Below are 72089 nucleotides of genomic sequence, written 5' to 3' on the forward strand. Positions count from 1 at the left end.
AACGCTATATTTAATGGGAAATATAGGAGAGATTTTGCTCTACATGTATTTAAAACAATACGGATAATAATAATAATAATAAAAAAATACTTATTATTAATCCCGATATTCGAAGCACACTTACATATTAATTTACTTTAAAGAATGCTTCAGTATCTCCTAATCATAATTTCATTTTCAAACAACTCTATTGTAGAAGATAAAGAGGGAACAATCATCTGTGGATGAGGTCGTTTGCATAGAATAGCACATGTTAAGTATGGGTAGAACTCATCTCGTTGTTTAATTTCATCTTAGAACAATTTTGCATACGCACTTTAAGTAAGGTATCCTATTATTTCATTGAGCACATTCGAGAGATAATAAGTAAATACACGATCCTATGAAATTTCAGATTTATTGGGGATGTTCAAAAATGAAATTTGCCTCTGAAATCGACGTCTAAATATGAAAACATTCTCATGCATGAACTTTCATTTCCCAGATATTCTTCTTCTTCCGATTCTAAATTTCTGTCTGAAAATACTTGATAAAATCAACAATTTTCAACATCAGATGCTTTATTTTACTTCTTGGTATGTGAAGTATACACAATGTATTCTTCACAAAAAAAGGGGAGCTTCAGATTTTAATGAATTTCCACGCTTAACACATATTTTCCCCATCTTATAACATCTATTTTACATATAAAAAAAATCTGTTCAATATTTCTAGAAATAATTGACCAAAAGTGAAAACTTTCTCAATTTTGAACAACAAAAGATTATTTTAAAGATTTTTTAAAAAGATTATTAAAAAGATTATTTTAATCAGAAACGTGATTCGAAATATTCTTCTATATCAAATAAACTTCAAGATTTTTCTGCGTAAAGTCATATTAATGAAAATATTGAATCACATCTATGATAATCGTAGATTTTTTTTTCATTCATTTTTAGCTAGCTGCCATCGCTTCTGAGAATTTATAGATAATACAAATTGGCTTAGAGCCTGCTTAAATTGCTTTTCAGAAAGCGCTTTTTGGCATTTGGATTGTTTCATGTTTTGCTTTTCCTTTTGTTTTGAAGTTGTCTTTTTAGCCACTACAAAAACCAACAACTTTATCCTGACTTTACCTTTGCATTTCACAAGTCTTTCTAATTTCTTGCTGAAACTATATGAATGAAAATAAAGTTTAAGGAATAAAAGTTTTCCCAACTTATTCATATAACTTCAAAAATACAAATTTATTTTTAGTTGAATTATGAGGAGTAGTTATAAGATATCAAAAATCAAGAGGGACTCCATAATTTTGATATTTATAACCAGAAATGCTTTTCAGAAGTTACAATGAAATATTTTCATGAACTTCACACAAACTTTATTTTTTTTTAAATATATGAATGTTATTAAACTAAACATCAATATATATACTCATCCACCACCGTATATTATACTGACTTGTCCTTTTGGTCTGCTTCATCTACGGATATGGTATATGGTATGGATTTGGCCTGCTTTTTAGGTATGGGAATTGTAAAACATGAAAATGGGATTAGTTTGTGTCAATTTGAATACATTGAATCATTATTGGTTAAAGATAAATCAGAAAAATATAAAAGTGTTAACTCCAATTGTAAAAAACAAAAACAAAAGGAGATAAGAGTTTTCTTTCTACAAATGAATTGGTTGACATCACGATGTATCAAAATTTTTTTGGACTTCTATACTTAGCTAATAGAACACGGCTTGTTTTAGTCATTTGTAACAACAAAATCCTAACCTCTGCTTTGGTACTTTTCAACTGAAACATTTTTTTAACATTTAAACTGATTGATTAATCAGTGTACGAATAAATGTAAGGAAGAATAAACAGCAAAGATCAATGAGTTGAGGTCTGGAATTATTATTTTTTCTTATATTTATACTGATTCATTATATTCTCTCATAATAGACTAAACTGAAGATAATTGCTAACATCTTTTCATCACTCTGTATTCTAAATTTAGATTTGCCTTTTTTTCTTGTTGGTGGAATCACTATATATATATATATATATATATATATATATATATATATATATATATATATATATATATATATATATATATATATATATATATATATATATATATATATATATATATATATATATACCGTGTGTCCAATAAATTTGTAAATACTTTAAAAATTCATAAAAATTGAAGGAATGACTATATTTTAATGCGGTTTGCGAAACTGTTATTCTCGTGAAGGGGGATTTTTTTTTCATACAAAAAAAAGTTCAAAAATTTGTCGATAGAGGGCGCTAAACACAAGCAAAACATACAATTCTACGGAAAAAATACTTTTATTTGCATGCAAGCAATTGTTTACATGCGTATCACACCAGTACTACAGTACTTGTTCTATGTGTCCGCCATCACTACAAATAACAGTTTGGAAGCGGGAGACAACACTGATAACTGCATCATACAGCATATCCGGATGAATGCATGAGATGGCGAATGGCTTCCTTTAGCTGCACTAACGAAGTTGGCCTATGGCGGTACACCCGAGACTTAAGGTAACCCCATAGCCAAATATCAAGGGGTGTTAAATCTGATGAGCGTGGGGGCCATTCATGTGTAAAGTGACGGCTGAATATCCGTTCTTCAGTAAAAGTTCTTCTCAAAAATGCCTTCACTTCGGTGTCGATGTGAGGAGGTGCCCCGTCTTGCATGAATGTCACTGTGTCAAGGACATCGTGTTCCAATAAGGACGGTATCACTTCCTTCTGCAACATTTCCAAGTAACTTGTTCCATTAACTGAACATGTCTTCCATCCTGCGTTTTTACAGGGCTTTTCAAAGAAAAAAGGGCCTACAATAATGGATGCAGTAAAACCACACCAAACAGTAACCCGTGGTGAATGCAGGGCTTCTCAGTGTAAGCATGTGGATTCTCATGTGCCCATATTCTACAGTTATGGGTATTAACTGCTCCACGCAAAGCAAAATGAGCCTCATCTGTCCACAATATTTTCAGCAGCCATCGCGGATCATCTTCAATTTTCGCCAAAGCCCAATTTGAGAATTCCAATCTCTTAGCTGTATCATTTGGTAAGAGCTGATGTAGCGATTGCAATTTGTATGGGTACAATTGCAATACACCATGAAGGATACGGTTAGGGATTGCAATACCGGACCAAAATTTCAATACCGGTATTCGGTATTTTTTAGATCTTAATACCGGGATACCGGTTTTAATACCGGTATTAGAAATTTTAGAAAAAGAAAGAAAGCACAGGTGCATCTTTGTTTTACTTGCCAGTTTTATAAGAGAGTGTAAATATCACAAAAAATAATTTGTAACTTATAAATTATAACAGTATATAAAGAATCACGAAAAAGTAAAATAACAACTTATTTATTTAAATCACAAAAAAGTGTAAATTCCACTATTCATCCTGTGGTGCTATTACAAATTTTTGAAATGTGATCTTAAAAAACATAATGCATCCATTGTACTGTCATTAAGCCTTAAAAGTAATTTTGTGCAAAACTGACCAGCTTCGAAATCGCTCTTTCAGCATCTACGCTATTTGGTGATACTGTTAGCAATGCCCGATATATTTTTTCCAAGTACTTACCTCTAAATCCCTCATCTTCAAACAAATCAATTTCTCGTCGGATGGTTTTGGATATAGCTGATTTCTGTATTGTATTTTGGTTCGTTGAATTTTTTTTATTTATCGCGAATTCTAATTTTTGTTCAAAACAATTCCTTTTCACTATCGACATTAATGACATCATAATCTTCGATAACTGAACCGAATTCTTCTGAATGTGGATAGGTTTGTGGGTAAAAAAGTTCACGAAAATTTACTATAAACTTCATCAGATTTGAATTGATTAGTCTCTTTTCTTTTCTTTTTCTTTTTCATTTTTAAAATCATTATAATTATGTAAATACCATAAGACGTTTTCTATTTCGGTATACCTTTCTTCTGTGCGATTTTTCAATGTAATATATAATTCTTCAGATAGTGATGTGTGGTGTTCTTTTCATGACTGCAACATGAAATTTATGCTTAATTATGCTTTTATGCTTAAGTATTTACAAATTTATGGGACACCCGGTATATCTAGCCGATTTTAGTTATCAGTTTTGAATTAAGTATGCGCGAGTTTTAAAGATAGAAAATATCCCATTACACTTAGAAACTTCTAATGTCATTAGATATTTACATTTAAAGTATACCACAAATAATAATATTTTTTAAAAAATTTCTTAAACAGTCTACTAATGTGCATGATATTTTCTATTAGAGCTTTCATTAGTTGATCTGTGACAATCATACCTGAGATACTTATTAGCAAGATAACAGTCTATCTAGACGTGTATATATTCCAATTAAAAAAATATTAGTTTAAATCTTGATATATTTCGTTTATAAATTTTATTGATCTATTAATAGTTTGCTTAGAAGTTCATATTTTCATAGGCAAATCGAGGTTATGCGATTGATTGTCCTTTAAACATTTTTTTCAAATGCATTTCGATCAATACTTTTTCACAATTACATCAAAAAATACATTTCAATTAGTGTATTTCAATAGATAAAGTAATTTCGCTTTTACAGTAATTTTGTTGCAAATTTTAATTGAATAGAGGTTTGCAAAGAATGGTCGATAGTAGCAAGCAAATATCAGCATCGCTCAGTTTCAAACCAATTGTTTATTTGTTCAAAGAACATTCCTCGATCGCATCATTAGATGTATTAATACAGTAAGGTGCAGTTAAAAAATCAATTTTGCAATGTTTATCGGATATATTCCTCAATTTGTCAGGAACAAATTTTTAAACAATTTTTTTTTAATAATTTGCTAGTAAAATGTATTAATTTTAAACTCTTGACTTACTTTATGCAAAGATATACTTAAATGAGATAAATAAAGTAGTGAAAACAAAAAAATATTAAAAAAATCCTATCTTATTGTATCGTTCTTTTAAATTTACGGTTGTTGACAAAAAACACGGTGGCTGATTATTGTCGGGACCATTATTAAGTGCATATTAATGTGATTTATTGGTAATAAAGTTATTGCCAAAGCAATTATGATCATTTTTATTAAAATATGCAAACAAAGGTCAGAAAATTTTATCTGCCATTGTACTGTACATCATCTAAAAACATTAATTTCCTGTTCAAAGTTCCAGATGGAACGATAATGCAAGTATACCGTATAATCGACTCATACAAAAAGAAAGTCAATTTTCAAGAAGTCAAGTTTTGTTGACCAGCTAATGCAGCAAAATTAAGTTACTACTAACCAATATCTACTTTCTCCGAAAAATGACCGTTTGGAGGAATCAATAACTTGTATCCTTCAATTATAGCAAAGCGGAAAAGTATTAATAATCAAAAGGCCATTCAATAATATTGGAAACATTTCAAAATTGATCTAGTAAAGAAAATAAGAGATCTGCAAATAATTGCTGAAAATATAGTACTTGATTTTTTTTAACTAATAACGAAAATTTACAATCTTGCTAGCGAAAGATATTGCACAATGTCTGGGATGTTGCTCGTTATTCTGAATGCCAGACAAAATCATAAGAGGGAATACGACATTGCAATTATATTTATAAGACTATTATAAGCGAAAGTAATAAAATTACAATCTTTCTCTACATAGCTAACTAAAAATAAGACTGATAATACAGATATTGAATCATACAGAAGAAATGAATTGTAGAAACAGATTCAAAACGCTTTCATTTATTGCATATTAAAAACTTAACTAATCTGGCAGTTTTGCTACATTCTTCATAGCAATAAGAAATTATGAAAATTATGAAGGAATATTGAACTTATCAAAGAAGCTACAATTCGATGGAAAAGTTAAGTGGAATCTAAAAGTATCTCAGATGTTCTATGGTTACTCTTATTGAATCAAAATTACAACACATTTCAAATCAGAAAGTATAAATCTAATTGACTGTAAAAAAATAAAACAGAGAAGCAGTAGTTACCAATATTGTAATGGAAAAACTTTAAAAAAATCGTTCATTTATTGTTGCCTGTTTTATAGAATAAAAAAATTATAAAATCATTATGTGAGGACCGTGATTACCTAGTGAAAACTGAAAGTACGTTCTACGATTTATATTCTGTATAAGAGTCCACTTACAGAAGAAATGCGAAGGACTAATTAAAATTTATTAAAAATAAAGGAAGAAGATAGAGAATTTATTTTTTCGAATTTATAGAATTCCACATATAGCCAAATGTAAATTTCATTATTAAAAAAAAAAAAAGCTTTAGACTGAAAGGATCAAGGCTTATATGCCTTCGATAATGATTAATTTTTCATGAAACCTCGGATATAATGATAAATAATTTCATTTAAAATAAAAATATGTGTTATTAGAGTTTACAGCTTATATGATAAAAGAAATATTTAATGAATCTCGAATATGAATGATGCACTTTTTCAAGTACGCACTGTGTGCGCAGGAAGTGAAAATTATTTATCGAAATACGGAGAAGTTTGGAAACTTCATGGGTATGGGTTTTTGTGGAAAATTTCAACTCCTCTTGGTCTCAATGTTGAAATGAAACTGAAGAGCTCCAACAGAGCTCTAAATTTTTCGTCATGTTCTTGCTATTTATTCGCCATTTCCCTGTTATCTTATTCGATTGCAAAATTAATATTTGCCTTCATTGATGATACAATAATAGAAGAAGTTTTAGCCCACTTGATAAGTATATTGTCATTTTCACTATGGTTTCTTTTGTATAGACGGCGAATTCATTTACAAGAAATTTTGCGAAATATCTTCATTGTTTCCAAAACTCTTCATTTGGAGCACTTTAATAAAGGTATCTTTATTAATACCATTATCATTACAATTTTTGTATCTTTACTTGGATTTTCTTTTCTTTTATCTTGGGTTGAAATCAAAGATGGATTTGATTCTAGGAAAACATTTGGACATCACTCAGAGAACCAAGTGGTGAATTTGATAGTTTTGTTCCTTTGCAAATGTCTTACATATTTTCTGTCAGCTTTTTTACCATTTTTCTTCACTTTATTTATGTGCCTTTTTTACTATAACTGCAAATATTTACTGTTCGAATACAACGAGAAATTAAATAATATAGAAAATAACGCCGGGAATTTGAGTTTCATTATATCTTACTTTACTTTGACTAAACTTATCCAAGATGTATATGATTGTCTCATTAGACCAACGGCTTACTGTTGTGCAATATTTTTTCTACATCTCTTTGTACCATTTTATATACTCATCTGTGAAGATGAGCCAAGTCTAGCAGACCTATATAAACCTGAACATTTAGTTTCAGAGTCGAGTGTGATTGAGTTTATTGCTTTGACGGTGATGTCTTTAATTTCAATTTCGATAGTTCCATGCATCATGCACGGAATCAATCTGGAGATTGTAAAAATAAGAGATACTTTTACCAGAAAATTGGAGGAAACAGTATCAAATTTTCCCTTAGATTATCGGGCAGTAGAAATCCTCAAGGTAGTTTTGATTAAGAAGTACATTAAAATATCTCTATTTCACAAATTTTATTCGAATCGAAATGTCGCGTTACTGATAGTTTTAGCTGTAACCGTGGCGAGCATCATTTATCTGGCTGGAATAGAAATAGGAGAAAACACGGAAGATTTATTTGGAGAATATGAAGTAAACAGCACTATATAAAAAGGAAAGTGAAAAAATTGCAGCAAAAGCTTTGCATGCAATATTCATTTTAAATTAAAATATCGAGCTATAAATGTATTTTTAATTCTGTCTCTGATTAGTACAAAATTTAAGAACTATCTTCATTATTTTCTTACGCAATCGAGTCAAGAATTTTAAAATATCACTCAAACATTTTCTACTTAAGAACATGGAAATATTGCACTCTCGTAATATTATATGATGATGTCATGTCCGCACTACCATGGAAAGGGAGTGCAGTAGCTTCTGAGGGTAAAGACCCCTCAGTACCCGATGGCAGAAGTCTGACTTCTAGCTCATATGAAGATGAAACTCTCACATTCGCTTGCACAACCCCTTTCTACAGGAGGGCACATTCACACACTTCACAGATGAAGAACAACCATGTCCGAACCTGGACTCGAGCCCAGGATGCCCAGATCACGGGGAAGACTCTCTATCCCTATGCCAGGACGCCGGCAATATTATATAATAAAGGATATTATTGATAAACTTTAATATTAGTGTCTATTTTTGAAACTACACCACAGATGTGTTTGAAAAAGGTCAGCGCAGTTTTGAACTAGGATCATATTATGAGGATAGCAAATAAGTCGATACCCTTCTTAAAATTTCTATATGACATCTAAAGGAAGGTTCCTGCCTACGACTGATATAGCATGCTAAAAACATCCTTCCAGATAGTTGCTTCATAAGAACCTGATGTCCAAACAACCATTACAACTCTAATATGAAAATGAATTACTTTTATATCATTTTATATATAAGCAGTACTTTTATATCATTAATTTTAATTAAACGAGAAAAATTCAAAACAATTGATAACCAGATATCGAGGGAATATTTTTGCAATGGAATTTTAATTGGTTCTGTACAAAATTTTCGACACCACTTTATAAATTTTCCAAAAGACCCACCCTTTCACAAATCGTGCTTTCTCAGTCAAATTTTTTCATTCCATTTTATTAGATAGACCCTGTTAAGATATTATTGATATCAATATTAAGAATTTTGCGTTGAAAATCATGCAAGGATTGGGCAACTTTTCTTTATTGGTTGACTTCAAATTTTACATTTTATGTTTTGTTTTCTTCCATAATAATCCTTCTTTTTAATTGATGAATTCCAAACAGAAGCAAAATGCCATAATTAATTATTAGACAAAGGAAAAATAAAAGCTGAAAAATATTTACAGAAAGCTACTGAAGGTTTATTGAGATAACACTTTTCTCAAGAGCTTTTTAAAAGAAGAGATAACCAACACTGAAGACAAGATAAGGAAAACTGCACCATCGCGACTATTGGCACGAATCATAATCGAATGAATGAATTGATTCGCGCTGATAGACAAGTGAAAATTTGTGGGTGGAATTACATCAGAGACTATATAGAATAGTATCTTTGTGTTGAGAGAAAGTTGTTCTATAAACATGGATAACTTTTAAAAAAAAGTATATCAAATAATAAAAAAAATGCACCAATTTTTGTACTACTTCGGTAACTCTCATATTTTCTTATTCTGTTTATAGTGAGAAATTAGGTCATAGTCCAATTCGAATTCAATTAGTTAGGACATATAGTCCAATTTGAAATAACATCTCTCTCTCTCTCTATCTGCCAGATTCCTTTTCTCTAGATTAGATTTCCGCACATGTCAAATATGATATTAAAAAAATCATTAACATATATTAGAAGATCTGCCATAACTTATGCACGTAATATTTATGGTATGCGTTTCTAGCTTACTCACATATCATTCCAAATAGTGTGATTGTCTGGACATCGACTCGTCAGTGCATGAAATGCCCCTCAATGAAGTACTTTGATAAATATTTTCAGTTTTCGCTTTCCTGATGAGCAGCACCACATCCTTTAATGAACAATTTTATGTTGCTAGCAAGTTGGCATACATGGTGATGATAATAATAATGAAAACTTTGCCAATATATGAGCTTCACATAATCATGTTGTCCAAAGAAGTGGAATGTTAACATGCATGCAGATATTTTAAAATATATGCTCAAGAACAGTGTGAAAATAATAAAACTGCTTTTACCGTTTATGTTCCATGAAAAAATTTGGAAAGTTTCATATAGTAACATCTAATTTTTATTGAAATGAGATCCTGGAATTTCCAAAATATCTTTGGAACCACCTGAAAAGGAAAAACAATGCTAGACAGAGATGAAGAGAAAAAGTGAAATCATCTGTGATGTTAAAACCACAGCTAAAATTGCTTTTCGGGTGACATCACATTCCACACCAGTGTCTGGATTTGAATATAGTTTGACGAATAGTTTTTGAAATGACAATAAGAGAGGATGGTATTCAGATTTCCAGATTTGGCATAAAATATTATCATGCTGTCATTCTTTTGTAAAAGTTGCCATGATCTGATGGCAACTTTAACTTTTTCTTGCACTTTAATTCAAACAAGCTGTTGCTTAATGTAAGATATGGCAAGCTTTGTTACCTGAACAAGTAGGATATTTTACTGCGTAATTACTACAAGAACCATTGGTTGCAAGGGTGTGTCCTGTATAAGCTGTAAGGAGTTGTCTCGTTAATTTGAAGATTTTTTTTTGACCCTTGTAATCAATTTTGTCTTGAACGATATTTCCTTCCTATAGAGGTTATTATGAAGTTACATAAGACGAAACATAAATGAAGGTCATTTTGCAGATGTGCTGTGTGTTTCACACATGTTAAATTTGTCGAATTCTACTGTCTCCAATATTCGGCATTCCTTCGAAACATATTTCCACATCGGTTTGAGAATGTCCAGATCTGTAAGTGTATGATGATAAGTTATGGTTAGATTTTATTTATAAAGATAAAAACCTCTTGCTGAGTAAGAATTAATAATAATAACAACTGGATTTAAAATATTCTGTGAATGGATGTTTTCTACCTACTAGTATTGTTAGTTCGAAGAAACTGTGAGTATTTAATAGACAAAATTCCTCATGATATAATCTCATTGCTGTTACATGAAAGAAAAGTGACTGTGTATGCGTGCTAACAAGGTTTGACTCTGGACAGAATTTGCAGATTAACTTTCATGTAAAATCTATCTTCTTTTTTAGTATCCCCCCCTCTATTTATTAGTAATAAGTTATTTCCTAAGTAAATCCTTTATTTTCTATTCATAACCACTTAGTATGTATTCTCAGTGCCATACTATTACTCTATTCGTCCGTTATGTCCGGAGGTTAAAAACTTTGAGTTCAAGAACTCCGTGACCCTCTCTTAAAGTCGGCAAATGGGCGTGAAAAAAAACAGCTTTATTTTCGATCCTTATTTTTTTGAAAAGGTTACTGCCGAAAATCTGCGAATTTGGCCAGTAACGAGTATATGTGATTGACTGTTAAATCCCATAATTTTCGAATTGCAATATTGGAAATATTTTTTTCTTGACGTCGTATACAGGCAATATGAAGTTTCTCTCCCTCATCAGTGGTTTTATACCAAACATTCTTGATCACAATAAATGTATGATAGAATTATCTTCCTCCATTTCATGTTTCTGCATCTATCAAGGTCACACAATCGTATTCAAATGGATTTCCAGCCACTGCATTCACTTTGAATTTCAAGTCCGAAGTTGCATTTGATTTGATGGATGTCAAATGACGAGAATTTCAATAGATATTTCTAATTCTTTTAGTACTCTTTCATATCGTATGCATATAATTTGTGAGCTCGAGGATCTAAAAATTAGTGAAAATAATAAAAAAGTCAGAACATTTTAAAGTTTTTATTAATTTTTCTGCCATAAATGACTGTTCTTTATTATCCGTTGGATCTTCTCGGGTTCCAAAGAATGTTTCAAAATTCAAATAAAAGTCGTTGAGCAAAGGGTAAACATAAGAAACGCAGGAATTTTTGACCAGTAACATTACCCAGTGGAGTTCCAATATGTGTGAAATGCAGGAATGATTAGCAAAAAACGAGGAATTTTGTTTTATTAAATGGTATTTGTATTTGAGCAGAATATTCTATCACCCAGATTCTTAACAGCTTATCAAAGCTCCTATAATTCTGAAAATATCTGTCGTCTCATTGACAATGCAATTTCGTTGGAATACCAAATCCTCCAGAAGATGGATTTCTAGTCGATCAATCGAATGATGTGCATACGAATTGATAAAACAAAAATGTAAAAGTATCAAAATCACTGATTTGTATTCCATTTCGAAGGAAAACGAAAATACATAAAATGCATACATGAGTTTTTCCATTATGCTACAAAGCTTAACACAAAATGGGGCATTTAGTATAATAAAGCTTGAAAATCGAAGGAAAACATTTCTCTGCGGTTATAATAGCAATTCGGCGTATAATGAAACACATAAATATTTATTATGTGTGAAGGAATATCTCAGTGACCTCAAGTTTAGGTGACTAACAAACGTGTTTATAATAAGTTAAAAAAATGGCGGATATAAAACGATTTTAAATAAATTTTAAAATCCTTTAAGAAATAACAAAAAAATCAAGTTTAATTGTTATAGAAGCGCCTAGAGCTATATAACCAAAAATATTGTCGAACAACAAGCAATCAGTTTTAACATTAAAAAGAAATGTTTTTTTAAATTTAACAGCTGGAATTGTACGTTCAGCAATAGATATCAAATTTGTAGTGGCACCTGTCATTTATGCAAAAATGAATAAACTTCACTATTCGATGATGATAACGATTTATTTAGTTTTTGAAAAGTGTTTAGAAACAAAATACACGTTGCTTCGTTTGTTAAAGATAATAATATTATTTTTGCTGTTTAGGGTAAATAATAATAAATATTTTTCCATGCCATTTACTGTTTAGTTTTTTGAGCAGATGTTATTTCACACAATTAGAATTCTTTTGTGAAGTTCAAGTAGAATATGTTTGTACTGATTCAATAACAATGGGCGTAGAGTTCGTCAAATCCTTTTTACGTGTAATGTTTATCCGTAATTGCTTTTCAACTCTTTGCTTACCGCTTAAGATTGGCTTCATTTTTTGTTGTAAAATATTTATTAATTTTCCACCTGCACGCACAAAAAGTAAATAAAGAGTTAGAACGACATCGTCGTTCGTCTGTATTAACTTAAGGCTGAATGAAATAAATTATCACGGAATCATGATACTCACGGAAATAAATAATCATATGAGCAATTTCAATAAAGTTAATATTTTTTGTTTTTTGCTTTGGTTAAGTATGTTGGAACATGCACGAGAAATAAAAAAAGACTAAATATTGAAAAGTCCTCAAAATATCAGCATAAAAAAACTCTAAATGAAAGGGTTATGAATTTCTTCTCGATTTTGAATTCAGTAACTCAAATGGCGACGAATGAATTTAGTTAAAAATGAACAATGATTCAGGATAGTTACCACATTTTAATTTCCCATATTTATAGTTTGCTTAATTTTATGAAGTTAACTGCAGCAAAGAAAAATATCAAAAACAACTTCATTTTGATTTTGTCACACTTCCAACGAAAGTTAATTAGATAATGTAAATCAAAAATCACTTAAGAATTACATTTTTTGCATAGGAAATGCTTTACGAATTTTGATTTATAAATTTCAAATAGTTCAGTGGTTGTTTATCGATACTATAGCTTTTGGTTCTAACTCCAATATACAGTAAATAAAACAAACAATATTGTTTTCAGAAGTTATTATTAAATTTTTAGTCCCGCCAATATTTTGAAGAAAATACATTCTTCTAAATAAGTCGATTCTATTTTTATTGTGTTATTACCTTCATATATTAAAATGGCTTATTTTAGGGAATTATTAATAGTTTTTTGTGGGATTATTTTTCACTTAGTGGTCCATATATGGGCCTTTGAAGTGACAACGACTCAATTTTACTTCTGGTTTGAAGATAAAGTTCACGATAGTTGGATTTTAGAAAGCTACGAAGATTCTCACATGGTGACCTGCCTCCAGAAGTGCAGAAAAGATTCCAATTGTACGGGACTTGCACTGGGTCCTATTAGCAACGAAACAGAAGATTATTCGAGGACTTGTCATACCCTCTGGGACATTAACGAAGCTGATTGTGATGAAGGGGAAGCATGTGAATCTGAAGGATTTCAAGTTTACCATGCAAGTATCTGATTTTATTTCCTCACTTTATTCTGTTTTAAGAAATTAGGCAAGAGTACAGTAATTGTCCAAACTTAATTCCTTCGAATGGCAATATGGGGCTGTTCATGCATTGACAGTGATCTGCAGTCTTGGAAAAACAGTATGGCGTGTGTTATATTAAAATTAATGACCAAAAAGAAATTTTTTTTATAAAAAGCTGTTAAACTGATAGCAGATTATTTTTTCATTTATCTTAATTTGTTTCATTTTTGCAAAGAAGAAATTTTTTCATAGATTTTTTTATATCCTTCTTAATCAACAAGAATTCCGCAACTAAATATACAACTGTGTGTTGTCATTGGAAATACAATTCTTTAATATTTTCAGGACTTCGCTTTCAACTAATCGGTTAGTTAAAATTAAATTTTAATTCAAAAGAAAAGGCGCCTTCTGTTTGTGAATTTAATTAGCAATTCATTAGAAAAAGTATAATGTAATGAATTGTGAAATACATTAAAGAATAAAATTATTTAAAAAAAAGACTTTAAAAACAGTTTTTTATTAGCTCATTTTAAAGTAGAATTTTTTTTATGAAATATGTATTGGTCAAATATTAATCATAAAAGTGTAAAGAACTGAAGTTAGTTCTACAATAAAAGTAAGTGAAAATGGATTTTATAGGAAAGCAAATTCCTAATCATTAATTAAAAATTAAAAAAAAATATATACATATAAATGTGCTTAAAAATCCTATTAGATTTTTTTTCTAGATTTTACGATTTACTTTTACTGCCAGTACCATTAACAAAAAATTGTTTTCTACGTTATGGTACCTTAATAAATGCTTGTTAAAATTCTTTTTACTTTTATTAATTTGATAATAAATTAATAAATAATGAATGATTAATTAATAATGAATTAGTGATTAATAGTGATAATGAATGATTAATTTAATATGAAACAATTTATGAGTAGGTAAATATCATTCTTTCCAAATGAGACAAGAATATATTGAGTAATATCTTGTGTTAAAGAAATACTACTACTTGGTTTATAACTTTTGTTGAAATTGTTGCCGTTATTCACAATAAATTTACTTAACTCTATTTGAAACTGATGCCACAGTTTCAAGTACAGCCGTATGAAATCAAGTCGTGCAATTTGTGTCCAGACTTTTGAAAAGAAGTAAATAAATGATTTTAAAAATCTTTATGAAATAAAGTAACGCATTTCAACCATCGGCAATGCTCTTTCGAAAATTTTGAGCCTACTTCAACGATACGGCATGTTTCGTGTTGAACTTTGGGATATATTAAGAATTTCATGCCTGCATTTTGGCACTGTACTTTTCTCTTTTGATCGATTTCGTCAAAAATTTGATATAGATTTATAATTTTTTACTGATATTTCGTCATGCACCAAATTTTAATTGCCCATGTCATTGCAGTTCCTCATAATCCTGTTTTTTCACATTTGAATCTACAAACCGGATTTAAATTTAAAACAGATCAATAAAATTCCGAATATGATTTTATTCTGATTCGATATATTTTTGCGTTACCATGTTTAGATTTAAAATCAGACGGACGTCAGACAGTAATTTCTTCCAAAATCTGATTCAGTAATAAATTCTAGATGCTAAAAACCTTCTAATTTTCATTAAACTAGTTCTTCCCCTTTTTGAGTTGTAGTGTTCACAGACAAACAGACTAACTCGAGAATAATCATAGTTTCAAAATTTTTTTTTGTTCTGAACTCTGCACATTTTTAAAATTTTAGAGTCGTTTTGTATAAAATATTAATTTAATGATATAACATTGCATTCATTGCACCATATATATATATATATATATATATATATATATATATATATATATATATATATATTGACCCATTACCTCTTGCTACTTCAATTTATCGGTTCATTTCCCTATAATTAAAATTTTCAGCAGTACACTCTAGTTTGTTATAATATCTTAAAATATAAAGGAATTTTTTTAACTTAAACAAAATTAATCCGTATTATAAAATTTTTAATTTTGAGTTTGTTTGATAATGTTAAAATAAAATTGTAGCATAAAAAGAGGTTCTTCCGTGTTTATACAAATACTTTAAACTCAAATATCTAAATTATAATTAATTGATAAAAATCTTATTCGCATTAGATATTAAAGCATTATTAATTTCTTTGCTAAATACTTATTGTTATTCTTTTTGAACTGTTATTAGCTTTCGAAACCTTTAACTACTACAGCAGCAGCTCCTACAACTACAACAAATGCCCCGACAACTACAACAGAAGTTACCAGCACTACTACGGAGGCTCTTACAACTACAACAGAAGCTACTACAACTACAACAACGATTTCTACGACTACAACAAATGCTCCTACAACTACAACAGAAGTTACTAGTACTACTACAGAAACCCCTAGCACTACTACAGAGGCTTCTACAACTACTACAACAAAACCTACCACTACAACGACAGAAGCTCCAACAACTACGGAACCCACCACAACTACAACAAAAGCAACTACAACTACTACTGAAGCTCCAACGACCACAACAGAAGCCCCTACATCCACTACAGAAACTCCAACGACTACAACAAAAGCACCAACAACTACTACAGAAGCTCCAACAACTACTACAGCGGCTCCAACAACTACAACAGAAGTCCCTACCACTACAACAGAAGTCCCTACCACTACAACAGAGGCCACCACCACCACTACAGAAGCACCAACAACTACTACGAAGGCTCCAACAAGTACAACAACAGAAGTCCCTTCTACTACAACAGAGGCCACTACAACCACTACAGAAGTTCCTACAACTACGACAGAAGCACTTACAACCACAACGGAAGCACTTACAACCACAACGGAAGCAACTACAACGACCACAGAGGCTATTGCAACTACAACAATGAAAATTTCAACAACTACTAAATGTGGAGGAGAATATGGAGAAGAATACTACTCTTCATGTAGTAAGAAGTTTCTAATTCATTTTTTTTTTGCGATAATTAATTTTTGTTTCGTCCTTTATCTGCTTTGCACAGTTTTTCTCAACTGAATTAACTTTACTGAAGTCGATGAAGTTCTTCGAAATTTTTACTTCTAATTGTTCCTTTTTCTCAATATGAGATATTGTGTGTGTGCTGACTCTCTTCAGGCGAAATTGTTTGACCAAGAGCTTCCAAATTTTGAACTGATAAACTTTGGAGTTTGTAAATGAGAATGTCGGACCAATTTTTTTTAAAAAACTACACGTAAAATTTTTATTAGTTAAAAATGAGTGAAAGCTTGATGTTTTTTCTCAGCAACTTCTGAAAATATTCTCACACAAAAAGAATTTTTAATCTAGTTTTAAAATTAAAAAGAAAATATATTTTCAATGTTATCAGTTTAATTACTGCAATTTTTCTTAGTATAGGTTTAATTAATTTTTAAACACATTTTTAAGTATATTTACAACAATCTTTTCATTGTTGTGAATTAAACCTAAATCTTTCTCATTGTGCCATCAATTATTTGATGACGTGATTTTCTTCCATTATTATTAGCTGAAAAAAGGATTCTGTTTGATTAATATTCTACTAATCGCCTTTGGCAACCAGCAGTTTCGCCGGAGGCATTGGTTATGTTTAATTTATGTTGAATCGTTCAGATAAAACTTCATGTCCACGATTCCATAAAATTATTAGACATTAAATTGTTATTTTAAATTCTTGCATATGTTCTGTTCAATGAACTTTGGTAATGGAAACCAGGTCCATGATGTCATTATATCTGATTCGTCCTTACAATTATTTAGATAGTATCGTAACTTAACTATCTTATTCGTCCTGTAAACTACATGGATATTAAACAGGATCCTTTTTTGGCTTTCAACAATGGAAGAAAATTACACAATCAAATAATTGATGAAGCAATGAAATTGATTTAGGTTTCATCATAACAATAATAATATTGTTATGAAATATACTTAAAAAAATATGTTGATGATAATGTCGTGTCCGCGTTACCACGGAAAGGGAGTGTAGTAGCTTCTGAGGGTAAAGACCCCTGAGCATCCGAGGGCAGAAGTCTGACTTTTAGCTCAAATGAAGATGAAACTCACACACGTTTGCTTGCACAACCCCGCTTTACCAGTGGGCACAGTCACACACCTCACAAATAGAACACAGACGAAGAACAACCATGCCCGAACCAGGATTCGAACCCGGGATGCCCAGATCATGGGGAAAAATATGTTAAAAAGTTAATTAAATTTTGACTAAAAAGTTTTATAGCAAATAAACTGGCGTCATTAGAAAGATAAGTTTTTGATTTTTAAAACAGCTCAAAATTTATTTTTTTATGATTTTTAAAACAGAGCAAAATTTATTTTTTACGATTTAGATAATTAACAACAAAAAAAAATTGACTTAATGACTTGTGTGATAATCTCAAAATGACTTTTGTTGACGTAGAAATTTCTGATAGTTTTTGAATAATTTCTTTAATTATTTCGTGGATGCAGATGGATTTCTAAACCACTTGTTCATTAATATTTTTCTCACTTATGTAGAGATATTAACCCTCTGTCCGCGTAATCCTTTAAAATCACTATTTAAATGTGTTGTTTGCAAATATGTTCAAATATTTTTCAAAGAAAGTGAACTGATACTATATGTTACACGATAATAATACGATGTATTAAAAATTTATAATCGTAAAAATAAACACTCTGAACTGCGAAAAACGCGTGATGCAACAAAAAATGGACTGATTGCTAAACCGCGGAAATCAAGGGATACGCCGCTGGAGGGTTAACCTTTTCACTACTGACTTTATTATTAATCTGCAGTTATGACTACTACACCAAAAATTAATATATATAATCTCACCAAAAATTAATAAAAAAATTAATGTACTGTGGCGGTTTGAGATGCGCGAGGATAGAACCTGGGACCTTGTGGTTCGAAGCCCAGTAACATGACCACAATACAAAAGCAATTTCTCTTGTAGCGTAGCTGTTAATTGGCTTATAAGCTATTCACTACAGACTCTACCTCCAGTGAGTCGGAGGTGAGACGAACGATATGGCTTTTGAGTGGTGATGTATTTATTGGCTGTTGAGCATAATACGGCTGTACCCATTTGAGTAGCGCCAAGTGTTATGGCGAGGGTGAGTGGTTGCTGTTGTTGCTGCGTCAAGTGAGTCTGACGACTTCGGTTGCGGGTAAGGATTGCAATACCGGTATACCGGGATACCGAATACCAGTATTTTGAGCCATTTGTACAATTTTGTAATACCGGTATTCACAAGTTTAAATACCGGTTTTTCGGTATTTGCTAGAAATTTTTAAAATTGTCTCCACTATATGTTCATGTATCGCGAACATAGCAAAATAGTATACGTTTTTGTTTTTATGTCTTCCTGCGAAATTAATTAGCTAATGAATGGCTTAATTAATTGCTTAAATCTAAATTAGCGAAACATGGATTATCCTTGAAAGAAAATATTGTATCCATAACGACTGATGGAGCAACAGTTATGAAAAAAGTTGGAAAGTTGATTGGTGCAAATCAGCAGTTATGCTATGAACATGGAATTCAATTAGGAGTAATAGATGTATTATACCAAAAAAATAAAGAACAGAAGAATCCAAATACTGTGGATATAGAAACTTCGGATTCCGACATTGAAGAGAGTAAGAGTGAGAGTGATATTGATAATGAAGATAATGACAATGTAATTGTTGAAGAAGATATTGCTAATGACGATGAAATATTAATCTATCAAGAATTGCTTCCTACAATTTATAAAGTTCGAAAAATTGTTAAGATATTTAAACGTTCCCCTATAAAAAAGGATATATTACTAAAATATATACTAACTAAAAATAAAACAATATATGTTAATATTAGAGTCTAAAACACGTTGGAACAGTTTACTCCTAATGATAGAACGGTTTTTGAAACTGAGAAATCCAATCCAAAAAGCAATAATCGACTTAAACCTGAAAATTATTTTTTCAGATACCGAATTCGACTTAATATCCAGAACTATATCAGCTTTACTTCCAATAAAACTGACTATTGAGGCATTATGTCGGAAAGATTCTAACAACAGCTAATGAAACAATAAATTTCATGTTGCAGTCACTGAAAGAACAGCACACATCACTATCTAAAGAATTATATATTACATTGAAAAATCGCACAGAAGAAAGGCATACCGAAATAGAAAATGTCTTATGGTATTTACATAATTATAATGATTTTAAAAATGAAAACGAAGAAAAGAAAATAACCATTTCAAATCTGATTAAGTTTAGAGTAAATTTTCTTTCAATTTTTTACCCACAAACCTATCCACATTCAGAAGAATTCGGTTCAATTATCGAAGATTATGATGTTACTACTGTCGATAGTGAAAAGGAATTGTCTCTTGAACAAAAATTAGAATTAGCGATAAATAAAAAAAATACTCAACGAACCAAAATACAATACAGAAATCAGCTATATCCAAAACCATCCGACGAGAAATAGATTTATTTGAAGATGAGGGATTTAGAGGTAAATACTTGAAAAAAATATATCGCGCATTGCAAACAGTACCACCAGCTAGCGTAGATGCCGAAAGAGCGTTTTCGACAGCTGGTAATTTTTACACAAAATTACTTTTCAGGCTTAATGACACATTATGATACTTTATGTTACATTATGTTTTTTTAAGATCACATTTCAAAAATTTGTAATAGTACCACAGACTGAATAGTGATATTTACACTTTTTTTTGTGATTTTAATAAATAAGATGTTCTTTTACTTTTTTGTGATTATATACTGTTATAATTTATAAGTTACAAATTATTTTTTATGATATTTACACTCTCTAACAAAACTGGCAAATAAAACAGAGAAACACCTGTGTTTTCTTTCTTTTTCTAAAATTTCTAATACCGGTATTAAAACCGGTATCCCGGTATTAAGATTTAAAAAATACCGAATACTGGTATTGAAATTTTGGTCCGGAATTGCAATCCCTAGTTGCGGGTAGATGGCACCACAACAGTTGTAGGAAGGTTGAAGGTTCATCGTCCGAGGTCACCAATGTTACGATTGGATTGAACGAGGATAGAACCTGGGACCTAGTGGTTCGCAGCCCACTAACATGACCACGATACAAAAGCAATTACTCGGGTAGCGTAGCTGTTAACTGGCTTATAAGCTATTCACTACAATACTTAGATGACATTGGCGTAACTATTCTACGCCAATGTCATCTAAGGAGTTCTTTGGCATGACAAGTTTATTAAAGAGTATGCAAGAAAGTTTTGGGGAGACAAATCTCGCTGGTTTGAAGTTATAAACTTCCTAATTCTGTTTAATATTTTGCAATACCATCATTAATATGATATTGATATTTTTCAGAAAATGACGAATACGAAGAAAGTTGCAAAGGCCAGTCAAAGAGTATCATGTGTCAAACGGATCGGAGCAAGTCACACGTATACGCACTAACAGCGTAAGTATTCTTTCCACATAGAAATTACCCATTGATGGACCAAATGATTAAACAAAATATCGGGATACTCTGCCGCTCAAAATGGAGAGTGTATTGTAATTAAGTTAAGCAATCCATAAAATATTTCAAACCAAACTGGGGGATACTGGATTTTGAATCACGAGTGAAGATTTGCAATTCAAAGTTGAATTCGTCATTTTAATCGCTTCTTTCTTTTTTCAGGAACGCTCCTCTGTTTACTGATATAACAATGGACGTGAAATGCCAGAAAGATTTCATGAATGATGTATTTAGAATGGACAGTAGAAAAGATTCCTACCGCCCATTCGATGGATTGATGCAATGCCAGAAAAACCAAGTAATCACAGGTGAGTCTCTCGAATTTCAATTAAATTAACCCTTTGCGCTTGGAAAAGTGAAAAAAGTAATTCGATGTACGATAATTCATCCAATACATGGACTTGCTTATTGCTTTAAAATATGCATATATAAAACATATATTTTTGAAGCAGAGTCATGGCTGAAGAGAGAGGACACTTTGAATTCTTAAACTTCACTTTATTCCGTCCCGGGAGGCATAATTTATGTACAAACAAGAAGTGACGAAGCATATTAATCTAAAGCCCGACACAAGAGCGAAAGAGCGTAAAGAGAAAAGAGCAAAATAAATCTTTATCCCCATGACTATATACTGTAAAATTCGGATAGGGAATTCTTTACACGTGTCGATTTAGGTAAGAGAAAAATAGGTATATTTTAAAAGAATTTGCTTAGGTTGACAAATTTTTATCCCTTCACTGAGTGTCGGAAACTGCAGATTTAAGCATTTTTAGAGAGATCGTGGCGCATTAATTAAATAAAAAAAAGTGGAATTGGAACAGGAAATTTTAAAGTTAAATTAATATGGGTTGAATTAAGATAGAAATTAGGAAATTAATTAGGATATATATATATATATATATATATATATATATATATATATATATATATATATATATATATATATATATATATATATATATATATATATATATATATATATATATATATATATATTTGTTTTTAGCTGAATTTTCCCGAAAAATTAATCTACATCATCTTATAACTTTGTAGATATTTTTAATGTCTATATGCCCGTCTTGAAGGGCATTTTTTAATGGTTTTCAAATTAAATTAAAAAGATACAAATTTTATTAAAGCATTAATCACTGTTTCAGAGTAACCGCTTATTCCTATGGTTTTTCAAACACGAAACAAAACATAATTTTTAAAGTTATTAATAATATTAAATACAGCTTTAATGACGCTAAACAATAATGATTATAGTTCCTCCCATCAATGATAGAAATTCTTATAGGTTTCTTTTATTTTCGAAATTAGAAGTTTTTTCTGCATCTATGAATTTTTAATTACATATAAGTATTAGAATTAGAACTACCATAAAAGCATTGAAAACAGGAAAAAAAATAACTTACACAATTGATAAATGCGATTGTGAATGAACGCTACTAGACCAAAGCTACGTTAGGAAACGTTATTGAAAAATTAACTTCAAAATTTGGGCCACGTGCCTAGGTATTCAATTGATTAATAGATCTTGATTTATGAATTTAGATAGTTTTGCAAATTCAAAAAAAAAAAAAAATAAAAAATAAAAACTTCAGCTATTTTAACTCCATAATTTTAAAATCTTAATTTTTTAAACGTAATAATAGTTATAGATACAGACGGCGTCCTTGCATAGGGGTAGCGCATCTTCCCCGTGATCTGGGCATCCCGAGTTCGAATCCCGGTTCGGGCATGGTTGATCTTCATCTGTATTCTATTTGTGAGCTGTGTGAATGTCCCCCCCCCTGTAAAACGGGGTTGTGCAAGCGAATGTGTGAGTTCCATCTTCATATGAGCTAGAAATCAGACTTCTGCCCTCGAGTGCTCAGTGGTGTTTACCCTCAGAAGCTACTGCACCCCCTTTTCGTGGTAGCGCGGACACGACATCATCATCATCACTTATAGATACTATTTACCACCATTAAAATTGTTGTTATAATTAAAGCTTAAAGATAATTCTTTTATCATAGATATGAAAGATTAAATCGATAAGAATGATTAATATTTTAACAAAAATATTTGTAAAAAAAAAAGGTTCTAAAAATATTCAAAATCACACCATGACTACTGGTTGGCAGGCCAGTATGCTACTATTCAAGCTGCTTCACTGACTACTGTATAGACAATTTACTTGTATATAATCTAAGTCGAAATTTAGAAGGTTATATTCTAGAGTTGTCTGATTATTACGCTTTAATATTTTAATGATAGTTACTATCAGAACTCGGAATTTTTCTACTGTACCCAACTTAATTTTCAAAGCCTTACCAATCTCTTGTAAATTCATGATTCCTTTAACTGGGGAGGCACAGTCTAGGAGTCAGCATTTTCTTTATAGTCAAAGGAAATTTTCTAATGAAAGTATTAGTGTCAAAATCAGCCAATTCTCAACAGATATTTCTCTTGGTATATTAATATATTTTAGAAATTTTTCAAAATACATTATCACTAGGAAAATTAATTATATTTTAACATACATATCAGAATCAGTCGAATGCGAACTTTCATCAAAAAATTTTTCCGTATAATTATCCTCATCATTAAAATCACTTTCTGCTTCATTTAAAAGTCTCAGGAACTGGGCTTCATAACGAGGATCAGTACGTTGGATGATATTTCGAGGACCAAGTTTTAGAGCCATCTGCTGAACCTTGTATAATACTGGAACACTAAAATGGAGGTGCAGTCTCACAAACGTGGCGCAAAGAAATAGCTGATATATTTAAAAAAAGCAGTTGAAAAAGTGCACGTGTAATGAAGGTCACGAAATAAGGAGCTACAGGATCAATCCATTCGATTGAGCTAAAAATAGAATAGGAGTGACGGAAAGTCCATCCTTAGCGGTCTGAGATACCGCACCAACCCAGTTAAGGGTTAATCCCAATTTTATCGATGATGTCTATTCTAAATATAGTTTTGTACATTAAATTTTTCTCGTTAGTGTGACGCGTAATTTTCTTAGTATAAGTTAATTTAAAAACTATTTTAATAAGATTTAATAGGAATAAATGCGATAAGAAAAGAATTCTGACATTTCTAAAATTATTAAAATTATCGTTGTGAATCATACTCTTTGAAAATTTGAACGATCATTTTAATGCTTGCATTTCTATCTATGAATAAGGCTTTATTTCTTTCAGGTATCGATGTATGTTTCGAAGGGGATTTGAAATACGTTGCCATCGAATGCAACACAATCTTCCAAAACAAATACAAACTGGAGGGCAAAATGGAAACAGCGGGTAACAGCGAGGCGGATCTTTCGAATGCCAACTGCCCAAATAACAAAGCTATGATGACACTCAAGCTGAGTAAGAACGAAAAGGGCAAGATAAATGTTGAAATTGGATGTGATAAAATAATAGCGAAATAACTGGAACTCTGCTTTCATCGATTATGACATATTCCACGAGAAGAAATAGAGGAGACTTTTCAAAAATTATTAACTGTAATTGAAAAGTACCCGGTGCAACAAAACAAAATGTATCAATTTATTTGTCAAAATTTATTGCAGCTTTTTCAAAGTTACTCCGCCGACTGCAAATCTGATAGCGTTTTTTTTTCGAATAATCAAAATAAGTTCTTAAGTCCTTTTTGCCACACCTTTACAAAATTCATAGTGAATTTTCTTTTATAAATATGATAGACTCAAAACTGTAACCACGAAGAGGCAATTTCTACCATAGAAGTAAAAGTCAAACCATGCCATTTCAGATGAAAAAGGATCTTGGGAAAACATATTCGATGATTTTTATCAGAAATTCCTAAATAATAATTGCACTGTAAAAGGCATGCTATAATTTTGCAAAGCTTTTTTATTTTATTCCTTCATAATGTTTATCGTTAGAGACATTACAGGAATTTGTTCAATAATGTCTCTAATTGTTAAATGACGATTACTAAGCTCATTTCTCTGATATGGTCGACATGTTGAAGATAAAACAAAGCAGATGATCTTCAAGAGCTGGATTCATCTATGGCAGATTCTCTACCGTCTTTAAACATTGTTATGCTACTCGATGACTCTTGCTTTCAATAAGCAGCTGTCTTTAAAGATTTTCCGCCGCAGCTCAAATATTTTTGCTTAAGAATTGCTTTGCACTCATAAATTTGAATACATATTCTTTATTCAACTGCATTTTCCCTTTTGGAAAATCGATAAAGTTAAAGCTCGTATTTCTTTAAAAATCGATTTGTTTTCAGACTATGAAATGTAATTAATTGTTTACTGTTGCCAGATTCTTGTAGAAATCGTTTGATAAAAATTTGAAAGTCCTGCATAATATAAATGTATTTTAAATAAAAATAAACATATTTTGATCACAATAGTACATAGAACAAATATTTAATTTTAATAAGCTCTAAAGCTCCCCCCCCCAACTTTCATTAATGTTATTGTACTGATATTATTATACAGAATCGAAGCTTTAGACTTTGGAATAAATCGAGTTTTCTTTTTTTACTCTTGCAGGTCTCTCTGAGGATAATATTTTATAATTCATTAATTCAAGTGTATGTGCATTGCATTTGTTAATTGTAGCTCGTTCTCATTTATAAAATAAAAATATGAGCAATGAAAAAAAAAAGTAGTTTTTTTAATTTATTTTTGCGCTTACTTCTCTTTCATTTATTGCACTGTCTACACGTTCCTTTATGGCATCTGACACCTGTAAATCAATAAAGTATTGGTTCATTATAATTGTATAAATTTTTGGGAATAATTTATGAATGTATTAGACGTACCTTTAACTCTACTTTGTATATTTCCTTTGTACTTAAACTTCGCTTAAGATATTTGCAGCTTTTATGAATTCGTTTACGCCAATTGACACAATGTACTTATAAAGCATTCCTCCATTATTATTTGATCACGATTTAAAGAAAAATAATATGTGAACGCATAATAATTAATTTTAAAGAAATCCATAAATTCATATATATTAAATATTTCGCAGTTTATAAATTAATTTACATCACCTGTTATTGTATGCCAATAAAATAACCGGCAATTGATTTATGAGGGTTTTAAAATATAATTCTATGACACGGTATAGCTTTGATTAAAGATTTTTGCTTTTGATTTCATAAGTTTGTCTTAATAGATTTAGATATGTCCACGAATTTATTTACATTCGTGTATAATAAAGTTTTTAGATTTTAAAACATATACACATATGTATATGTGTTAATGCGCATAAATTACACATGTATATTAAAGTGTTTTCTCCCATTGTAGTTTAATAACTGATTAGTATAAGGAATAATCAGTTATAGCATTCATTCTTTATTTTTCACTTTAAAGTTTTTGTCCTCTTTCATTTTAAAGGTCTGTCTAAATTTCTTTTTTCTTTTATCATTATCTATGAATTCTTGCAGGATATCTAACTCAAATATATTAATAAAACATATATATGTAACACACTTATCAGAGATTCAAAAACTACAGCAAATTTACGCCTACGTATTATTCATAAATTTAAATAAAGCATAAATAAAACAGTAATGCAGTTCATATTATCTTTTTTCGTTTGATCTCATAGATTACTTTGCAGACGCATTTTACTAGCGATAAATATATTTATGCCATCTAAAGATACACGTTTCAAGTAAAGTCTTCGATTGTTATTATTTAAGTAAAGCTTTTAAGAAACTCTAAGGTGAAAATTAATTTGAAACGAAAACAAGCATCAGCAATTTGCAAACATTTTTTTGGCTCAATTAAAAAAAAATCTCTATATTGTTTTATTTTAATTAGTTTAAGAGAAACGATTTTAATTTTTCCTTTAACATTTAATGCGTATCTAAGAATAGTATATTTACACGGGTGAGTTTGTTTTGTAAAAGATTTCTAAGCATCGATGTTGAATCGAAGGTTTTTTGAACCTAACTTTTGTGACGACAGATAATACGAACTATAACATAACATCGATCGAGAAAGATTTACTTTCAAGAAACTTTTAATTCTAACAAATTAGAATTTGTACTGAGAAGCACTTTTGTTATGTTTATATATACACCCATTAGCTGCGTCTTGGTTAAATGAATATTTGTCTTCTCAGAGATTTTGTAGAACTGTATCATACAAGATTAGCTTATACAAATGACAGATATTAACCATTATTAATCATTCATATTTTCAAAAATATTGCATTTAACATAATTAGTGATACATGAAAGTAAAGTTAAACATTATAAAATTTTTTTAGTCACAAATGTTCGATGTGTGAACTTATGCAAAATGACAAACATCTAATCTGTAGTCAAGTTCGTTCTATACATTTCAAAGATTAAACTATCAGTGGTTCTTAATGCAGAATTATTATATATTTTTAAACTTCTTGACCAATTTCTTTCAATGAGAGCTTATAAAAAGATCTTTCATGTAAACCCCTAAAATGAGATCATATTAGATAAAGTTTGGAGATCTTGGTGGCCATATGGCGAAGAGTAAATCAGTGTTGTCTACACGAACTCTGCACTATAGAAGTTCCTCATTTAGATAGAGAACGAACATCTGAAACCCCACCAGACGGGGCATTATTTTCTTTGAAATTATAATTCGCACTATTATTAGGTAGTTGTTTAAATAACCATATTTCCAACATGACCAGAAAATTGCTACCTACTGAATGATGTTAGAAATAAAATTTGAGACCTTCTCTTTATTTTCATTTATCACTATTTATATTTGAAAAAATAAAATTTGATACTATGAAGTTTTAAAATGTGGTTATTCATTTATGTTAATTTTTTGGGGTAATCATTACTTATTTCACTTTAGGCCAAACAATGCCTTTTAATAAGCATACATGGCGTTTTATTCTGTGTACTGCTGCGTAAAATATAATTTTGTTACGATATATTTCACTTATCTTGTAAGATTATCGTAACTTTTTCGAATCACCTTGAAAAAGACCCCTTACTGACTGAAATTTTAAAAGACATCGTTAAAAATGACACCATGTCCATAGAAGGGAGGTTACATTTTTGCTTACACGCACGCAGTAATTGTCTTATGTGACTTCCCTAAATAAATATGTAATTTTGATGTGACGTTCATTTTACTCCAGTGACTGTGAAGCAACTTCACAGCCATTGATGCAACAGGAAGTTAATACAAAAAGGAAGGTTGCACTTTTCTTTACATATACATTGTAATTGTCTTATGTGACTTCCAATTGACACACAGGTAATTTTCATGTGACTGCCATTTTATACCAGATACTGTGAAGCAAATTAGCTAATGCATATTCAATAGACATAAGCATATTTTGAATATGACTTCAGAAAATGCGTTTTGTTCATTTAATTGGGTACGTTGTAGATTCTGTTTTGAAGATTCCCTTGTGTGCAACAGTGAATGAACTGAAACTGAACTATATGAACTGAAATGAACTGAACTATAGAAAACGATTAACCTGATAGTAACATGGGCATTACCAGAACTGCTGTTATCGTGTGACAAAAGGAAACATTTGGGCTTTTAATGAACAGATCATAGTTATTTGTTATTGATACAATTGTTTTGAATAATCCTGTTTTTAATGTAAGTATATTGTTACGAATCTGTGATGCGGCTTCCCAGCATAGTGGGTTCCATAGGAGGTCCCAGAGCTTGGCGACAAACGTGGCGACCATTTGGCAACTTGGCGACGAATTTGGCGACATTGGCACCAAAATAGATTATACCCGAAACATCGAAAATTTTCCCGATCCGTCCAGTAGGAACCGAGTTACGCCTCGAACGTTCCTGATGGGTTGAGAGGCTACTAGCCCCGCTTCCTGAGACCTATAAAAAGAGCAGCCTGCAGCTGCCGGGGTTCTTCTTATTCTTGCGTACAGCCAACCACCCCGTCACCACTGAACGTAGCAGTATCGACAGGATTTAGCTGCCGGGGTCGTCGTGAACCAGTGGTAGTCGGAAGCGACAGAGGAGAGTAGTCGGAATCGACAGTGAGGAACTGGTCTTCCAGAGGTAAGCGGAGCAGCGACGGTGAGAAGCTAGTGCTGAACTAAGCTGTGCGCTACTGTCTGCAGTAGAGTCTTGTTGTATACTGCACGTCTCGGCTGAAGATAATCGTCTTCTGTGCTGTATATAGTTGTCGTCTTTGTGCTGTCCTGTGTGTCTTCGTGTAAATAAACGTCGTTGTTTCATAATTCTACTACCGCCTGCTGATTGAGCGTTCTCCATACCATATAACTCCCACTATCCAAACGAACCCCGGAAATTTCGCAACAATATAATGAATTAATGTTTTATGAAATCAAACTGAAAATGAAAACTTTGGTCATAAATTTGGATATAGATATTCAAACTAAATAATTTTTCTTCAGATTAATAATTTACACTTAGCAATTGTTGCACAACAATCTGAGTTTCATACACTCTGTTTTTTATGTTGCTCCCATTGACGTCATTTCAGTTACACTTTCTGTTTAATCAGGTAATGACTGCTCTATTATAGTTAAGGAATAGTACAGAAAAAAAAGCATCTTATTCCAAATAAAATAGGAATCAGAAGCGTGAATCATGGCAATGAAAGTGTTAAACTGTTGCCATGAGTCATGCTCTTTTGATTGTTGTCTTGATTCCTTCCCCCTAACACTTTCTTGAATGACTCCGCCCTAAGTTTCAGGATTAATGCATATTAGAAGATTTCAAATTATTTTTTATTTTTATTTTAAGAGTTTTAATCAATCATGGTAACGTTTCTAAAGAACGGTGAGAAAAAGTCCAGGTGTCCTTTAAGTTGCTAGCTCATAATAAACATTACAAACATTTAAATAAATGAGCAAATAACGAAAAAAAAAAAAAGGAAATCTCAATAGTTAGAAACTTTTGCTTTTTCTATCATTCGTTTTCCACTAGATAAAGCTATTCTCCAAACCAGGTGTTCTCTTTCTCATGGTAGAAATCTCTGATTCTCTACGAAATATCTGTCATTTATTTCGTAATAATGTCATTCACGCACTGCAATTACAGACAATAAAGGCGAGAATTTTCACTAGTTCTTTGCTGACTGGTTTTAAATATTTAACATTAGGTTTAAATATTCAAGGCATAATTCATATTGTTTTGAAAAAGTAAAAGCTTTTTTTTTGTGACAGAAAAAAACAACACCTGATAAATTAGTTGCAAAATTATTGCATTTCACTTGAAATGAGTATGCCTTTTTACATATTTATATCATTCTAAAAGAAATATGCATATTTAAAAGTTTAAAACACGATTTATAAACAAACACGAACTACACTTTTGAAACAGCAATTAAATTATTTTCTTTGTTTAATTTTCAAACTCCATTCTGTATTTTAAGAAGAAATAAACGAACAACAACAACAAAAAACAAGGGCGAAATATCAAACATTTCAAAATTTTTGCGACGATATCACACAATCTCGCAGCTTGCTATCCGTTCCCAAATTGCTAAAATCCGTTAACTGAAAACAGATATAAGCAGTTATTATTTTTGCAAATCACATCTTCCCATACTCAAGCTCCAACCGAATTCCAGATTCCAAAATGAAAAAGAAATTTTATCTTGTGTCTTCGCTTTTTGTTTTTTCTTGCCTGGTACTTAGAATCGTTGGATTTGAGCAATCAATGATTCAATTCTACTTCTGGTTTGAAGACAAATTTCATGACAGTTGGATTCTGCAAAGCTATGAAGATACCCACATGGTGACCTGCCTCCAGAAATGCAGAAGAGATTCCAACTGCTCGGGACTTGCATTGGGTCCTGTCAATAATGAAACAAACGAATTTACAAGAACTTGCCATACACTTTGGTATATTGATGACTCGATTTGCAGCAAGGACGAGGAATGCGTGCAACTTGGATTTCAAGTCTTTCACGTAAGAACGTTCGACTTTCTTTACAGTTCCATGCTTATTTAGATGACACAGCAAATGTGTAAAATTTGCCTCCCATTCTAACACAATTAGCTTTCCTGTCAATGTAATAACACAAAAATTTTTGATCAAATTTTCAAATATTAACCTGAATTTAAATTTTTTTTGAATTGCCGATGAATAGATTTTCGATAAAACTGCAAAATACAAAAAAAAAAAAAAAATCTTGATAAAAAAATTCAAGCCTTAGAAATTACGAATTTTGATAAGAAATATAATTATAACATTTTTGTAAGACAATTTTCTTTGTTTGTTTAGATTTTCACATATGTAAAGATAAGCTAATTTTCGAAATTATTCATATCGAAGAAGATGTCACTGAAGAAGAAAGTTGGTAGTAAATAAGACATACACTGAGAAGATAAAGTATTCCATTCTTTATTCAGGGCCAAATTGTAAAATAAGCAAAGGAAGCAACTTTTTTTGGAATCCACCTAATTTAGAAAGGACCAGGGGCTACAATTTTTTTTGCGACACTTTCAGGTTGATTTAATTTTGTGCTTTCATTTTATTAACAAGCGCTATGTACTGGAGCTTATTCAATTAGAGATAAATTTGTTTACAAATTTCAAAACATTGGGTTTTATTAATTTATTTTTTCTTATTTCTTTCATATTCACAAATTTGCTTGAAGATCAATGAGGCCTATTTACTCCTTACCCTTAAGTGATTGCTTCTCGAGTCAAAAACATTGGCATTAGAGTGTTTAGAATGTGTTAAAAAAAGTTTTTTTACCATTTTGTTAAACATTTATTTTAAACTTTAGTTTTTTTTCTATTTGCGAGATAATAAAGCTACTTTCTTAAAAGTAATTAACAATTTAATGCTCTATCATTGTAATTTCTCCTAATTTTAGTAACTACTTGTATAAATATTTTAAATTCAATTAAATACATCTGGCTTTGAAGATGGAGGAGGGAAAAGGAGCTCCGGAGCTTAAAGAGTCTTAAAAAGACTTTTTTTTGGTTTTGATGTTAGATTTTACGCAACGTGGAAGATTGTGTATGTTACATTTTGTTATCAATGAAGTATTCCAAAGTGTAATTGTTATGATTTTCAAAGAACTCAAGCTCAAGGCTTTAGGGAATTTTTATACACTTCTACGAGCGCCCCCCCCCCCCAAGTCATATTTTTGCAAGTTGTCTGTCTGTCCATATGTGTATGTGCCAATACAATATTTCATAAACGGAAAAAAAAATATATATAGAAAAATTTGAAATCTACTCATAGCATCAAATTTTAAAATAGCATGCTGTTTTATATAAAATCTATCACCAGGAAGATGGGTTTAAATTTCTTGTAGCCCACATACATTTAAACTTTGTTATTTATAGCTATAATCATTTTTCATTGCAAACGGACTCTCTGAAAAAACAACCGCATTACATTAATAAAAAGCTAATGTAACAAATTTCAGCTTATTAAAAAGTGTTAAATGAAACAGTTGCTTGGAATTTAGCATTTAACATATTCACGGTCAGTTTTGAAATGTGAATAGAACTAGTAATTTTTTATTTTTATCATTTGGGTTAAAGAGACTTTTCTTTTGAAATAGTTTTAGAAATATATCTTGACAACTAAAAATAAACAGCCGAAAATTTTAATAATTTTTTATTAATGGATATAATTGTCATTTGTATTTACGATGCAGTTGAGTCACATTCATGCAAATGAAGGTTATAATCGTACTGTCCGTGAATATGTTATTGTTAACGTTCTTTCACATTTTTATGTACACATATTTAATTATACATTATATATATATATATATATATATATATATATATATATGCACATATTCAATATATTAATAAGAAAAGTAAGCAGTGAAAGAATATGTACTTCATAGAAAGAAGGCATTATATATTTTTGATTAGTTTAGTTTTTTTTAGTTTAGTTTAGTTATATTAACGTCCCGTTGTAAAGCAACACTAGGGCTATTTTGGGACGGACCTCGTCATTTTGAACCGCGGTCAGATGACGAGGACGACACCTGAGCTGGCACTCCCCTCTCCACACCACACTACACCAGCGGGAGGACGTTTGGCATGACGGATTTAACGGGCAACAGACCCCCTTACACGACGGTTCTTCGGTAGAATCCGGTCTTGAACCTGAAACCCTACGGCTCACAAGCCGAGACCTTACCACCAGGCCACCGCGGCCTCCTATATATTTTTGATAAAGCCTCTAATGCACAAAATAAATGTTTTTTTAAAAAAAATTATAATGAAATATTTAAGAAACATTTTTTCTATATTCAGCATGCTTTCCATCATTACGTTCGTAAATATTTTCGTTAAAACGAAATCAGTATAATAATATGAAAATCAGTTGATAATTCCATTAGAAAACAGAGTTGTTTTCAATTAGTTACTTTTCTCTGCTCTCTCAAATTGTAAAATGATTATTATAAAATGGAACTTGATTTTGGAATCTGCTCTATTTCGGCACATCTTTTAATAACATGTTTCTTTAACTTTTAATATCTTTTAAAATATGAAATGCTGACTTAATTTAACTAAAGAAAATTATCATAAATTGAATATACCTATTGCAAAGCATTTATAAAATTTAAGTTTATATTATTTTCACATAGTTATCAAAACCATTAACGACCACTACCGAAGCGACATCTATTAAGTCTGTTACAGAAGATGAAACTTCAACAATGCCATCAACTACCATCACAACAACAGAAGTTAATACAATTACGACTGATGGATCCGAAACTTCAACACAATACACGACTACGCAAACAGAAGAAACAACTGTGATAAGAGAGTCATCAACCACTCCAACGGAATCCAGTACTACTACAACAGAGCCATCGACTACTGCAAAAGAATCTACGACAACAAAGTTTTCGGTTACTTCAACAGAGCCTATAACTACTACAACATGGCCTTCAACTACAACAACAGAATCTGCGAGTACGACAGCAGAACCGTCAACTACAGCAACAGAATCGACAAGTACATCAACAGAAGCTATGACTACGACAACAGAAACTACTACTACAACAACAGAGGAGTCGATTTCCACAACAACAGAAGCACCAACTACCACAACAACAGAAGCACCAACTACCACAACAACAGAAGCACCGACTACCACTACAACAGAAGCACCGACTACCACTACAACAGAAGCACCGACTACCACTACAACAGAAGCACCGACTACCACTACAACAGAAGCACCGACTACCACTACAACAGAAGCACCGACTACCACTACAACAGAAGCACCGACTACCACTACAACAGAAGCACCGACTACCACTACAACAGAAGCACCGACTACCACTACAACAGAAGCACCGACTACCACTACAACAGAAGCACCGACTACCACAACAACAGAACAAACGACAACTTCTACACAGCCTACTTCAACAATAGGTACCAGCTCACCAACAACTGAGCTCACCACCACTACTTCCGAATCCACAACTCAGGCTACAACAACAACAACAGAAGCATCTAAATGTGGTGGTGGCATGTTCGATAGCTCATATCATTCCGAATGTAAAGGTAAGGACAAGTAAAAGTTTGAATTGTTATATAAAAATGTGCAAGATCTCTGTTTTCTGTGCTCCCGATTGCAAACGAAATTTTATTGGAGAAAGGTTCCTTTCTTGTCTACTTCCATAAAAATTTGGCTCGCTTTTTATAGGTAACTTCCTTTTTGTAGCTCTTACAATTAATCTCTTTTAAAAGCTCTTATGAATACATTCAAGATGTTGGCACTTAAAGCGATAGCGCCATGATAAAATGTTAAATAAGCAAAGACAGCGAAATACATGCAACATTTTTACAAAAAACATAGGTACTATTAAGTTGTGATCAGAGGAGCTTAAAATTTTGTGGAATTTGTTTGAAAAATCTGAAATGGCCTTGGCATAAATGCAAAAATCTGTCATTTTATTGATTCTGTAAAAAACCCCTGAGTAAATGCGAAATTATATTATCTTTATCTCTATGGCATAAACGGGCCTTCTGTTCTCTTCATAGATCTTTGCTTCTCACTATCCGATTTGCATCTTAAGTAACAGAAATTTTTTTCTGAATTGTTTTCTACGTCCAGATAATTTTTGCAAGTGATATTTCATATTCTCTTTCATCTATAAAGTAAATTAACTTGTTTTATAAATTTAAAAGAATTGGACGGTTTAAAAAAAATAAAACTAGAATTAGCAGTAAAAGATTAAAATATTATACATTCTTCGTCTTCTTAACGAAATATTCACTCTTTAAGTTAAATATTTTAAGGAAAAAAGAAATCAAATTAATTTAAAATTAATATGTTTTAAACATATGAAATAATTTTCAATTATGCATTGACATTTTTTTATGAGATGAGTATAATAATTATAAATCATAGTGTACAAATATAATGTGCGCACAAGACAGAGATCATTCCTCTACGTAATAGGTTATATAAAGTACATCAATAATCTCAATTTTAAACTCTGTTATGACTCTAATATTTAGTAAGATATTCATCATCACATCGCAAAAGTCCCATTGAATTGAGTCTCGTAATTTAAAACTCTGATAAGATGATAAAGATGGCATTCGAACTGATGACTTAACACTGGTCAATCTCTCATATTTCTAAGGTAGAGAAAAGTTTGGCAACAATGTTCTAGCTGCAGACTCGATCAACTAGATATTGTTACGAATCTGTGATGCGGTTGGTTCCATAGGAGGTCCTAGAGCCTGGCGACAAACTTGGCGACCATTTGGCGACTTTGACGCTAAAATAGATTATACCCGAAACATCGAGAATTTTCCCGATCCGTCCAGTAGGAACCGAGTTACGCCTCGAACGTTCCTGATTGGTTGAGAGGCTTCTAGCCCCACCTCCTGAGACCTATAAAAGGAAGCAGCCGCAGCTGCCGGGCAGTCGTGAACCAGTGGAGTGCGAGAATAGTCGGAAGCGACAGAGAGGAGAGTAGTCGGTATCGACGATAAAGAACTGGCCTTCCAGAGATAAACGGAGCAGCCACGGAGTGAAGTTAGTGCTGAATTAAGCTGTGCGCTACTGTCTGCAGTAGAGTCGTGTTATATGATGCTGTGTATGCTGTTGTTGCTGCACGTCTCGGCTGAAGATAATCGTCGTCTGTGCTGTATATAGTTGTGCTGTCCTGTGTGTCTTCGTGTAAATAAATGTCGTTGTTTTATTTTCTACTGCCGCCTGGTGATTGAGCGTTCTTCACACCATATAACTTCCACTATCCAAACGAACCCCGGAAATTTCGTAACAATATTTAGTGAGATCTAGTTTAAAACCCACTATCATCTAATCATGAATTTTGACCGGTCAAACATTAATTTTTTTGAGGTGGTGGCTCTAGTTTGAAATAATGATAGATTTAGAAATTAATAATTAAATAAATTAAGGATTAAAGTCTTTTCCTCTTCAGAAAAATATTATAAGCCATACTTATTCATTGAAACATATCTCATGGCAATTGATAAAACAAGTACCAGAAAGGGGGAAAATTCCCAAATTCAGTAACTGAACACAAGAAGATAAACCTCATATATTTAATTAACATGCTTATCGTCACAAAATAACATATTGTTTAGACTTATTGGACCATGAGAAAGCACTCTCATAATACACGCCAGAACAAGTGTGTGATTCATATGGCCGAACAAATAAATTATCTGTGATACACATTTGCTTCAAGTGGTGATTGATGGTGATGTCGTGTCCGCGTTACAACGGAAACTAAGTAGCTTCTGAGGGTTAAGACCCCTGATCACCCAAGGGCAAAAGTTTGACTTTTAGCTCATATGAAAATGACACTCACACACTTGTTTGCACAACCGCTTTTTACAGGGGGGGGGGGGGTGGTTCTTTCATACACTTCACAGATGGAACACATGGTAAAGAACAACCATGCCCGAACCAGGACTCGAACCCGGGAAGCCCAGATCATGGGGAAGACGCGCTACCCCTAGGCCCGTACGCCTGCAAGTGGTAATTAGCATGTCAAATATGATTATAATTTTGGAATTAAAAATTCGCTTTCGCTTAAATTTGAAATTACTAGTGAGAAATTTGACTGCTTAATTACATTTACAGTATTTTCATAGATAACGAATATGAATGTGATACTCCCTTGACAACTTCCGTGTGCACCGACCTACCAAGAGATCAGCAGCTGATCACCGGTTTGGCAGAGTAAGTAAGTTTTAAATAAATAAAAGCAATTTATTTTTCTTGAAGAAATTAGTTGACTCTTGATAAGAAATAAGTTTTTTCAAGTATAATGCTTTGTACTGGTTTGGTTTAGTTTATGGCGTATGTACCTATATACATACCATACAACCCATATGGTAACTTGTCTGGTTCCATATAACCTATATGGTATCAAGATTTTAGTTTCTCTAAAAATCATAAAAACAGTTCAGATAGTTTTAAAGTGAAATAATTCTAAATAACTGCTAATAAAGTAGTAATAAAATACATAAATCCGCTGTAAATATACGAAAGTTAGTTCAAAACAGAATATATTTTAAAAGGGCAAAAAGGTTAACGTATTGGTCTCTACCGAGTAGAATTGTTGATGTCATTACTATTTTCTGAAAGAAAACAAAACAAATGTTATATATTAAAATACAAGCATTCAATAAGAATGTAAAAGATTGTTGAACTATAGCTATAAATTTTAATTACAATGTTTGATACATAAATTCGGAAGTGTTTTTCTTTCGACTTCTGTAAAAACCGGTACAGAATTGGCAAAGCCGTAGATGCCATAAATGCTTTTTCATACTTAAGGCATATGCTCTTCGTATTCTAATAAAGAAACCAATATTTGTGTATTAATTAGATGCCATTGGTGAACAGTAGTTACTAAAGGCATGCCTTTGGGACGAATCTTGCGTTTGATTGAATCTAGCGTGTGATCTATGACAATTGCTTTTAATTGGCGATTAATCTTTGAAACGGTTAATACAAAAGTATTTGAAAATTGAATATATACTTTGGATGATTTTTTTTCATAAATTTTGAACTAAAACTTGATACAGATCAGTCACAAAATCGCATTTCAAATTCACTTATTTAAGTCATTGTTTTTTTTTAACTACCCCGTTTAGAGAAAGTACAAACTGAAGAAACAACAAGTCCTTTGACAGAGTAGGTTAAAAATATTGATATATTAAATTCACATTATTGATATTAAATCTGATAATTGCAAATTTTATGTATTCTAGTTGTTTGAGTTTTGTTCTTGTATTCAGATAGCTGAACAGACTTCCTCTAAATGGATTTCGTTAAACATTTTAGCGAAATATATAAATTTGGCAAAAAGATCATATACCAAATTTCCTCCTTTTTCTTCGAAGGAATTTAGAGTTATCGTTTTCACATACAGACAAATATAATGCCAAAAGTATGTTTTTTTTGGATAAAGGAGGGGGGGGGGATCTAAAACATACAGATTCGTCAAAATTTTCAGTTCGAATCTTTTGAAAACTACACTACTTTTTATTCGTATACTTCATATATGAGAAAAGAAAAATTGAAAAGAATATTGTGTAAAGATTTTGGGGAAGAGTCGTTTCTCTATCGCGATTTGCCCAAACGTCAACACAAATCAAAACTTTTTGAGTAAAAAGTGAGCACAGATTCTGCCCATCTAATATTTCACATTTTTTGTGTTATTTCATTCAGATGTACATGAATATAAAGATCGACAGACAGTCAGTCCTTTGAACAAATTCTATCCCACATTCCAAAAAAGAGTTTCACTGAATTTAACGTGAATTAGTGATTAAAATCTAGAGGCAGAATATTTTAATAACAATTACGAGAAAGTAAAAATACCATTTAAGATTATTAGCCATTTAATAACTTCTTATCAATTGAATTTATTACCTAAACTTTGATTTTATAACCTTTAATACTTTTTCTTTTACATACGAAGCAAATAAAAGAGAAAGTATTGCATGATGATTTGATGAATCTCTGCATTCATACTTCTCTGAATCAAAAATTAAAATTAAAATTGTGTTTCTCTCTGGCACACGGCAATACCATATTTTCAACATTTTATCAAATTTTGAATCAAAGCAAGTTTGCCTGCCTCACTGTTCAAAGTGAAACCTCCCCAGGAGCATCTCAAATATGAAGACGAGAAGCTTCTGAATGCTGGCTAGTTTTCGTCACCTTGGTGGGTACGGAAAAGGTATGGAGTCACCTATCCCCTACTGATGACAGAACATGTTTCCTATGGGAGGACTTGTACCTCTGTCGGTGATACTCTTAGAACTCAACTTTAGTGCCCTCAAATGCTGTCCAGTTATTCAGATTTTTCCGTGTGTCTCAGTGAGGGTCGAAGGAGCGGTTTATGGTTACTTTTCAGAGTGAATCAAGTGAAAACTAGGGATGACGAATATTTTAAGAGCGGTTATTACGTAACCAATATCAAAAAGTCACAAATACAAGTGATCAATACTTTTCAAAGAGGGGTGTGATTCAAATCCTTGATACGATCTTACTGATGATATTTCGATTACAGGTTTTGGATCACGATAGAAAGTAACAATCGATACGATATCACTGAAATTTGCCGGAGCGGTGACTTTACTGGAAAGTAACAATCGATACGATCTGTCTAATGGAAGCTCTGGAAAGAAATCTGTGATTGGATTGAAAAGGGAACGGACCGGTTATTGGAATTATCGTATCTTATCCTTGAATTGCACATCACTGAAATTTATCAGAGCGGTGATTTCACCGGAAAGTGCGAAGTCACCACTCCACTTTAATGGAGTGACCGATATTCTTATTTGATGATGCACTATTCCATACAGATCATTTTTAATTGCTCGTGACATGATTGACTTTGATTACATGTATTCTGTTTACTGCTGGCGCCATCTATTGGTAGAATATAGGACTAATGTAAACATTTTAAAGAAATGACATATATTTTTAACTCATCTTTTCCAGAAAATGGTTCACTCAAATAAATAAATGAAATAAATAGTTTTGAGAAAAAAAATAAAATTTAAGAAGTAAGCTGAAACAGATAAATTAATTCAATCACACGTTACTTAAATTAATAAATTAAGTATTAATTACAATTAATAAATTTTATATTTAATATTAAGTAATAATTTTTAATTAATAATATGATTGAAATAACAGATATTTGGAACGCATATTTAAAAATAACAATAGCAATATTATTTGTTATTCAAAAAATCGTGGATTATGCATCTCTAGTGAAAACTATAGTTAAAATTGCAAAGAATGAGATGGATAAAAAAACTGGTGCACAGTTTAGCATCCAAAGTGTAGATCCACAAGAAATTTTGAACCAAATCCATCATACGGTTTTTCGTTGGTTGGTCTGTACATTAGCATGCTTGTAAACTCGGTGAATCAATGACTTAGATACATGAAATATAGTTATGAGACATTGTTAGTAACTTAGTAACATTAAACTTTTGTGTACAATTTTTATTTCATTCAATTGAAAAAAAGAGGGCTCCCATAAAGTGGAAAGTCAGACTCTCCGACCCACCACGAAGGCACACGTATTTAAACCATAAAACTAAATGACCGGACCGCCGCAAAAGCAACACTGGCGAGAACTGTGGTTGAGCCCTAAGGGCCATCACCGGCCACGGTACAACCTTCCCCGAAGGAAGTACGTCCCGTCATCGAGGGGAGGAGTCAGATCTCACACCTATTTGTGTACCCTCCAGGGTGGCGAGACCTAACTACCATGCCGGAAGTATCTCATCCTCATTTCGAGGTTTCCCCCCGGGGGTTTCCCATAAAGTGGAAAACAAAATGTATGGAACAATGATTACAAGAATCTGAATACTCATCATCTTGTTCAAAATCCACAATTTTTATGCTGGAGGGGGGGCAATAGATTTATCAAGGAATATTTCAAGAAAAGTGCAAGTTTCGGTTCTATGTTATATTCTAAAATGGAGAATTTCTGGTGAGGAAAATTAGTCACGGTGTAACTTCGACTTCTCGTAAGTCGGAGCTCGAAGTAACGAAGTAGTTAGTTATAGCATCATTCAAATGTATGTATTTTATGAAGGATTCTTTTCTTAAACTCTGTTCTTTACACATGATTTTTATAGTGATGAGGCGCTGTTCAAGGAGGATTCGGAGATGAAAGCGGTATGCAAGAACGTATTCAAGGACAGCACCTTTCAGATAGACTCCAAGAAGACTCCTCGCAAGCCTTTCGATGGAAAATTGGGTTGCGATGAAAATCAAATAATTACTAGTAATTATCTTTACACACTTCCATATAATTATGTTTGTAAAAAAGTATTGCCATTAGTTTTTTTTTCTGATCAGTTACTGTTGTGTTAGAATGAAGTTTTACGTAGTTGCCTGTCGATGCGAATAAACATGACTGTGTGTGTGTTGGCGTTTACAGGCCAGTGCATTTAACCTATAACTACCAAATTTGGCCCATATATATACTTTAGAGGGTAGAAATGTGCGATTTGGTGCGATTTAAAAAAAATTTAGTTAGAATTTTAAGGTAAAAATTAAGTTGAATTTTGGCGTTCTTCCGCGATAAATTTCAAAAATATTATTGCACAAAAATGAGTTTTAAGCCTGTTCAAAATTTTAAAAAAATTGTTATTTTAATGACAGCAATTTGCTAATCTTGCGAATTTTTTCTGAATTTTAATAATTTTTTAAAAATATTTTTTGTCTCATTTCTAAACAATAGATTATATTGTTGCCTTGTATTACAAATCGTTTTAATCGTTTCATCAATAAAGTATTGTTGAAAATTAAAAAAATAGGATTTTGTTTAACATCTGAGTAGTTTACAAGACAGATATAAAAAACGAAAGTACGATACCTTGAAATTTGAATCATTAATGGGCTGGACATTTACGCTTTTAATAGTGATATGACGTCAAGGGATTGATCTCCAGTAGAAAGACTCTTGTACGCAATAAACAAATCTTGCGTAAGATAATTAAAGTAACATTGCTTTAATCTTTGATAATTTCATGAAGCTACGTCTATTCAATTTAAATAAAATTAAAGATAATTAGTATTCCAGGCGAACTATCTGGTCTCTAAAAGTGATTATTATTTTAATATTTTCAGCACGTAATTATCAGCAAACAGATTATTTTGAAATCAATTTCGACACGACATGAGAATTGGCTTCTGTTATTGAATTTGTGAAATAAAATTGAATGCAAGATTCAATATTGTTACGAAATTTCCCGGGGTTCGTTTGGATAGTGGGAGTTATATGGTGTGGAGAACGCTCAATCACCAGGCGGTAGTAGAAAAAAACCCAACGACGTTTATTTAGACGAAGGCACACAGGACAGCACAAAGACGACAACTATATACAGCATAGAAGACGATTATCTTCAGCCGAGACGTGCAGCATACAACAAGACTCTACTGCAGGCAGTAACACACAGCTTAGTTCAGCACTAGCTTGACTCCGTCGCTGCTCTGCTAATCCCTGGAAGACCAGTTCTTCACTGTCGATTCCGACCACTCTTCACCGTCGATCCCGACTACTCGTCTCTGTCGCTTCCGACTACGACTACTCGGCAGCTGCGGCTGCCTCCCTTTTATAGGTCTCAGAAGGCGGGACTAGAAGCCTCTAAACCAATCAGGAACGTTCGAGGCGTATCTCGGCTCCTACTGGAAGGTCGGGAAAATTCTCAATGTTTCGGGTATAATCTATTTTGGTGCCAAATTCGCCAAGTTTGTCGCCAAACTCCGGGACCTCCGACGCGACACCCGTACTCCGTCCAATGCAGATGAATGTAAAACATTCTTTCTTATGATGGAACCAACTATGCTGGGAAGCCGCATCACAGATTCGTAACAATATTATTTATGGCACTGAATTATAAAATATATTCTAGACCAAAAAGTTCAAAATAATAAAATTTAAAAGTTTCTCAATATACACTTATACTTGTCTAATAAAAAAAACCAAGCACTTCTTTTTTACCATTTTTTATTCATTTTGAAATATCTACCCTTTTTTGTAAGGAGTGTGTTTGAATGAAAAAAAAATTGATACAATTAGTTTTCTTAAAACAAATTCTAATAACATAGCTCGGAAATAACAATGAAATAGCCTTCTTAAAATGGAATATTATAACATTCTTATAGGTGGAATTTCAACAATGCTCAAAGCATATAAATAGTTTGATAAGAGATTTGAACCCAGTAAACTATTAAAAATAAGATGTTTTAGTAAAAGGAATGCCAAACAAAATATTTTATAACGGGTTTATTCGAATATAATACTAAATTTTAACTTTCAACAACAACAACAACAAAAAAAAAATCCATTTTGTATGAGACTTGAATGCAATTTGTTACAAAGTATAAATTTTCAGTAGCAAGAGTAATATATATATATTTGTAGGAGAGATGATTCCAATATAATACTAAGTATGAAAATTGAGTTAAAACGATAGTAAAAAAGCATTTCATATGAAGAATAAATTCAATATAATATTTAATTTAAACTTTCAGTGAACAAGATGATAAATTAATATTACCTTAAATTCGACATTTCTTGAAAATAACTATTGTAAAAGTGATGAATACAATAAAAAACTAAATTTAAATCTTAAAATATAAACACAATTTTAGGTTTTATTTTTATATTTTAGAAAATAAAATTTAATGATTTAAATTTTTGGTCTTATCTGTTTTTGTATTTTTCTCATAAATGTTTTGCACTTTCAATAGCATAAAATCAAATTGCCATTCAAGCCTAAGTTATTTATAAGAAAATAATAAAAGAATTATATATTTTCTTCGTTCACAACTATTTGAAAGCAGATTCTTTTTATATTTGTTTTACGTATGCTGTTTTCTATTTTTCAGGCATTGAAGTTTGTTACGAAAAGAAATTGAAATTCATTTCCGTCGAATGCAGCCAACTCATGGCCAAATACAAACTAGAAGACTCAAGGGACAAAATTAGCAATAGTAAGCAGGATCTCGGAAGTGCTGTCTGTCCTGATGACAAAACTCTAGTGGCCCTCACACTAAATAACGATGATGATGGCGATGTCGGTGTTGAAATCGAATGTGCTAAAATAGCAACAACAGCAACAAAAATATAATTTTTAAAACTTAATTAAAACTTTTGAATTGTAAAGCGCAGTTTTCTTTAAAAAAAGCATTTTTATCTATTAGAAACATATGCTTCGTATTTTATTTGTATTACAACAAGCTAGTTTATCAACCAAAATATTCTTAACATTAATAGCATACAGATTATGTGTGCTGTATAAACGGGGAATGTAGGGCACTTTCCATACATTTGCAAAATAAGTGTCTTATCTTTTCAAAGAAATGAACATTTTATCTTTTTCCCAAAGAAATAAATGCTTTATTTTAATATGAGCCATCAATAACAACGTGCTAGTTGATTAAGCATATTAATTATTTTTAATCCCTTAAATCTCTTGCGCATAATTGGATACTTATAATTATGCAAAACAGTATTTTTAAGTATCAAATTATGGCAGATATTAAAATCTTTATTTTAATACCCGTGTATCTGTTGCTTTTATTGTTTCATGAGCTTTCTTGAAGGAGTCAAATCCCATGACGTCACATCATCACAAAAACATTATTACTTCAGTAAGTCAACTTTTAATTACCCATTGCATTAACATTTTAATTATCACATTTTTTATCCCATTGCACATTATAATTGCACGTATCATGATTTCTCTTTCTTATTTCTCATGTAAACCAAGCATAATAATAATAATAAATTTTTTTTCTTCCCATGAACCAAATAATTGTATAAACAATTATAGTCAATTTTTATAACAAAAATAGAAAGTACTGTTAGAAATTACACAAAAGTATTCTTTTAAAGAAATTTAAGAAAAAAATTCCAGGTTACTTAAAATACGTATCTTCAAAAATACAATGATTTTAAATTTTAAGAATGGAACAAAAAATCATTTTTGTGTTTTCATTTTTCCGAATGTTATTGACGAAGTGCGGTGGTATTTTGCTTACTTTTAATTTTAATCATGCAAAATTTTGAAGAAATGTACTCAATTATATATTTCAATTATCTGAAATATATATATGCTAAATGTGATAGGTATAAGCAGAATGTTTTCTCCTGTAGAATGCTTACAAAAGCTTTTATTAGTAGAATGTTAATTTACATATTATTCAGCGACAATAACACAGATCCGGTAACATGTTGCAAAACAAATTGATTTGAAAGAACAACAACAATACAACTGCATATTAAACAGTGCTAATCTTTTACAAAAACTATTTCGATGTAACTGAAAAATAGCTGATACTGAAACAGAAAGTCATAAAACTCAAAATATATCAAAACAGGTTCCAGAGCTGACAATTAAAAGACTAATATCTGAACCAAACGATTTTCCTATTCAACTTTTCGTCTCTATAATATATATAAAGAAAACCTCCAGCAAAAAAAAAAAAAAAAAAAAAAAAAAATTACGGAAAATAATTTCTTTCAAAATTTCGAGATCTTTCCTTTGTCATAAATCTTATAAGAATAATCGTATAAGTTCTAAACTTGGCCAGGATGGTAATAAAATTCTCAATAATGTTTACTTTGTTGATGGATCTTGATTCTTCAGTATGTTTAGAAGAAATTCCCAGTACTATAATTAAAAGAAACGAGAAATTTACGACTCACAAGTGATGGAAAACGTATACCTATTCAGATTATTTAACAAAAACGTATTTTGAGTGTAATTTAATTACAATAATATGCATATTTATATTACTAAATTCAGGTTAAATTGCATGATCAGATGCATATACAGAATTATTAACAAGGATTGTGCACATTTTTCAAAGTCTTGCTCCTTTTTTTTTATGATTATTATGTTTCTATGATTAATTTAGTTCAAACTACTGAGAATTTAATTAAAGAAACTATGACGTTCCCAATTGGATTTGGTTTAGTTTACTTATATTAACGTCACGCTTGAAGCAACACAAGGGCTATTTTGGGACGGACCTCGTCATTTTGAACCACGGTCAGATCACAAGGAGGACACCTGAGCTGGCACCCCCTCTCCACACCACACCAGCGGGAGGACGTTTGGTCATGACGGATTTAACGTGCAATAGACCCCCTTACACGACGGTTCTTCGGTGGAATCGGGCCACGAACCTGAAATCCTCCGGTTCCGAAGCCGAGACCTTACCACCAGGCCACCGCGGCCCGTTCCCAATTGGAAAATTGATTTCTAGTACTCTCAAATTTTATTTGTTAAAATAGGTAATTTTTTCCGAATAAAAATTATACTTAATGAATATAGTATCAGTTATAAAACAGCATAAAGATATTTCTTCATTCAATTTTTAATATAAAATAAAAATGTATTTTGATGTAAAGATGGTAAATTCATAAAAATTAATTAATACGTTCAGAAAAATCAATTCTGAATAAGACTACTTCACAATTAACATAATAAGCTTGTAAAGATTTAGTGATATAATAATTATAGTGAACTTATTTTCATTTTAATATATATAAAATTAAAAAAATATCACGTAATTTGAAAAATACATGATATTTATCATTATAAAAAGGGTATTAAACCATTATTCCCCAAAATAAATGAAATGAAATTAATAAATAAAGAATTCTTATAAATATTATTTAATAGAATTTAATATATATGGGCAATGAAAATAATTTTATGTACATAATCTACCTAAATTAAAAAAAAAAAATGCTCTGTGCAACAACCAAAAGAAAGTAGAGGAAAGAAAGAAGGAATTTACACTTTCGACATTATATATAAACATGCGAAATATCTGGAATCGGTAAAATTTCCCTTATTTTATTTCTTTAATAGAAAATCGATTAATTGAGGACGTATAATGTCTAAATTTCTTTAATGAATGTGCAATTTTATTCTTTTATTTACATAATAATGTCTCATATAGATTTATTAAATGAATTATTTTTATTTGAAAAGTGAAATGTAAATAAAAATGATCTCAAATAATGTGGAATATTTAGAATAAGAATCACCTTCAAACTAAGAACCAAGTGTATTAGATCAATTTTAACAGTGTAATTCTTGAATCAATCTCACATGAATTAACCAAGGCCATTTGAGGCTGATTTTATCTTTTGACAAATCAATGTGCGGAGATGCTGAGGTTTCTCCAATTGGACTTTGAGGCCAGCAATGACGTCACCTTTTTCGCAGAGAGCATTTTTTGGAGTCGCTGGATTCTCGTATATATTTTTATCAATGGCGCTGTTTTTCAATGGCTTGCACGTCAAAATGAATCCATCAAGCTTTTGCTCCCTCACTGTCAGCCGCATTCCTAAAACACAGGCACAGAAAAAACATTCGTAGATATGATGATAAAGCATCTCAATGCAGTTCACAAAAGTTAGAAAAAAGACATTCGTACAATAAATAAGCAAAAAGCCAGCAAACTATTTGATGCGGATATCCATTGAGCCAGAAAAGTAATTACAACACGTTTTTTATCAGAGCATAAAACAAATTTTTATCAAAAAAATGTGGACATCAAAACGAAATAGTAAAAGCATGAGCCGTTGATGGAAATTCTATAAGTTAATTCAAAATTTTACTACGCTTATTATACATTTTTATTTTTAAATAATATGTAGTTATTTTCCATATTTGTTTTTTACTGCGTTTGAATTTTCTATTCTTTTTATCATGCTTTTACGATTTTTGCTTTGATCTCCAATTTTTTTTAAAGAAAACTTATTTCATTATGTACTTATTTCTTATTTCATTCATTTCATATATTATTAACTTATTTCATTCATTTAACTAAAGTATAACTTTAGTATATTAATAAAAGAGCATTGTTTTTTTTATTATTTTCTGCTTTTCTGTCTTATCTATTTAATAAATAATTATATTATTATGGAATCTTCTTTTGATTTGCTTCATTTCATTGCCTGATCTATTCATTAAAAATATGAATATAAAAGCAAAATCGATGGATCAAACAACATGTAGTATTCTACATATTGTTTGATTCATCGATTCATTCTACAGTATTTTACATTGATTGAGAAAATATAAAACAATATTTTCTCATGGAGAGGTTGATGGAAGGTCAGAAAAAACTCAAAAAATGTTTGATAAAAAATCACTAAGAATTTGGCGATTTACCTTGAGTTCTTATTGGAATTTTATTTAGAATTTGAGGATATATATAATGTCCAAAAAGTATATTATTAACCTTGGTGAACATTGGGATTTCTTTAAAAATATTTTTTAAATTGAGCTTTTTTTAAAAAACTTCATAGATGTTTCTAGTTATCTTGAAATAATTATGCAATTTTCAGCATGCACAACTCTTTACATAAAAAGCTTTACTTAAACAATCTCTTAATTTTAGTTTTTAACAGCTTCTCTTAATTTTTAAACTTTTACTATAAAATAGCTTAACTAAATTTTGTGGAAATCACTTTCTTAAAAAAATTATAAAAAGCGAATTCAATATTTCGCTCCCCAATATGACAACCATATGTTACCCCAATTTACAAAAAAGAGTACCTTTTAAAAATATAATGCCACATTAAGTATTAAAAATAAATTGGAAAACTTCTACTTAAATGAAAAAAAAAATGAAATTCTGGAGAATTTTGTTATTTTTCATATTTGTATATTAATATATCGTTCATATTTTTTGATATTTCCACCCTAATCCTATTTCCCTATTACAATAGAAAATTATCTACGGATTTTTATTATAAAATCAATTATTTTACAAATTTGCATTACAGCAACATTAATTACCTTAAAAATTTCATTTTCATACCAAAAGTGTGTGAGAAATTAAACTTTTTAAGAACTAAGTATTTTTATTTATTTAATTTTCCTTTCAGGATAATGAAATGCTAGGTATTGGATCATAAAAGTATACAAAATAAACAGTAAAGAATTTATTTAACAAAAAGATATACGAACACTTCTTAATCTTATAAGTAAGAATTTTCCTTTATCCTGATCAATGCAAAACGGTAATGAATTTAAGTAAAGTAATACTATTGCTTGCATCAATCACATCTATTAGAACATATGGTTGCCATACTTACTAATTACACCATGATCTTTTATCATGATCATTTGAAAACGTGAATGAATTTAAGTTTCGAAATACTGTTGCTTGCATCAATCACATCTATTAGAAAATATGGTTGTCATACTTACTAATTACACCATGATCTTTTATCATGATCATTTGAAAACGTGAATGAATTTAAGTTTCGAAATACTGTTGCTTGGATCAATCACATCTATTAGAAAATATGGTTGTCATACTTACTAATTACACCATGATATTTTATCATGATCATTTGAAAACATGAATGAATTTAAGTTTCGAAATACTGTTGCTTGCATCAATCACATCTATTAGAAAATATGGTTGCCATACTTACTAATTACACCATGATCTTTTATCATGATCATTTGAAAACGTGAATGAATTTAAGTTTCGAAATACTGTTGCTTGCATCAATCATATCTATTAGAAAATATGGTTGCCATACTTACTAATTACACCCTGATCTTTTAACATGATCATTTGAAAACGTGAATGAATTTAAGTTTCGAAATACTGTTGCTTGCATCAATCACATCTATTAGAAAATATGGTTGCCATACTTACTAATTACACCATGATCTTTTATCATGATCATTTGAAAACGTGAATGAATTTAAGTTTCGAAATACTGTTGCTTGCATCAATCATATCTATTAGAAAATATGGTTGCCATACTTACTAATTACACCCTGATCTTTTATCATGATCATTTGAAAACGTGAATGAATTTAAGTTTCGAAATACTGTTGCTTGCATCAATCACATCTATTAGAAAATATGGTTGCCATACTTACTAATTACACCATGATCTTTTATCATGATCATTTGAAAACGTGAATGAATTTAAGTTCGAAATACTGTTGCTTGCATCAATCACATCTATTAGAAAATATGGTTGTCATACTTACTAATTACACCATGATATTTTATCATGATCATTTGAAAATGGGAATGAATTTAAGTTTCGAAATATTTTGCTTTCATCAATCGCATTTACAAGGACATATGGTTTCTATATTTACCAGTTACTCCATGATCTTGTTTGCATTGTCCTGTTGTTTCACCAAAGAAATCAAGCGTGTAAGGATTTCCTTCGAATGGATTCTGTAGTGCTCCATAAGGGATGCAAATAATTTCTGTCATCGGTTGTCCATCGAAAAAATATTCTTTCCTATAAAATATAGTATTTAAGAATCAATGATATATTTCATTATCAATGTTTTCAAAATTTTTTTGTTGATAAATTTTGTGCAGCTTAAAAATTCTTCTCGGCAAGTTGGATGGCAAAGGTATATTCCTTTACATCTAAGTTACTATCTCGCAACATAAATTGTTGATGTTAGAAAGAGTCAATATTAGGGCATGAAAATCACATTTCAGCCTCTAACTTCTGTGATATTACAGGTATCGAAACATTTCAAATACAAAAATTGTTTGTTTTATTGAGGCGCCAATTCGAATAATGTATTTCTCTCTTGTTTACATTGACAGTTTTATGCATAAATGTTAATTGATTAAAGTCAGTCGTTTTTTCTTCTCTTTGGGCATTTGTGAGAGTGGCTTGAAAATAACTGGACTGTTTACGACATTACGGACATAGGCAAGTCAAGAATAGACGTTAAATGATTGTATCTAGTGTCCTCTTTTCTGCTATCGTTTCAACTCCATATATTGCTACGCTTGGCTTTAAACTTAGTCATAAACGATTAATTTAAATGCTGGGCCTGGAAGAATATCAAAATTTCGAATGGAGAAGCTTTCTTACGTGAAATTCAATCTTAAACTTTGGAAATTTGAGAGAAAAGTACTGTTTTCTTTTTCATAAAAAATACACGACTCTGTGTTTGTTATGTGCACAAATTTTTTACCAAAAAAGGATGAAGGAGGCCGAGGAGAAAACGATGACAGCCTATATTCCGTCTGATTTTGTTCAAGAAGTTTCTTCGACATCATAAGGTAATGTTGATGAAAAGGTGACAAACTATGTTTCATCTAATTATGTTCAAGAGCTTTCTTCGACACTATCATGATGTTACAAAATATGTTTCATCTGATTATGTTCAAGAGGTTTCTTCGACACCATCGTGATGTTACAAACTATGTTTCATCTGATTATATTCAAGAGGTTTGTAGAGGCTCACCACTAGCTCGGAAAAAATGCCATTGTGGCGAGAAAAAGATAAATCGGTTGCAGCGGAGATAAGGGGAAGTACACGACCTCCGACCCTTCACTTGATCTCTAGAAAGCGAGCGGTGAGCGACTTCCTGCATCCCGATAGGTTTCTTCGACACCATCGTGATGTTACAAACTGTTTCATCTGATTATGTTCAAGAGATTTCTTCGACACTATTGTGACGCTACAAACTATGTTTCATCTGATCATGTTCAAGAGGTTTCTTCGTCACCATCGTGATGTTACAAAATATGTTTCATCTGATTATGTTCAAGAGGTTTGTAGCGGCTCACCACTAGCTCGGAAAAAATGCCATTGTGGCGAGAAAAAGATAAATCGGTTGCAGCGGAGATAAGGGGAAGTACACGACCTCCGACCCTTCACTTGATCTCTAGAAAGCGAGCGGTGAGCGACTTCCTGCATCCCGATAGGTTTCTTCGACACCATCGTGATGTTACAAACTGTTTCATCTGATTATGTTCAAGAGGTTTCTTCGACACCATCGTGATGTTACAAACTATGTTTCATCTGATTATATTCAAGAGGTTTGTAGAGGCTCACCACTAGCTCGGAAAAAATGCCATTGTGGCGAGAAAACGATAAATCGGTTGCAGCGGAGATAAGGGGAAGTACACGACCTCCGACCCTTCACTTGATCTCTAGAAAGCGAGCGGTGAGCGACTTCCTGCATCTCGATAGGTTTCTTCGACACCATCGTGATGTTACAAACTATGTTTCATCTGATTATGTTCAAGAGGTTTCTTCGACACCATCGTGATGTTACAAACTATGTTTCATCTGATTATGTTCAAGAGGTTTCTTCGACACCATCGTGATGTTACAAACTATGTTTCATCTGATTATATTCAAGAGGTTTGTAGAGGCTCACCACTAGCTCGGAAAAAATGCCAATGTGGCTAGAAAAAGAGAAATCGGTTCCAGCGGAGATAAGGGGAAGAACACGACCTCCGACCCTTCTCTTGATCTCTAGAAAGCGAGCGGTGAGCGACTTCCTGCATCCCGATAGGTTTCCTCGACACTATCGTGATTCAAGAGGTTTCTTCGACACCATCGTGATGTTACAAACTATGTTTTATCTGATTATGTTCAAGAGGTTTGTAGCGGCTCACCACTAGCTCGGAAAAAATGCCAATGTGGCGAGAAGAAGGGAAACCGGTTCCAGCGGAGGTAAGGGGAAGAACACGACCTTCGACACTTCACTTGATCTCTGAAAAATAGGTTTCTTCGATACCATCGTGATGTTACGAAATATGTTTCATCTGATTATGTTTAAGAGGTTTCATCGACGCCATCGTGATGCTACAAAATATGTTTCACCCGATTATGTTCAGGAAGTTTTTTCTACATGGAATTACTTTTGCCCTATGCAGATAGTGTAAAGTTCTCACTCAGTATGAATGCCCACAGATAAAATGATCTTATCTTTGGAAGAAAAAAAAACGAATTGTGAATCTTCTCCATCGCCATGTTCCAAACCACATTTAAGCATTCGTTTTCGACCATGCTCGGATTCTCAATCGTAGAATACTCATGCCATTTACTTCATCTCGTCTCCCTGACTTTCTTTTATTTTACACAGTCAAAATTAATTAGAATTGAGATTATAGGTACAGAAGATGTTATTGTGGTGGATTTAAGGAAATAACTTTTTTTTTTGGGAAATGGTCAGAATATATGTTTGGAATTGTTCGCCTCATAATTCTAGCAATCCACATCAAAAATTCTGACTATTATAGTTGCGGGAAAATGTGCGATCCATTTCATTATGCCGTCATTTATCCAATAAGCATGTCTTTTCAACTCAATAAAGCCGCCTAGGATCTCAAATCAGAAGGTGTGGTAGAGTGATGAAAAACAAAATATCTAAAATCAAAACAAGAAACCTAGTGCAATTCTTCTAGGATTACGAAGGTCTAATTTCCCTAGATTTAGGTCTAGAACAATTTCTTGACTTCTAAAATTCTAATTTACTCTAAAATTCACTTCACCAACATGGAAGTTTCCGAGATATTCCTAAACCTTATATCGAAGCCTATGAATTCCTTATTCACACCAAGCACATTCTTTATTATATAGTTGTTTTATGTATCGCGAGGTAGTATTCTTTTCTTCAATAAATTTTTCAGTGCTTGCTTGTTCAGTAGACAGGGAAATTCAATAAGAAACCAATAAATACCTAACAGGTATTGAATTCGTAAATATTTAGTAGTGAAAGGAAATAAAATAAAGAAAGTAATGGAAATGGAATGCAACTTACGGTACTAGACCCATCATGATTGGCAAAGTAGAGTCACATTGGATTTCAACATTTCTGGGTGGAACTAAAAGGATAAATTGGTCAAATAATAATTAGAAACAATAAGCTAAAAACAAGATGTCGATCTAAAGTCATCTATTTATTAGTTTCCAAAAACAGTTATTTTTTTGGTGAACTGTTAAGAAAGTCTTCCATCCACTCCGCCGCTTACATCAATGAATTTATGGTTCTTTTTATTTTACAATTACTCGCTTATTTTGATGTGAAAATAGGTTGCATTTTCAATAAATATAAGTTTTTTGTTGAATTTTACCTAAACATCTTTAAAAAAAAATGTCATTCGCTGTAATCGATTGCCTTTGGCTTGCTGCCTTTTTGAGCTCCAGAATCTAATGTGAATAAAGATAACTGTAGCCTTGTTCTTGAGCAGTTAATTTTGATGTTGATTTTTCATATTTAGGATAAACTGTGAATCTTTTTAACATGATCATTTCTTCCAACATATCTTGAGTCAGCTTAAAAAGTAAGGCCTTGCATAGTATTGCAAAGTGTTGTTTATCACAGATATAACGGAGTTTGAACCTTCGTAGGATCAATTATTGGCACATTAGAGATGTGAATTCACTAAGGAAAATTGGAACATAATTATCGAGAAGCAGATCAGTTTAGATTCTTCGTTGTCTAATTCTTGGAAATCAGCCAAATAACTATTTTCTTTTTATTAATTCAAAATCCATATAGGGTGAATTTCACGTAATTTGTCAAAAGAAAGAAGGTGATGGAAGAGTCCATGTGAACCATAAAACATTTTATAAGCTTATTATCTTAATTGTTGCAAAGTGATTATGCTACCAATAGGGAAAAATTTCTGACTGCTGTATACGTAAAATAAGCACATATTTTTTTAGAGAGGGAAAAACACACCATACGATTAGTCTATTTTCATCAAGGTACTTGTATTTAAAACTGAGATATCAACGACGAACACTTAGTGGAATTGAAAATCAATTTGTCGCCAAAATCTTAATGTTGAATACTGCGAATACCATTCTAGCTACAATGTGTCAAATTTACTAAAAGATTGTCAGTTCTACAATATTTGAAAAGAATTTACAGTAAACGATATCAGGGTTCTGATTCAGTGCAAATATAGGCTTTCTTTAGCAAAACATAACAGAAATTAACAGTTTTCGGAACAGATATTCTTCTGAAAATTCGTGAATGAAAGGATGGTGGATAAATGAAATGTAAAAAAATATATCAATCTGAATTCTTTGGGGTTCATAGATGGCAGTTAGTCTGTTTCTATTAAGTATTTATAACTTCATAAAGACGTTTTCTTATTTGACTTCGATTTCTTGAGCCTATATAGAGAGCAGGTTTAAAATAGAAATTTAAATTAGAAGCGGCAATGGTCACTCGGCAGTTTTCTTTTTTGAAGAACACCGATTTCAGTGATTTATTGCAAATGAAAGATTAAATTTTTATTAAAATTGAACACCATTACGGTTTATTATAGATCATTCGAAAGCTGATGGAATAGGCAAGTGTTTGGCAAATCTGGCATAGCGTAATTAGAACGGTATTTGCGGGATTGCAATGTTAAATATTTTGCCGTCAATTCGATTTAAAATTTCGACACTTGTAGATCGGCTTTTTATCTAGTTAAAACGGTATTCTTGATAAAAATGATGTCTTGTCAAACGGTATTCTTGATGAAATCATTGTATAAGATGCCTTTTGTTCTTTCAAAATATATGCTAATTTTACGTGTAGGATTCTCAGAATTTTATAAATCAAGAGTTTTCTTCAGTTCATAGCATATATGCCAGAACTCGCAAAAGGTATAAGATAGGAAAAGATTGCTATAATAATTTATGACTGATATGGGGTCATCTATCACTGTCTTTCATTTGGCAAATGAGACCAAATTCTCCATTTATAACTGTTACTCAGAAACACATAACAATACTTAACTACCCTTTGGTTGAATATGTACGCCCCCTATTCTACTTTACTTGATATGCATATCGCTTTACAAATCTTCACAACTGTATATGGAAATTATTCAATCGTAGATACAACATAGAAATGTCAACTTGGTCTGAAAATTCCCCGCATGTACAGAACGCATCTTTTTTCTTCTTTTAAAACTATGGGAGTATCTAACAAATCTAACGATATAACAATAATCCTACACATACGACGGAAAAAATTCAATAAGGACAAAAAAAAAAAATGCGTTTTTTTTTTGGATTTGGATATTCTGTATTTGATTTATCGTGATGACTACATACCGATTATTTTATGTTCTTTCAAAATATTTGCTTATTTTATGTGACAGAGATTTTGTAAATTAAAAGTTTTCTCCGATTGATAGCATAATTACTTTATCCGCCATAGGGCCATATGGTAAAAGGTAGGACAGGATTGCTTTAATGATTTATGATTTCCACGGGTTCATCTATCATCCAATCTAGCAAATTTAATCTAAACTATCTAAATTATATTTTTGATGCATCGCATCCACAAGCGTACAATCAGTAAAAGATGGGGCCCAAAGTTTGATATAGATCAAAGATTCGGGCGATAAAAAAATTATAAACTTTTTTCCAATTAACTTGTTTTTTTGAGTTAACTCGTTCACATATATAGGGACGTAGACATACTTCCGTCAATTTCGCAGATATCTACAATTTTAATACAAAAACCTCATAGAAAATAACATCTATCAAGCATGTTCCGTTTTATTTTAATTGTGTGTAGAGATGGGCAGACTCAGTTTAAAAAAATAGCATTAAGCTTTTCGAAATCAAAAGGTTGAAAACATAGAAATTCATCACAAAATCAAAACCTTTTTCCTTGATGATTACAATAGTTTCTCAATGAGCACTTTGTCTCCAGAAAATAAATGAGTGCTACATCTGCCACTGTAGGGCAGATAGATTAAAGAATAATGACCGAAAGACAAGAAAGAAATAAAATTACTTGTTAAATATTGTTACGAAATTTCCGGGGTTCGTTTGGATAGTGGGGGTTATATGGTGAGAAGAACGCTCAATCAGCAGGCGGCAGTAGAAAATAAAAACAACGACGTTTATCTACACGAAGACACACAGGACAGCACAAAGACGACAACTATATACAGCACAGAAGACGATTATCTTCAGCCGAGACGTGCAGCATACAACAGTATACACAGCAACTCTACTCCGTCGCTGCTCCGCTAGTCCCTGGAAGACGAGTTCTTCACCGTCGCTTCCGACTACTCTTCGACTCCACTGGTCCACGACTCAATTCACCACCACTCGGCAGCTGCGAGACACTCCTTTTATAGGTCTCAGGAGGCGGGGCTAGAAACTTCTCAACCAATCAGAAACGTTCGAGGCGTATCTCCGTTCCTACTGGACGGATCGGGAAAATTCTTGATGTTTCGGGTATAACCTATTTTGGTGCCAAAGTCGCCAAATTCTTCGCCAAGTCAGCAAATTGTCGCCAAGCTCTGGGACCTCCTATGGAACCAACTATGCTGGGAAGCAGTATTACAGATTCGTAACAATATGTATAGCAATATTTGAGCATAAAACTCAAGGGAGAATTTTCAACTAGACAGATTAAGTAACTGCCTAGGGCCACTAGATTGAGAAACTAACCGCAAGTAGGTCGGTTAAAAAACTTCATTTTCATGATTACAAATTAAATAAGTTCGTAAAAAAATATAAATTTTATGAAAGATAAAATATTAAGATAATTTTAATACTTTATCAAGTATAATTATCAAGATTCTTATAAGCTTAGTGATAAGAATATTATAAAGGCTAACATCTGCTTCAATAATATTGTATATAAAAGTGGATGTCGGGCATTCTGAAGTCAAAATAAATAAAACAAATACCATTAATAAAGTAAATAAAATAAAAATTATTAATTTAAAACATTAACACGCATTAAATTATTATCAAACATTAAGAGGCTAAAATGTGAAATTAAGTTGCGAAATAAAAAAAATACATATTTTATGTAAGATTCAAAATGGCAGACCTCATGATGGTTACTGTCTAGGGCCCCACAACACTCTAATCCCCGATCGATGTAAGGAGAATTTAGAAATGCTTTGAAATTTGATAATAATTTTTTTCATTTGAATTACATTAAGAAAACGTTTTCTGAAAAAAAAGAGCCTTATATATGACATAGATACTTACTAGTTGGTATAATTGTAGGTATTGTAAATGTCGATGGTATATTTGGCATGGTTATAGTCAGTGTTTTTGGTTCTGTTGCGGTAGCCGTTGTCTTTTCGGCAGTTGTTGCTTCTTTTGTTGTTGCCTGGAATAAATAAAAGACATTGAATAAAAAAATCTCTATAAGGAAGTTAATATTTTTAAAATATTTTTTAAATGACGGTTTAATTTTAGCAAATTATATTATTATATTTTACGTTATTCTAAAACTACATAATAATAAATGTAATAAAAATTAAAAGCTAAATCGAAAGTTATAATATAAAAGTGAAAAAAGAATCTCATAAACTATATAAATAAAAAAAATATGTAACTAGGAATAAAATTAGGAATTAAAAAGAGATCGAAACACATGTAACAGCTGCTCTTAAGTAATAAATTATTTTTGGGGGAATAATTTTTTCTGACGCTGAAGTTTCGTTGGTCATAGGAAGACAGGTTTGGCCTAAACTGGTATTAGCTTTGTGGGAGGTGAAAATTCCCTATTTTATATTAACACTTCATTTTGTTATATAAAATAACATGTCAAATAGTTTTCAAAGGCCTAAATCTCTAATTTTTGGGTGAATGATATAATGCTGTAATAATTCAGAATTTCGCACTTGTCCGGAGGAGAAGGATTAAATATTATGAAAGATATGATATTCGGAATCAAACTTTAAGATCATTTGAAGATCGATATAATTTGTATTTGCAGTGTTAAAAAACTATCTTTAAATAACTATCTGGTATTTTTATTGATCTTTACCAGAAGATTGATATTATAATTTGTGGTTTTCTAATCTTTTTGTAATATTAAGATTTTTATCTATATAAATAATTTTTTATGTTTGTATTTCTGTATCTTCTCGCGTTATATTGAGTTTACGACCATGTCATTTCTGCGGACATAGATAGAACATAAATGTCCATACAAATATTAGAACCGAAATACGATATAAAAAGAAATGAAAAAAAATGAACTGATGAAATAAAAGATAGATTACGTCCTTTAAAAAAAATAGAAAAGATTTTAAATAAAGTTACTGACTTCTTTCGTAGTAGGTTCCATGGTAGTGGTAGTAGGCTCTTTTGTCGTCGTTGTGGGTTTTTCTGTAGTAGTTGTCGGTTTCTCGGTTGTGGTAGTCGTAGGCTTTTCCGTTGTTGTCGTGGGTTTTTCTGTTGTTGTCGTGGTAGGTTTTTCGGTTGTTGTCGTCGTAGGTTTCTCTGTTGTCGTTGTCGTAGGTTTCCCTGTTGTCGTTGTCGTAGGTTCCTCTGTTGTCGTTGTTGTAGGTTTCTCTGTTGTCGTTGTTGTAGGTTTCTCTGTTGTTGTCGTAGGTTTCTCTGTTGTTGTCGTAGGTTTCTCTGTTGTTGTCGTAGGTTTCTCTGTTGTTGTCGTAGGTTTCTCTGTTGTCGTCGTCGTAGGTTTTTCCGTTGTCGTTGGCTTTTCTGTTGTTGTTGTTGTAGGTTTTTCTGTAGTTGTTGTAGTGGGTTTTTCGGTTGTTGTTGTTGGAGCTTCCGTTGTGGTTGTGGATGGTATTTCGGTAGTCGTAGTTGCTTCTTGCTTTGACTGCAATAATTTCTATCATTAGACAGCTATCACTTGCAGTACATATTAGTCTGTGATGTGTCACAGATTTTCTTGCAAATATATTTCTTAATTAATTGCTAACGAAAAATAATTTTATTGTCGTGATATAAAGATAAGTTTAACTAACACGTATTAGTACTTAGCAATTGTCTATAGGGTATCTTAATTCATATTTTATTTTAGATTGTAACTCACTCGAGCACAAAATGATTGCAAAAGGGGAAGAAATTATAAATTTCTACATTTTTTTTGTGAAATAAAACATATAAGTTTGAGCTGTTAATTGGAGCGATTTTACAATTTTCTGTTGAATAAATTTCTGGATGTCTTAAGAGCTGACAGTAAATCATTGGTAGTGTGTAACATCATTTTAGCATCCATTTAAAAAGGGATAAAATAATGTTTGAGATTTCATTAATAAACATTTTAGTGGGGAAAAAACAAAAAGTTTTGAATACTAGAATGCTGCATCTTAATATACTCTTTTCAGAGACTCCTTTGAATAATGAATTTGATCTCCGATTAAACACTTAGCAAAAATCATGCTCTCAAATGATGTAACCTATGTTTCGTATCAGAACTGAATCAATGCTGAGGTTTGGTTCTGCATGAATATACTACAAAAATAAATTTAACACTTACGCTAGTAAAAGATTCACAGATGCACATGCCAAAACAGTCTATTATAACTAGCAGCGAGGCTATACAAAGCAACCGATATTTTATAAACATTAGAAAAAGATTTATATCTTCTAAATGAATTAAGTTTCCAATCTATGACTGTGTTTCGCCAACAATTGGTTGCACCGATCATGAACATCATTTTTAATTCTGCGATAGATGCCTGCTGCCGAGCACAACATGTCGTTGGCGATTTTCTGCAAAAGCAGTTCAATATTCGTGGGCACATTTTATAGCGTCAGATGAGAATGAATAAAAAACATTTCTGCTTAGAAAACTGCAAAGATTTATGCAAAATTGTTCAAAATTGCAAAGAAACAACAATACGGAATCATATTTTAATAATGTTAAAAGTGAATAGATAAAGAAATTGAAGTTCTTAGTTGCTGAAATAGGTTTTAATGTTCATCTTCCCCTTTATTTAGAAACGATAGGAAATAATATAGAGTTTGAATAAAGTTAAAAAGAATTTGAATTAAAATATGCGATTTTTTTACAAAAATAATAATTAAAACAATGTATACGACAAACAATATAAATAATTCACATTCTATTCAACAAACCATTCATGCAATCAGAAGACAAGATTGATAATTATATTTTTATCTTTTTATTGTTAAAGAAATTTTCACTCATTAAAAAACGAATGAATATTAAGATCTTTTAGATCGAGACTTGGACAATAAGTTACTTTCTGAAATCAACAAACTTGTCATTCAAAGCTCTTTTAATTTAAAATTTAATTCTTTTATCAATAAGATAAGCGGATCCATTTTATGAGGAAGCATTAATCAGCTTTTACTGTATAGAACTGATAAAACTAAAATTGAAATTCAAACGTTCGTTTAACTTACCATGTATATCTTCAAACCATCTGTTTCAGAGCAAATTTCTTTGTCACAAAAGCTTTCGCTCATGTATAAATCGAATAAGAAACAAGTCTTCGTGGAATCAAATCCAAATCCCTTGCAACTAGATTCTTTCATGCAGATTGAAGCACAATGAATCCTGTTAGCGACTGCTGTTTCAATCCTAATATTTCCTTTTGGTAGTTTGTCTTGGAAAGAGAATGTATAATACATGCTTAAATTGGCTGCAACATACCAACCACTTTGAAATAACAGGCAAAGGCAAATTATTATAAACATTATTCGGCAACTTTATCAAAAACTTTTTAGATGTCGTAGTTATCTTATAGCAACTTTTATATCATAGAATTTCTATAGAGACATGTTTAGAAGAGGATTATAGAGAAAAATAAATCAAGGATCGATTTACATATGATCACTTCCAGTCAAACGTTTTAAAGCATTTGGAAAAAAGTTATGATGAATTATTTATCTTAAGTTTAAGTGTACTATATAATTCCGAAAAAAAAACTATTTATAATGCTGCAAAATAGGGGAGAGCAAAAATGACACCAGGTATATCTCCAGCAATGATTCAAACAGCCTCATTGAAGTCATAAGAGGAATGCAAGATGAAAATACTATTTTATACTCGGAATATCAAAGCAAGATTAAAGTATAGTGACTGAATAAAACTAAGAAGGATATGCTAATATTGTTTCTGAGGATTATTGATTGCCACCGATTACATGAACTAAAATCAGGATTTGTCGTATAGAGTTGGTACTGTGTGAGGTATAGAAAGAATATCCTCACTATTTGTAGACTGTTTATTGCTTAAATATCTCTTTTCTACTCTAATCTATTCTCTTGATATCCTTCAACCATTTCCTTTTATAAACTCTCACTATGCAACCAACTGTTTATGTAAACTAGTATCTACTCTCTCCTGAAGCTTTTCAAAAGTCGAAACTCATTTTCTTAAGTGCCATGTCATCTCTGAGTCACGAGAAGTTTTTGTCGTGTATCTTTGCAACTCTAAAAGTTATGAAATACAAAAGCGTTTAATGAGTCTCTTGGGATATTTTGTTGTAGAGTTATTGTTTCTCTGCCATGGAAATCCTTATATTCTTGCGGATAAAATTTCATTTTTACTATCTAATATAGAAAGAGAGTTCTGCAATTGTCAGAGAATTCAATCTTTTGATGAATCTCCACATTTTAGATATTCGTGAATCATAAAAAAAAAAGAAAAAGATTTTTAGTTCTGGCTGTAGGTTTATTTGTGTACGTGTGCACAAACAAAATAGCAAGTGAACAATGCAATGCCCGTAACAGCTGGAATTTTAATTTTCCCTCTAGTAATGCAGAATAGTATTTAAATATGAACTACATTCGTACATGAAACATATTCGTAGTTGGGGGTAGGAAAACTCGAAAAACGTAACAAGTTGATTAAATGAAATTTGGCAAGTTATAACGACAACAAAAATAACTAATGACCAACAAAGGAGAAAAATCCAAAATACATATAATATATTATAGAAACCAGCGAGAGTGGTCTTCCCAAAACTTTGTAGCATACTTTCTAATAAAGGTGTTATCCCAGAGAACGCCTTGCATGGTATTGGTACACTAGGTACGAAATGTTAACTTTTGGTGTGAAATTAGCATTTTTACTGATTCTGTGGTGTGATATTTGGCGAGTGTTTTTGGCGATTATTTCCTGGCATAAAGTGGATGGTATATGAAAATCTAATTTGGCTTTTACACTCATTTCTTTCTAATTAGGGATTGCAATACCGGACCAAAATTTCAATACCGGTATTCGGTATTTTTTAAATCTTAATACCGGGATACCGGTTTTAATACCGGTATTAGAAATTTTGGAAAAAGAAAGAAAACACAGGTGTTTCTTTGTTTTATTCGCCAGTTTTGTTAGAGAGTGTAAATATCACAAAAAATAATTTGTAACTTATAAATTATAACAGTATATAATCACAAAAAAGTAAAGAAACATATTATTTATTTAAATCACAAAAAAAGTGTAAATATCACTATTCAGTTTGTGGTACTATTACAAATTTTTGAAATGTGATCTAAAAAAACGTAATGCATCAATGGTACTGTCATTAAGCCTGAAAAGTAATTTTGTGTAAAAATTAAAAGCTGTCGAAAACGCTCTTTCGGCATCTACGCTAGTTGGTGGTAATGTTAGCAATGCGCGATATACTTTTTCCAAGTATTTACCTCTAAATCCCTCATCTTCAAATAAATCGATTTCTCGTCGGATGGTTTTGGATATAGCTGGTTTCTGTATTGTATTTTGGTTCGTTGAAATTTTTTTATTTATTGCTAATTCTAATTTTTGTTCAAGAGACAAATCCTTTTCACTATCGACAGTAGTGACATCATAAACTTCGATGTAGTGACATCATAAACTTCGATAATTGAACCGAATTTTGAATGTGGATAGGTTTGTGGGAAAAAAATTTTTAGAAACTTTTCTCTAACTTAATCAGATTTGAATTGGTTATTTTCTTTTCTTCTTTTCATTTTCATTTCATTTTTAAAATCATTAGAATTATGTAAATACCATAAGACATTTTCTATTTCGGTATGCCTTTCTTCTATGCGATTTTTCAATTTAATATAGTTGGAATCCGAAGTTTCTATATCCACAGTATTTGGATTCTTCTGTTTTTTTGGTATAATACATCTATTACTCCTAATTGAATTCCATGTGCATAGCACAACTGCTGATTTGCACCAATCAACTTTCCAACTTTTTTCATAATTGTTGCTCCATCAGTCGTTATGGATACAATATTTTCTTTCAGGGATAATCCATGTTTCGCTAATTTAGATTTAAGCAATTAATGAAGCCATTAATTAGCTAATTAATTTCGCCCGTTAGGGAGACATAAAAACAAAAACGTATACTATATTGCTATGTTCGCGATACCTGAAAATATAGTGGTGACAATTTTAAAAATTTCTAGTAAATACCGAAAAACCGGTATTTAAACTTGTGAATATCGGTATTACAAAATTGTACAAATGGCTCAAAATACCGGTATTCGGTATCCCGGTATACCGGTATTGCAATCCCTATTTCTAACTGATTGAAACCAACGTTTGACATAAAACTGCAAATGTAGACACAGAATTGTATACCACGTTTCATATATTTAAGTTACTGCATTTTTGAGTTACCGCTTATTTCTGAATATACAGACTGTCAGACGATCAACCACTTGTTGGATTTGACTCAAACTTTGATAGGTGAAAACTAAATAGATGCTAAACCTATGTACTAAATTTTATCTAATTCTCTTCTCTTCGTTGTTATAGTGTTAACTTTTATTTGTGCAGCAGGATAGACAGATTTTCTCGGAGCAGATTTTGCTCAAAATTTGCTAGAAATCTGCTGATTTGGTCTGAAGACTGTATATCAAATTTTATCCGTTTAGCTCAAAGTATTTATGAGTTATCTTTGTCAAACATAGACAAACGGGCATTTTTCAGAAATACGCTTTTCAAACTCATGGAGGTCTAAAATGTGGAGATTCGTCAAATTTTCGAGTTGAAATTTTTTGACGATTACAGTACTTTAGCTTTATTTCATATACGAGAAAATTAAACATCACCATATTACATAAGTATGTGAGAAACTCGACAGAACTGAATTCCACTTGACGTCAAAAGTATAAAACTAATCATCTGCGCACGTCATTTAACAGTTTTTGTTGCGTATTTCTTTATAGTGCCAAGCACTTTAACCTGTTTTAGCATGGTTGATGTTAGTTAATTAATAATGTATGTTTAAATGTATGTATTAAATTATATATTATTGTAAGAAGGGTAAGAATTAAATAAAAAATGACGATTCCTTCCATAGCTACATAAAACTATAGCTCAACGGGTAATGATATTTACACCAACTAAAACACACAAAAAACTTATCTTTTTCAATGATATCATTTTTATTGCTCTAAAATGTTTGCCTAATTTAAATTAATTAAAAGAATATTAACAAGCTTAACTTGCAAAAATAAATATCAATCTTGCAAAGAAACTCATTTTGTTTTCAATATTACTGCAAAAATTGCATCTGGATTTTTCTTCCATTATTTATGTTGAATGTATAAAAATGTGCTATTTCTTTTCATGAAGAGCAGATTTCTGTTTAAAGTATATTTTTAATTAACTTTTTGAATTTTTGTTGTATTTACAATTAATGCATAATTCTACAAGCTAGTAAAGTTGAACATTTTTTTTTAATGTGTCCATTTTTGAATAGATTCGGCAAACATTTTTTAAAAATTAAGTTTTAAGTTTAATAATTTCTTTTCTAATTTTAGGTGAATTGATACAAAATTAGGGAAGTGTGCACTGCTATAATGTAAGGTTAAAAAAATATGTGTTATATCATAAGTTGACTACTCCATCCCGCCCTGTGGTATACCAAAACAGGTATAGTATATATACCTGTGTGTATATATATCATACCCGCCCTGTGGTTGGATGACTTGACCACCAATGACAACATTGGAGGAAACTGAGATTGAGTCCTAAAGGCCATCACCGTCACGGTAGGTACAGTCCTCCCGTGAGAAGTACGTCCCGTTATCGATAGGATATAGCCGACCCGACATCATTTCTGTACAACTCGAGTGGCGATAACCAACCACTATGCAAGAAGCTTCTCATTCTGATGTTTGGGGTGCCCCTCATTTGAAGTATGTGTTATATGCCAATCAAGATTTGAATTTTAAAACGTAATTTGCTAAGGAATCCAGTATGAGCAAGTTACAAATGTATTTAATTTAAAATTTCAATAAACCCTAAATCCCATTAATCCTGCTGTCCACCAAAGGTGGCTCATACGCTGTGTAACTAAAAACATTCGGATACCTTTTATTAATTAATCCTGCAAATATGTCAATTCATTAATCTTGTAATTTCTCTCATGATGGCTATTAATTTAGAAGGGAAGCTATCCATCAATTTTAAAAATATTTCTGTGGGAATAGCTTTAGATGAATCATGTGAGGTGTTGTCGTTTAGCTCGAATTCGATGTTGTAATTTTTTCCACAGGTATTCTATTAGGATGCAATCATAGACATCGTGTGATTACAATAATTTTTTCATTCGAATTCAAACCAATATCTGTGAACATTACGAAAATTTAAGATGAACAAGTGTCTTTTACTTTCCGATTCTAGAAAATGTTGTGTTAAAACTCAGGTTTAAATAAGGCTACAGGACTTACTTTTACGATCGTGAATACAGATTCATTTTAGATAATAAACGTATTAAATTCTTATTCAGTACATAACTTGTTGTTATACTTCGGATTAGAATTCCAAATATTCCAAATATTTTGTATCTAAATCCATTCAAAACTTTTGACAAATCTAATACGACTCCTACAGCTTACCAACAACTTTTTGCGCACCACAGGGAAGAATACATGAATTTTATTCCTATTTTTACAGACGGTTCAACATGCACTTCTAATACTTCATTTGCATGTGTTTTTATCAATTCCAATCTCTCATTCCAACTTCACCCATCATGCTCTGTTTTTACTGCCGAGGCCACTGCTATTCTTCCTGCTTTATCTCTACTTTCTAATAGTCCACCTGATAATTATATCATATATTCAGATTCGTTAAGTGTCCTTGAGTCACTGACATTGCTACATCCCTTAAGTCTCCCTTTGGCCTTTAATATTCTCGAACTGCACGAACATCTTACATATCAAGCATTCTCTATTCTCCTTTGCTGGGTTCCCTCTCATGTCGGGATAGCTTGCAATGAACAAGCTGACAATTTAGCAAAATCTGCCACTTCTATTTTAAATTGCCCTGTCCCTTTCAATGATATAAAAAAAATATGTTAAAATCAACTTCCACTCAAAATGGCAAAGTGAATGGGACCTCAAGAATACAAATAAACTCCATTCAATTAAACGCATTATTGATCATTGGCCCAGTCTCTCTAACAGAAAGAACGATACAACTCTCACTCGTTTAAGAATAGGTCACACTCTACTCACGCAAAGGCATTTGTTGCTGGAAGAACCCACCCCTCAGTGTACAGAATGCCAATGACAATTGTCAGTCCAACATATTCTAACTGATTGCCCACAATTCATTTCACAACGCACCCGTTGCTTTCAGTCTTCCTCTATCATTTTGAAAGACATTCTTCATAAAATGAATCATCCAAATCTTTTCACTTTCTTAAAAATGACCGGTTTTTACCATTTGATCTCATTAAAAATGGTTCAATTATAAGGGTTTTTTTTATTATGGAAATTCTGGACTGTTGTCTTCAGAGTTAGACCAAATTTCTTAAATTCGAATTTTTGAATAAAATAATTCTTTTTGTGGTTCCATCAGTCAAGTTACACATCACTCATATGAAGGAGAAGATGTATTTTTTTAACAGGATGGACAAAAACCTTGAAATAACCCTACAAACAAATAATGACCACCTTGAATAGGATTCTCGACCTTCGACAATTACACAAATGACTATACTAAAGAAAGCATTACTAGAAGAATCAATACACCGATCTAAATGCTGATATCCGAGCCAAAAATATACCTGCACGCACAAAAATACTAACACAAATCTTCGGGACAAAATACTCAGCAAGAGAATGCTTAAATACCGTTTTATGGCACGCCATAAAGTCGTGCCGCCTTCAATTAAAAAACGAATTTCGCTCTCTTAAGCGAGAATGTGAGATTTCACCTTCTGGCAAGCTTAATTCCAAGGCAACAGTCTTTATTTACAGATAATTCTCATTTTCAGAGAGATACTCAAACAAAAAATAATTGGATACTATGATCAAAATAAGTTTTATTTATTCATTTAGTTTATTTTGTTGTGATTTTCGTGTGGGCGGTTCAACACGAGCCATATGAATTAGGTTGGGAATTGAATTTGCCTGTATAAAGAGAGCGAGAAAGTTAGCTGGATCGTTAAATTAGTGAGTTGGTATGGTTTATTGTAATGTAAAAATTTCAGTTTCTAATTTTAGTAAGTTAATATTATTTTAAATTTTGCTGTATTTATTTCTTAAAATAGCAAGATTTCATATTTTTTTTGAAATATCTGTTATTATAATTTTAAAAACATAATAATTTAGTTGAAAACGAATGAAAAATTTTCAAAATAATTGTTTAGGTACTGAAAACGAGGTTATTTTTCCTTTCTTTTTTTGTTTATGGAATTCGTGAAGGGGGAAAAAAGCATGCTTAGCAACGATATTATGGCAGATAATATATTTTACATTTGAATCTATTTTTAAAGGTTTTTTAATATTTTTAAAATGTCTTATTTCAAACTTAATCATGTCATTGATAATATAATATTAAAAATTATAAAACAAACATTTTAACTTAATTAAATAATAAAATGACAATTAATAAAAATAAAAAAGTAGATATAGGTAATATAAATAATTATTAATCAATTCATTTCTGATATTGATAATAATTTTTGCGAACAGGAGGCAACTACCATAAAATTATTTTTGGAGTGAAATTATAGAAGTCTTCATTTTTTTACACTTTTTTGTATAATCTTGATTTGTTTCATATGTGTAAAGATAGAATTTTGAAATCGTTTATTCTCTTTTTTTCTTTATGCCACAGATTTCATACCTCTTTTATATTTGTGTTTCCGATGACAATTTATATTTCAATATTTTTCGAACTTAATTCTAGTTAAAACGATTAATTTTTATAAAATTTTGATTCTACACAGGCTATTTTTATATCATAATACATAAAATGAATGCCAATTTTAAGATTGAATACTCTATATAATAATGAATTATTAAATATACTAATGATCAAAAAGTAAGAAAATGATGTAAAAAGGTTTTTTTTTTTTTGTAAACAAACTCACAATTTTCTACTATAAAGTAAAAATATATTTATTTTTTTTCCAAACATTAAATTTAAAACAAAATTGCAAAAGCATAAAATTCTGAAAATACTCCAATATACTTGCAAAATATATCGTTAAGATGATAATTCTTAATATTTCATTAAATATTTAAAAACAATTCTAAAATTCCGTTTGCTGAGAATATTTCGATATATCCCTCCAACTTCGCCGATTTTGTTCGAAAGTTTATGCTTTTCATTATTTATTGATTGTTATATATTAATATATGATATAAAAATATTTTTCACCTTTTTCTCTGGACAAATAAATAAGAAGCATGCTTTAGAAAATTTTATGATAATCTTTCCAAGCATTCAAAAATACATTTATTCTTATTCTTTAATTGATAAAAGATCGTATAAGCGTACAGGTAAATAATTTTGGAAGAGACGTTTAAAATAGAATAAATGTGATATGTTTCGGTTCAAAGATCACTCAATTACTTGATCAGTCCACTTATAGATCCTTGAACTTCTTTTTCAATACAATATTTATGATTCATTAAAACCAACAATGTCCGGTCGTTCACATTAGACGCAGAGATAACTTAAACACAACTTACTTTTCATTTGGTGTAATTTTCTAAGTATTAGATGAAAATTACTCTAGTAAGGATATTAAGTCAATTTTATGACGGAATGTTTCAGATGGAATTGTATTGACTCTATTTATTTTTGTATCGATATATTTATTTATTTTAAAATTCTTTTTACATTGCCACACTTCTCATCCTGCTGTATAATATGGTAAAAATATGTTCCGCAACTAAAGCAATTAATTACGTTTAGTTTTGATACTATATGATTTTGATATTTTTTTAAAACCCTTTATTTAATTGGACATTTTTTTCATATTTCTAAGGATAAAATTTTGCAATCGATTTTGTTTTACTTTCAACTTGATCTGAAACTGTTAACAGTTTTTGAAATTTTATAATCTTGATATATTAAAATCGTATATTTTCAAGAAGAAAATATTGTTTTAAAATATGAAGACCTTAATTACCATTTAACCTTTTATTTACCAAATTATTTTACCATCAATTTTTCAATTTATTTTTGCACCAATAGTTAAGTTTCCTTCCAAAATAAGCCAAGGGAATCCAAGGATTTTTTAAATTAATCGACATATATTAATTTAATTAATAATTAGATATTTTTAATTTATACTTTTAGCTTATATTAATTACTTGCCTATCTGGGTTATATTCTCCGTGTTCCTTTGAATATCATCAGAAAAAATAGTCATATTATGAAGATACAAGCCGGATTTAAATGATCTTTTAAGTAACGTCAGTAAATAAAGGGTTAATAGATTAATTTAATTGAATTTTAAGTCCGCATGAATCGATGCTATTTTAATGAGAGCATGAAAAAATTAATTTTCGGTTTCCGTAATATCTATAGTAATGAAATATAAACAAAAAAAAGATAAAGTAATAGTTGAAATGAAAAATACTTTTTTGTAGCATTCTTAAAACAATGTTTTAAAAATTGTTTTTATTAAATTTATTGAAAAATATATTTTTCCAGTGCACATATTAAAAGAAAATTTGCTCTATATTCGGGAATTACTTAAGGGATTATTGAGTTGCCATTATTTTAAAAACAAATTTCTATTTTGTTATTGATGTGACACACTCAGTTCGTACCTTCATCGACCATCAATGCTAACTTCTTCCTTTCCCTTATTTATATTTCCGTTTTCGTGATTCAACCCAAAGTTCTTTTAACAACTTTTATCCTTTTATGTCTTTTTTATGGCCATCTTGCCTATATTTAGAAACCATAAAAATCTTAAAGGCACGCCCTTCCTTTGCAAAACCTTAGAGATTTTAAACGTTATCTGTTCAAATAAAACTTTTAATGCCTTCCATCTTTGCATGCAGGTGTAGCTAGCTCTTCAACCAGATTTTCTTTTCATGACCAATGGCAAGACTTGTCCGATGATATGAGAGCATTCGAAAGCTGCGTTTTGTCCTTTGTCCTGCTGCTGTTCGTAGACTTGGCTGATTCTACGAAATTCAAGATAGCTTACAAGGACAGCAAAAGCAAACAAGTGAAAGAGTCTCACCCTGTGAAAAGGGCTTCTTTAGTCCAGTGTGCTGCTCATTGCCTAAGGAAGGACGATTGTGACGGATTCAGCATAGATAGTTCCCGGATCTGCCGGATTCTGAAGGGACAAATTGAGGAGGGACAGTGTCCAGGAGATGGATGCGAGAATAGGAAAGGTTACTCCGTTTTTAAAGTATGTTGCTGTTGCGAAATTATGAATATTAATATTGTTTATTTATGTAATTCATTGAATAGCACCTTTAATTGATTATTTAAGAGATATTAATAATATTCGCTAACATTAGCAATAATATTCGTAAGACTCTGGAAATAAGTAGAGAAAATTCAAAATAGCTTCAGTTTAGCATGCTGGCTGCTATGATGACTCATTAAATGACTCTTTCTACTAAACAGCATATAAAATAAAGAAATGAACATTTCATGATATTGTAATGTTTGAATCACAACGTAAGGATGATGTAATCATGAATTCAAGCACATTTGCTGCACATGCAAGGAAGTAAAAGGGTTGATAGCAATTCCATCATTTTTGATATATATATATATATTTATATTTATATATTTAAAATATATATATATATATATAAAATATTCTTATATATATATTTTATATATTCTTTATGATATATATATATTTAAAATATTCTTTAAATCAGTACATTTAAAAAAAAATTATAAAAAAATACTGCAGGAACCATTTTGAAATTTATAATCATCTATAAACACGAATTTGTCAATCTATCAATACCTTTTAATTTCAT

General features: G+C 31.2%; 4 protein-coding genes across 4 annotated transcripts in view; 3 read left to right on the forward strand and 1 right to left on the reverse strand.

Annotated features, from left to right (window-relative positions):
• The first annotated feature begins 7928 nt into the window (after positions 1 to 7928).
• On the forward strand, positions 7929 to 24820 carry LOC129985040 (uncharacterized). The gene is made up of 6 exons (XM_056094966.1): positions 7929 to 8001; positions 13542 to 13822; positions 16034 to 16799; positions 21234 to 21327; positions 21550 to 21695; positions 24576 to 24820. Exons 1-6 carry the CDS (start codon positions 7929 to 7931, stop codon positions 24806 to 24808), a joined length of 1593 nt encoding a protein of 530 aa, XP_055950941.1. The 3' UTR covers positions 24809 to 24820.
• A 6294-nt stretch (positions 24821 to 31114) lies between these two features.
• LOC129985041 (mucin-2-like) lies at positions 31115 to 44481 on the forward strand. Its single transcript, XM_056094967.1, has 5 exons — positions 31115 to 31291; positions 33948 to 34884; positions 37459 to 37546; positions 41479 to 41627; positions 44240 to 44481. The coding sequence occupies exons 1-5, from the start codon at positions 31115 to 31117 to the stop codon at positions 44479 to 44481; spliced, it is 1593 nt and encodes a 530-aa protein (XP_055950942.1).
• Positions 44482 to 47426: 2945 nt separating this feature from the next.
• LOC129985042 (mucin-2-like) lies at positions 47427 to 61350 on the reverse strand. The gene is made up of 6 exons (XM_056094968.1): positions 61288 to 61350; positions 59213 to 59731; positions 58144 to 58267; positions 53939 to 54002; positions 50509 to 50657; positions 47427 to 47716 (listed from the first exon to the last, which is right to left on the reverse strand). The coding sequence occupies exons 1-6, from the start codon at positions 61348 to 61350 to the stop codon at positions 47484 to 47486; spliced, it is 1152 nt and encodes a 383-aa protein (XP_055950943.1). The 3' UTR covers positions 47427 to 47483.
• Positions 61351 to 68267: 6917 nt separating this feature from the next.
• Positions 68268 to 72089, forward strand: part of LOC129984799 (uncharacterized) — a 10626-nt gene continuing 6804 nt past the window's right edge. Inside the window, exons 1-2 of the mRNA XM_056094755.1 lie at positions 68268 to 68338; positions 71142 to 71500. Coding sequence (XP_055950730.1) covers positions 68299 to 68338; positions 71142 to 71500 — 399 coding nt within the window. The 5' untranslated portion in view covers positions 68268 to 68298. The remainder of the gene's footprint in view (positions 68339 to 71141; positions 71501 to 72089) is intronic.

This window comes from Argiope bruennichi, chromosome 9, assembly GCF_947563725.1.
Source record: "Argiope bruennichi chromosome 9, qqArgBrue1.1, whole genome shotgun sequence".
NCBI lineage: Eukaryota > Metazoa > Arthropoda > Arachnida > Araneae > Araneidae > Argiope > Argiope bruennichi.

What these genes read in the sequence shown, in the direction of transcription:
- LOC129985040 (XM_056094966.1), top strand. Translation starts at nt 7,929, where the DNA reads ATGTCCGCACTACCATGGAAAGGGAGTGCAGTAGCTTCTGAGGGTAAA. An exon ending in AAGGATTTCAAGTTTACCAT is followed by an intron (nt 13,823 to 16,033) that starts GCAAGTATCTGA and finishes AACTGTTATTAG; the next exon opens with CTTTCGAAACCTTTAACTAC. An exon ending in AGAATACTACTCTTCATGTA is followed by an intron (nt 16,800 to 21,233) that starts GTAAGAAGTTTC and finishes GATATTTTTCAG; the next exon opens with AAAATGACGAATACGAAGAA.
- LOC129985041 (XM_056094967.1), top strand. Translation starts at nt 31,115, where the DNA reads ATGGTGACCTGCCTCCAGAAATGCAGAAGAGATTCCAACTGCTCGGGA. An exon ending in ATATCATTCCGAATGTAAAG is followed by an intron (nt 34,885 to 37,458) that starts GTAAGGACAAGT and finishes GTATTTTCATAG; the next exon opens with ATAACGAATATGAATGTGAT. An exon ending in CTGATCACCGGTTTGGCAGA is followed by an intron (nt 37,547 to 41,478) that starts GTAAGTAAGTTT and finishes TGATTTTTATAG; the next exon opens with TGATGAGGCGCTGTTCAAGG.
- LOC129985042 (XM_056094968.1), bottom strand. Translation starts at nt 61,350, where the DNA reads ATGAGCGAAAGCTTTTGTGACAAAGAAATTTGCTCTGAAACAGATGGT. An exon ending in TGGAACCTACTACGAAAGAA is followed by an intron (nt 58,268 to 59,212) that starts GTCAGTAACTTT and finishes TATTTATTCCAG; the next exon opens with GCAACAACAAAAGAAGCAAC. An exon ending in ATCATGATGGGTCTAGTACC is followed by an intron (nt 50,658 to 53,938) that starts GTAAGTTGCATT and finishes TATATTTTATAG; the next exon opens with GAAAGAATATTTTTTCGATG.